We start from the raw sequence: 66,377 nt of genomic DNA, 5'->3' as shown, positions 1-66,377 counted from the left end.
CCCTCCTCTCTCCCCCTCCCCCTCCTCCTCTCTCCTCCTCCTTCCCCTCCTCCTGGCCTCCTCCCACACTACTCCTCCCCCTTTCTGTAAATAGGTTTTAGTTTTTGTTAAATGTAGTTTTTTTAGTAAATTTGAATAGAATAAAATATGAAATTGAAAAAATAAGTAAATGTAGGTCTTTTGAATAGAATAGGAAATTTTTAGAAAATTTGAATAAGTAAATTTGAATAGAATAGGAAATTATAAGTATTTTTGAATAGAATAATTAAATGTAGCATATGGATTTTCACTAAGTCCTAAGATGACGATAATAATGTTTTTGTTTATATTTTGTTTTTGCAGAAACCAAGGAGCCCCTGCATCATCCCTGCTGTCGTCCCCGTCAGCGACCCCCTCCGACCTCGATCGAGGTGAGACCAGCTACCCCATGTTGTTAATATTAATTTAGGTGTTTTAGGTGTTTAATCTTAGAATAATGTAGTATGAACCCTAGTTATGATCGAATCATGTTCAAAATGTAGGTTTTTAATTAGGTGTAGTTAATAGAATTTAGGTGTAGGTAATTTGAATACTAATTTATTTTACGATTTGGTTTTGCTTATTGAATGCTCAAATTGGAAAACTATTCCATCAAGTTTGAATGCTCATATGATGTAGATATAAACATGTATATCTTGTGTTGCTCAAATAGGATATGTGCTTGCCCAAGTAGTCGATCATGTTTGCAGGTTACACCTTCGAGTGGCCTATGTTTTGCCGAAGTGTTGATTAATTTCCATTCTGGCAAATTTCAGGCGCTCGATATGTCCTTTTTTAGCAAAGGTCATGCCGGATTTTTTTGTGAATTCTGGCATGACTTGCGCTAGAATATGTAGGAAATATCGAGTGGCCTGGATTTTCTAGAAAAATAATTAAACGATATTTCGGGTTGACTTTAAGTCTGTTGAGGCTCCACCATATATGAAAGGACAAAGAATCCCGATTGTTGTCGTGGGGGTCGTTTCTCCTTCTTCTCCGTGTGCTAGACCTTTGTTATGCACTGGGGGAAGGAGGAGTAGCGACCATCACCGACAGTCGCAAATGTCAGAGAGGAATCGGTGAGGGAGAGTCTCCACCATATATGAAAGGACGAAGAATTCCGATTGTTGTCGTGGCGGTAGCTTCTCCTTCATTCTCATGTGCTAGACAATTTGGTGTAATGCACTCGGGAACGAAAGGAGGATCTACCATCACGGATGGTCGAATATATACACCACGTGAGCTGAGAGTTTTCAAGAAAAGACTCGACAGACCGATAGTCAACGCATGATGAATAATAATGATCTAATTTAGTTTTTGTAGTACATATATTTAATTGTACAAGTTTAATCTTTGAATTATGAACATAGGAAATGTCGTCGAATGAAAGTCCCCGGGAGTGCTCCTGGTGCGGCGACAACCGAGGTTTCTGCGACAGGCCTCACTTGGTAGAAGGTCGGCACTTCAGCATTAAGCTCGAGGAGGCCTTCGATTGTGATATGGTAAGCTACGACGCAAAGTGTTTTTTCGTAATTAAGCTCGACTTCTACTACTTCAACATGTAATTTACGTCTTTTACAATTAGACTAGCTTATCCCATGTCATGCAAGACGCTATGTCTTGGAGAGGATGGGTTTTGAAGATCATGAGAGGAATGAAACAAAGAAAATTAACCTAAGGACCCATCATGGTATGGATTTTGAGGTAAATCTATACAATTCTGAGAGCGTATCCAACTTTGGTTCCCCAGGTTGGGAAGCACTTTGCAAGATGTATGATTTTCAAGAGGGTATGTTTGTCACCATGGATCTTGGTGATCCTGACATCGAGGTAGACAATTTGGACATTTGGGTCCTTGTTGATACGCTTCCAATTCTACCGCTATGTGAGTTTCTCAAACATAGTTATTAAGTAATTTATATTGTTTATTTCAAAATAGTTGACAGCTTATTTCCATTGATAGCTTATTTTCATTCTTCAAAGAATGTGCGGAAGATGGTAGACAGAACCTACTACATTGATGTTGGGTAACGTAGCAGAAATTCAAAATTTTCCTACGTGTCACCAAGATCTATCTATGGAGAAACCAGCAACGAGGGGAAGGAGAGTGCATCTACATACCCTTGTAGATCGCTAAGCGGAAGCGTTCAAGAGAACGGGGTTGAAGGAGTCGTACTCGTCGTGATCCAAATCACCGATGACCAAGTGCCGAACGGACGGCACCTCCGCGTTCAACACACGTACAGCCCGGTGACGTCTCCCATGCCTTGATCCAGCAAGGAGAGAGGGAGAGGTTGAGGAAGACTCCATCCAGCAGCAGCACAACGGCGTGGTGGTGGTGGAGGAGCATGGCTAGAAGAGGTGGAAGAAGAGACGCAGGGCTGCACCAACGAGAGATCGAATCGCGTGTTATGGGCAGCCCTAAGCCTCACTAGTTATAGGGGAGAGGGAGGAGGGTGCTCCCCCTCTAGGGTTCCCACCCCTAGGGGGGCGGCAGCCCTAGATGGCAAAGGGGGTGGCGGCCAAGAGGGGAGAGGAGAGGGAGGCGCACCAATATGGGCCCTAAGGCCCATATCCCCTTAGGGTTTGTCCCCTTTCCACCTCTTAGGCGCCATGGGCCCTTGTGGGAGGCGCACCAGCCCACTAAGGGGCTGGTCCCTCACCACTCTTGGCCCATGCAAGCCTCCGGGGTTGGTGGCCCCACTTGGTGGACCCCCGGGACCCTCCCGGTGGTCCCGGTACGTTACCGATAAACCCCGAAACTCTTCCGGTGACCAAAACAGGACTTCCCATATATAAATCTTTACCTCCGGACCATTCCGGAACTCCTCGTGACGTCCGGGATCTCATCCGGGACTCCGAACAACATTCGGTAACCACATACAAACTTCCTTTATAACCCTAGCGTCATCGAACCTTAAGTGTGTACACCCTACGGGTTCGGGAGACATGCAGACATGACCGAGATGTTCTCCGGTCAATAACCAACAGCGGGATCTGGATACCCATGTTGGCTCCCACATGTTCCACGATGATCTCATCGGATGAACCACGATGTCAAGGACTTAATCAATCCCGTATGAAATTCCCTTTGTCTAGCGGTATTGTACTTGCCCGAGATTCGATCGTCGGTATACCGATACCTTGTTCAATCTCGTTACCGGCAAGTCTCTTTACTCGTTCTGTAACACATCATCCCGTGATCAACCCCTTGGTCACATTGTGCACATTATGATGATGTCCTACCGAGTGGGCCCAGAGATACCTCTCCGTTTACACGGAGTGACAAATCCCAGTCTCGATTCGTGCCAACCCAACAGACACTTTTGGAGATACCTGTAATGCACCTTTATAGCCACTCAGTTACGTTGTGACGTTTGGTACACCCAAAGCATTCCTACGGTATCCGGGAGTTGCACAATCTCATGGTCTAAGGAAATGATACTTGACATTAGAAAAGCTTTAGCATACGAACTACACGATCTTTGTGCTAGGCTTAGGATTGGGTCTTGTCCATCACATCATTCTCCTAATGATGTGATCCCGTTATCAACGACATCCAATGTCCATAGCCAGGAAACCATGACTATCTGTTGATCACAACGAGCTAGTCAACTAGAGGCTCACTAGGGACATATTGTGGTCTATGTATTCACACGTGTATTACGATTTCCGGATAATACAGTTATAGCATGAATAAAAGACTATTATCATGAACATAGAAATATAATAATAACACTTTTATTGTTGCCTCTAGGGCATATTTCCAACAGTCTCCCACTTGCACTAGAGTCAATAATCTAGTTCACATCGCCATGTGATTAACACTCACAGGTCACATCGCCATGTAACCAACATCCAAAGAGTTTACTAGAGTCAATAATCTAGTTCACATCACTATGTGATTAACACTCAATGAGTTCTGGGTTTGATCATGTTGCTTATGAGAGAGGTTTTAGTCAACCAGTCTGAACCTTTCAGATCCGTGTGTGCTTTACAAATCTTTATGTCATCTCCTAGATGCAGCTACCACGCTCTATTTGGAGCTATTCCAAATGGTTGTTCCACTATACATATCCGGTTTGCTGCTCAGAGTCACTCGGATAGGTGTTAAAGCTTGCATCGATGTAACCCTTTACGCTGAACTCTTTATCACCTCCATAATCGAGAAACATGTCCTTATTTACTCCAAGGACAATTTTGACCGCTGTACAATGATCCATTCCTGGATCATTCTTGTACCCCTTGACTGACTCATGGCAAGGCATACTTCCGGTGCGGTACACAGCATAGCATACTATAGAGCCTATGTCTGAAACATAGGGGACTACCTTCGTCCTTTCTTTCTTTTCTGCCGTGGTCGAGCTTTAAGTCTTAACTTTGTACCTTACTACTCAGGCAAGAACTCCTTCTTTGACTGATCCATCTTGAACACCTTCAAGATCATGTTAAGGTATGTGCTCATTTGAAAGTACCATAAAGCGTTTTTGATCTATCCTCATAGATCTTGATGCTCAATGTTCAAGTAGCTTAATCTAGGTTTTCTATTGAAAAACACCTTTCAAATAACCCTATATGCTTTCTAGAAAATCATTTCTGATCATCAACATGTCAACAACATATACTTATCAGAAATTCTATAGTGCTCCCACTCACTTCTTTGGAAATACAAGTTTCTCATAAACTTTGTATAGACCCAAAATCTTTGATCATCTTATCAAAGCGTACATTCCAACTCCGAGATGCTTACTCCAGTCCTTAGAAGGATTGCTGGAGCCAGCATACCTTTTAGCATCCTTAGGATCGACAAAACCTTTCTGATTGTATCGCATACAACCTTTCCTTACGACTGGTACGGAAACTCGTTTTGACATCCATCTGCCAGATTTCATAAATGCAGCTTGTGCTAACGTGATTCCGACGGACTTTAAGCATCGCTACGGATGAGAAAACCTCATCGTAGTCAACTCCTTGAACTTGTGAAAAACTCTTCGCCACAAGTCGAGCTTCACAGACGGTGACATTACCGTCCACGTCCGTCTTCTTCTTAAAGATCCATTTATCTCAATGGTTTGCCGATCATCGGGCAAGTCCACCAAAGTCCATGCTTTGTTCTGATACATGGATCCTATCTCGGATTTCATGGCTCCTAACCATTTGTCGGAATTTGGGCCCACCATCGCTTCTCCATAGCTCGTAGGTTCATTGTTGTCTAGCAACATGACCTTCAAGACAGGATCACCGTACCACTCTGAAGTAGTACGCATCCTTGTCACCCTACGAGGTACGGTAGTGACTTGATCCAAAGTTTCATGATCACTATCATAAGCTTCTACTTCAATTGGTGTAGGTGCCATAGGAACAACTTCCTGTGCTCTGCTACACACTAGTTGAAGTGACGGTTCAATAACCACATCAAGTCTCCACCATCCTCCCACTCAACTTTTCGAGAGAAACCTTTCCTTGAGAAAGGACCCGATTCAAGAAACAATCCCTATTGCTTTCGGATCTGAATTAGGAGGTATACCCAACTGTTTTGGGTGTCCTATGAAGATGCATTTTATCCGCTTTGGGTTCGAGCTTATCAACCTGAAATTTTTTCACATAAGCGTCGCAGCCCCAAACCTTTAAGAAACGACAACTTAGGTTTCTCCAAACCATAATTCATACGGTGTCATCTCAACGGAATTACGTGGTGCCCTATTTAAAGTGAATGTGGTTGTCTCTAATGCCTAACCCATGAACAATAGTGGTAATTCGATAAGAGAAATCATGGTATGCATCATATCCAATAGGGTGCAACTATGATGTTCGGACACACCATCACACTATGGTGTTCCAGGCGGTATTAATTGTAAAACAATTTCCACAATGTCTTAATTGCGTGCCAAAACTCGTAACTCAGATATTCATCTCTATGATCATATCATAGACATTTTATCCTCTTGTCACAATGATCTTCTACTTCACTCTGAAATTACATGAACCATTCAATAATTCAGACTTGTGTTTCATCAAGAAAATATTCTCAACATCTACTCGAATCATCTGTGAAGTAAGAACATAACGATATTCACTGCATGCCTCAGCACTCATTGGACTGCACATATCAAAATGTGTTACTTCCAACGAGTTGCTATCTTGTTCTGTCTTACTAAAACGAGGCTTTCAGTCATCTTGCCCATGTGGTATGATTTGCATGTCTCAAGTGATTCAAAATCAAGTGAGTTCAAACGGTCCATTTGCATGGAGTTTCTTCATGCATATACACCAATAGACATGGTTCGCATGTCTCAAACTTTTCAAAAATGAGTGAGTCCAAAGATCCATCAACATGGAGCTTCTTCATGCATTTTATACCGATATGACTTATGTGGCAGTGCCACAAGTAGGTGGTACTATCATTACTATCTTTTGGCATGAACATGTGTATCACTACGATCGAGATTTCAATGAACCATTCATTTTAGGTGCAAGACCATTGAAGGTATTATTCAAATAAATAGAGTAACCATTATTCTCTTTAAATGAATAACCGTATTGCGATAGTCATAATCCAATCATGTCTATGCTCAACGCAAACACCAAATAACAATTATTCAGGTTTTAACACCAATCTCGATGGTAGAGGGAGCGTGCGATGCTTGATCATATCAACATTGGAAACATTTCCAACACATATCGTCAGCTCACCTTTAGCTAGTCTCCGTTTATTCCGTAGCTTTTATTTCGAGTTACTAACACTTAGCAACCGAACCGGTATCTAATACCCTGGTGCTACTAGGAGTACTAGTAAAGTACACATCAACACAATGTATATCCAATATACTTCTATCGACCTTGCCAGCCTTCTCATCTACCAAGTATCTAGGGTAATTCTGCTCCAGTGGCTGTTCCCTTTATTACAGAAGCACTTAGTCTCGGGTTTGGGTTCAACCTTGGGTTTCTTCACTAGAGCAGCAGCTGAATTGCCGTTTCATGAAGTATCCCTTTGTTCCCTTGCCCTTCTTGAAACTAGTGGTTTCACCAACCATCAACAATTGATGCTCCTTCTTGATTTCTACTTTCGCGGTGTCAAACATCACGAATATTTTAAGGATCATCATATCTATCCCTGATATGTTATAGTTCATCACGAAGCTCTAGCAGCTTGGTGGCAATGACTTTGGGGAAACATCACTATCTCATCTGGAAGATCAACTCCCACTCGATTCATGTGATTGTTGCACTCAGACAATCTGAGCACAAGCTCAACGATTGAGCTTTTCTCCCTTAGTTTGCAGGCTAAGAAAATCATCGGAGGTCTTATACCTCTTGACGTGGGCACGAGACTGAAATCCTAATTTCAGCCCTCGAAACATCTCATATGTTCCGCGATGTTTTGAAAAACGTCTTTGGTGCCTCTACTCTAAACCATTTAACTGAACTATCACGTAGTTATCAAAACGTGTATGTCCGATGTTCGCAACATCCACAGACGACGTTTTGGGGTTCAGCACACTGAGCGGTGCATTAAGGACATAAGCTTTCTACTGTCCGCATAATCGCTACTATCAACTTTCAACTATATTTTCTCTAGGATCATATCTAAAAAGTGGAACTAAAGCGCGAGCTTACGACATAATTTGCAAAGATCTTTTGACTATGTTCAGGATAATTAAGTTCATCTTATGAACTCCCACTCAGATAGACATCCCTCTAGTCATCTAAGTGATTACATGATCCGAGTCAACTAGGCTGTGTCCGATCATCACGTGAGACGGACTAGTCATCATCGGTGAACATCTTCATGTTGATCGTATCTACTATACGACTCATGCTCGACCTTTCGGTCTCTGTGTTCCGAGGCCATGTCTGTACATGCTAGGCTCGTCAAGTTAACCCTAAGTGTTTCGCGTGTGTAAATCTGTCTTACACCCGTTGTATGTGAACGTAAGAATCCATCACACCCGATCATCACGTGGTGCTTAGAAGCGACGAACTTTAGCAACGGTGCACAGTTAGGGGAGAACACTTCTTGAAATTGTTGTAAGGGATCATCTTATTTACTACCGTCGTTCTAAGTAAACAAGATGCATAAACATAATAAACATCACATGCAATTATATAGTAGTGACATGATATGGCCAATATCATATAGCTCCATTGATCTCCATCTTCGGGGCTCCATGATCATCATCGTCACCGGCATGACACCATGATCTCCATCATCATGATCTCCATCATCGTGTCTTCATGAAGTTGTCTCGCCAACTATTACTTCTACTACTATGGCTACCGGTTAGCAATAAAGTAAAGTAATTACATGGCGTTGTTCAATGACACGCAGGTCATACAATAAATAAAGACAACTCCTATGGCTCCTGCCGGTTGTCATACTCATCGACATGCAAGTCGTGATTCCTATTACAAGAACATGATCAATCTCATACATCACATATCATTCATCACATTCTTCTCGGCCATATCACATCACATAGCATACCCTGCAAAAACAAGTTAGACGTCCTCTAATTGTTGTTTGCATGTTTTACGTGGCTGCTATGGGTTTCTAGCAAGAACGTTTCTTACCTACGCAAAACCACAACGTGATATGCCAATTGCTATTTACCCTTCATAAGGACCCTTTTCATCGAATCCGTTCCGACTAAAGTGGGAGAGACTGGCACCCGCTAGCCACCTTGTGCACCAAGTGCATGTCAGTCAGTGGAACATGTCTCACGTAAGAGTACGTGTAAGGTCGGTCCGGGCCGCTTCATCCCACAATACCGTCGAAACAAGATTGGACTAGTAACGGTAAGCATATTGAACAACATCAACGCCCACAACTACTTTGTGTTCTACTCGTGCAAAGAATCTACGCAATAGACCTAGCTCATGATGCCACTGTTGGGTAACGTAGCAGAAATTCAAAATTTTCCTATGTGTCACCAAGATCTATCTATGGAGAAACCAGCAACGAGGGGAAGGAGAGTGCATCTACATACCCTTGTAGATCGCTAAGCGGAAGCGTTCAAGAGAACGGGGTTGAAGGAGTCATACTCGTCGTGATCCAAATCACCGATGACCAAGTGCCGAACGGACGGCACCTCCGCGTTCAACACACGTACAGCCCGGTGACGTCTCCCATGCCTTGATCCAGCAAGGAGAGAGGGAGAGGTTGAGGAAGACTCCATCCAGCAGCAGCACAACGGCATGGTGGTGGTGGAGGAGCGTGGCTAGAAGAGGTGGAAGAAGAGACGCAGGACTGCACCAACGAGAGATCGAATCGCGTGTTATGGGCAGCCCTAAGCCTCACTATTTATAGGGGAGAGGGAGGAGGGTGCGCCCCCCTCTAGGGTTCCCACCCCTAGGGGGGCGGCAGCCCTAGATGGCAAAGGGGGTGGCGGCCAAGAGGGGAGAGGAGAGGGAGGCGCACCAATATGGGCCCTAAGGCCCATATCCCCTTAGGGTTTGCCCCCTTTCCACCTCTTAGGCGCCATGGGCCCTTGTGGGAGGCGCACCAGCCCACTAAGGGGCTGGTCCCTCACCACTCTTGGCCCATGCAAGCCTCCGGGGTTGGTGGCCCCACTTGGTGGACCCCCGGGACCCTCCCGGTGGTCCCGGTACGTTACCGATAAACCCCAAAACTCTTCCGGTGACCAAAACAGGACTTCCCATATATAAATCTTTACCTCCGGACCATTCCGGAACTCCTCGTGATGTCCGGGATCTCATCCGGGACTTCGAACAACATTCGGTAACCACATACAAACTTCCTTTATAACCCTAGCGTCATCGAACCTTAAGTGTGTAGACGCTACGGGTTCAGGAGACATGCAGACATGACCGAGACGTTCTCCGGTCAATAACCAACAGCGGGATCTGGATACCCATGTTGGCTCCCACATGTTCCACAATGATCTCATCGGATGAACCATGATGTCAAGGACTTAATCAATCCCGTATGCAATTCCCTTTGTCTAGCGGTATTGTACTTGCCCGAGATTCGATCATCGGTATACCGATACCTTGTTCAATCTCGTTACCGGCAAGTCTCTTTAATCGTTCCGTAACACATCATCCCGTTATCAACCCCTTGGTCACATTGTGCACATTATGATGATGTCCTACCGAGTGGGCCCAGAGATACCTCTCCGTTTACACGGAGTGACAAATCCCAGTCTCGATTCGTGCCAACCCAACGGACACTTTCGGAGATACCTGTAATGCACCTTTATAGCCACCCAGTTACGTTGTGACGTTTGGTACACCCAAAGCATTCCTACGGTATCCGGGAGTTGCACAATCTCATGGTCTAAGGAAATGATACTTGACATTAGAAAAGCTTTAGCATACGAACTACACGATCTTTGTGCTAGGCTTAGGATTGGGTCTTGTCCATCACATCATTCTCCTAATGATGTGATCCCGTTATCAATGACATCCAATGTCCATAGCCAGGAAACCATGACTATCTGTTGATCACAGCGAGCTAGTCAACTAGAGGCTCACTAGGGACATATTGTGGTCTATGTATTCACACGTGTATTACGATTTCTAGATAATACAGTTATAGCATGAATAAAAGACTATTATCATGAACATAGAAATATAATAATAACACTTTTATTATTGCCTCTAGGGCATATTTCCAACAATTGATGGCTCTGAGTTAACTTATCAGGAGAAAAATCATCTGGTCACATTTTGTACTGACCTTGAGAATTACAATGCCTATTATCAAACTCCTCCATATTATGGTCAATACGTGCCACTAGTGCACGTGTTGAACCATGGTAACTTCCATGGAGATACCCTGGTAAGATTTTTTTACTATTACGACATCCGTGCATCTTTTGCATACTTCTAAAACTGAACTACATTGCTAACTACGAAATTATTGCTATGTTTTTCAATAGAAATCCGATGGATTGCGTGCCTCATTTGATGTATCAGAATGGTCGCCTTGATGTTTTGAACATACAGCTAGGTCATCCTACGAGTCTCACCTGTCCATATCGGATGTCTAAAACCGGTGAACACATGGTAACCAAAGAATGAAAAAAATGTATGGACAATCATAAGGAGGTTCTTGGAAGATAATCTCCATTCTCCATAATGGAGAGTCAGGGGCTATCTTGTTTTATGCTATTTTACCTAGGAGAAGGTAGTAGGTCCTAGCTAATACTCATGATCATGTTCTAAGAACAACTAAGTAGGATTGGTTAGATGACTATGATGATGATGTGGTATCGAGTAGAAGTTGTATGATCGATGATGATGAGTATGACCTTATTATGATACCAATGATGAGTTATTTATTATTATGATCGATGATGCATGATGCTAAGTTGTTATATGAGCATGATGAGTTATTTATTTATATATATATGAACATGGATTAGATTTAAGTGGAGGCAACATGTGGTGCACATCGAAAGTACTACTAATCCAAACTAGATCAAGTTTGGATTAGTAGTACTTTCGACATGCACCACATGTTGCCTCCACTTGAATCTACTCCACGTTCATTTCAGCCACTATTATATATAATAACTAATCATGGTCATAAAATCATATCATGAAAGTATTGTATATAAAACCACAACGAAAATAAGCTGTATTTTTAAAAATACAGGAAAAGTTCGCAGCAGCGCTTTTCAGAAGAAGCGCTACTGCTACTTAGTACTATCAGTAGCGCTTACTGTAGGAAAGTGCTACTGCTAACTAGGTATAGAGTAGTGCTTACTATAGAAGCGCTACTACTAACTAGGTATAGCAGTAGCGCATCCTTCCAGTGCTACTGCTACTAGTTAGCTATAGTGCCTTAGTGGTAGTGCTTGCACAAGCGCTACTACTGGCTTAAAAACAAGCGCTACTACTAGGGTTTTCCCTAGTCATGCTAGCTCGTTGATCAAAAGATGGTTAAGGTTTCCTAACCATAGACATGTGTTGCCACTTGATAACGGGATCACATCATTAGGAGAATGATGTGATGAATAAGACCCGACCTTTAGCATATCATATGATCGTTCAGTTTATTGCTACTGATTTCTTAATGTCAAATACATGTTTCCTCGACCATGGGATCATGCAACTCCCGGACTCCGGAGGAATGCCTCATGTGCCATCAAACATCACAATGTAACTGGGTGATCATAAAGGTGCTCTATAGGTATCTCCGAAGGTGTCTATTGAGTTGGCATGAATTGAGATTGGGATTTGTCACTCCATATGACGGAGAGGTATCTCCGGGCCCTCTCGGCAATACAACATCACAAGAATCTTGCAAGAAAAGTGACTAAGGAGTTAGTTACAAGATGATGTATTACTGAATGAGTAAAGAGACTTGCCAGTAATGAGAATGAACTAAGTATGGAGATACCAACGATCGAATCTCGGGCAAGTAACGTACCGACAGACAAAGGGAACTACGTATGTTGTCATAAAGGTTCGACCGATAAAGATCTTCATAGAATATGTAGGAACCAATATGGGCATCCAGGTCCTGCTATTAGTTATTGACCGGAGAAGCATCTCAGTCATGTCTACATCATTCTCAAACTCATAGGGTCCGCATGCTTAACGTTCAGTGACGATATAGTATTATATGAGTTATGTATGCTGGTGAAAGAATGTTCTTCGGAACCCGGATGAGATCAATGACATGACGAGGAGCTCCGGAATGGTTCGGAGGTAAAGATTGATATATAGGATGATAGTATTCGGTCTCCGGGAGGGTTCCGGAATACACCGGATAATTATCGGATCACCGGAAGGCCACAGGAAGTTGTTGGGCCAAGGGGTAAATCCCACGAGGCTTTAGGTCGGTGCACAAAGAAGTTGTATGGAAGGCAGGGGCTAGACACCAGGGTTCGTGGCGTCTACCCGGGTAGACGCCGGAGTCTGTGGCGTCTATGTAAACGTTGGGAACTATGGAGTTTAGCCCTGGAGTCCGAGAAGGACTCTTGCCTTACGTGCCAAACCGACTTTGAAGAGGCTCTTTCTCCAAGAAACGACCCCAGGGCTCAACATATAAATAGAGGGTCTGGGCTAGCCCCCGTAACAAATCAAAATTCACCAAGCCGTGTGCCGGCAACCCCGTCCCCTCTAGTGTATCCTCCGTCTAGTTTCTGTTGTGCTTGGCGAAGCCCTATGGAGATTGTTCTTCACCACCACCGTCACCATGCCGTCGTGTTTCTGGAACTCATCTACTACTTCTCCCCTCTTGCTGGATCAAGAGGGTGAGGGCGTCATCAAGCTGAATGTGTGCTGAACGCGGAGGTGCCGTACGTTCGGTACTTGACCGGGACGGATCATGAAGGTCTACGACTACATCAACCGCATTGATAACTGCTTCCACTTAGCGATCTTCAAGGGTATGAAGATGTTGTCCCCCTCTCGTAGCTATGCATCTCCATAGCTAGATCTTCATGTGCGTAGAAATTTTTTGTTTTCCATGCAACGTTCCCCTTCAAAAACCTCTACCTAAAGAGTTAAGGTATGAGTTTTTAGATGAAACAAATAAAGACCCTATTATTATCAGTGCTAATCTTCCAGATGAAGGAAAAGAGAGATTGATGAATGCTTTGAGGAAACATAGAAAAGCATTTGGGTATTCAATGGATGATTTAAAGGGCATCAGTCCATATTTATGTACTCATCGTATATTCATGGAGGAAGGAGCTGAACCAGTTTGTGAGTACCAAGGGAAGATGAACCCTGAAATGAAGGAAGTGGTAAGAAAAGGAATTGTTCGTCTACTTGATGCAGGTATTATATATCCAGCTTTTGAAAGCAAGTGGGTAGGTCTGGTTCATTGTGTACCTAAAAACGGGGATTTACACTAGTTCCTAATAGACATAATGAACTAATCCCCACTAGAACAATAGTTGGGTATAGAATGTGCATTGATTTCAGGAAGCTGAATAAGGAGACCCATAAAGACCATTACCCTCTACCATTCATTGATCAAATGCTTGAAAGGCTGGCAAAGCATGCCTATTTTTGTTATTTGGATGGAAATTCAGGATTTTCACAAATTGCAGTGCACCTAGAAGATCAAGAGAAGACAACATTCACCTGCCCTTTTGGTATGTACTCTTACTGTCGTATGCCTTTTGGTCTATGCAATGCACCAGCTGCATTTCAAAGATGCGTGAATGCTATTTTTGCTGATTTTGTTGAAGAAATCATGGAAGTCTTCAGGGATGATTTTCAGTCTATGGAACTTCTTTTGATGATTGTCTTCGCAATCTTGATAAAGTGTTGCAGAGATGTGAGGACAGTAACGTTGTTTTAAATTGGGAGAAATGCCATTTTATGGTCAACGAAGGTATTGTTTTGGGGCATAAGATATCTGGTAAAGGCATAGAGGTTGATAAAGATAGATTCCATAGATAAACTCCCTTATCCTCATGATATTAAAGGGATAAGGAGTTTTCTCGGTCACGCGGGTTTCTCTAGATGCTTTATTAAGAATTTTTTTCAGTATTTTGAAACCCTTGACTAACCTTTTGCAGAAAGATGTTCCCTTCACTTTCACGGATGAGTGTAATAGTGCCTTTGAAAAACTGAAGCATGCTCTACTTAATGCTCCCATCATTACACCTCCAAACTAGGACATGCCTTTTGAAGTCATATGCGAAACGGATGATAATGTGATAAGTGTGGTTTTGGGCCAACAGGTAGGTGAGAAGTTTAATGTAATTTACTTTGCAAGCCATACCCTCACTGATGCTCAAAGAAATTATGCTAGGAATGATAGAGAACTCTATGCAGTGATCTTTGCTTGTGAAAATTTTAGACCTTATATCACCGATACAATGGTTATATTTTATACAAATCTCCAAGCAATTAAAGAGGTGTTGGATGTTAAAGAAACTAAGCCTCGCTGGATGAGGTGGTCTCTCCTTTTGCAGGAATTTGACAGTGAAATTATAGACCACGAAAAGATTGGAGAAGTGTTACCTGGTAAAGGAGGAGCATCAATACAATCGAGCAAGTCTATGTATCCCCTACGGAATGGTTGTGGCTTTGTACAGAGCTACAACTCATACTTTTGGAGATACAGGACCACCATTCATCAGTCTGAAGGAGCCTTTTGCAAAACTAAGGGTAAGGGAGGAGAATGATTTATTTTATTATAATTCTTTTCACCCTAGTAAATTGCAGAAGATAGCACCTCTTCCTCGACCCCTAAGGACAAAGAAGCCTGGGACGAAGATCTTCGCAAAACACAAGGAGTGGAAAGTACCAGGGAACACAAGAAAGTTAGCATGTTAATCTTGGGGGGATTTTGAAGCCCTTTCTCGTTTTCCTTATCTTTATTATTTTCAGTTGAACTTTGTTTGAAAGAGTTCATTTAGTTCGCGTAATAAAAGTACTATCATACCTTTTGGTGAGGAGGGAAGAGTCTTATCCATTGAGTCATGCATGGTTAGATGAATAGTCCAAAATTATCTAAATGAATTTTCTAGTATGGTTATACATCTGAGTGTGCTACAAATCTTTGCTTTTAGAAGATGGTTATAAGTCTTCCACATCTCTACTATCAATCGGGAATGAGAAGTTAACAACTTGATGTGATGCATTGAAACTGATTTCAGTTTATTTTGGTGATTACTTGGTGAGGTTTCTTAAAACCGGTGAACCAAGTATGAAATGTGGATAAGTTCTTGTACATAAAACAAAACATTATGATTCAAGAAAACTTATGCAATCCCCAATAATTTAACATGGATGATTAAGCATACCCTTCATATCACATCTCAAAAAGAGATAAAACCTCGAGTGATATGGGGCAGGCTTGCCAATTCAGGAAATGAAAAGAGGGGAATGAAGAACAAGAAAATGCAAGATGTATTGTACTAAGGCTTGTCTGACTAAAAGAGGGGAATAAAGTATCACTTAAAGTAGGAAGGAGTCTCATTAATGATAGATAATAAGGTGTGGAAGCCTTCGTACTCATTTGATGGAAACTATGATGTGATGGTGCACGGTGTAATTAATCATATGATGTAAATTCTGAAGTTTTTACTTTGGACCCATTCATTTGATTCATCCGTAGCTCATAAACAAGATGACATCTTCATTACAAGTTGCGGTGTTTGCTCGGGGACGAGCAAAACTTTAAGCTTGGGGGAGTTGATGAGTCCAAATTACGAGACCTTTTTCTAGTTATTTTTGTGACTACTAGGTAGGCTTTGTGGAATTTTACCGCGTTCGCGCACTTCTTTTTGGTGATAATCCCTCGGGTAAAGATTTTTGGAGAAAATCCCTAAAAGTGGCAGTGGAATCACGTATTAAAGGTGATAAATAATTTCCATAAAAGAATCAAGCAAGAAGGCTGCAGAAACCACCGTTGCCACGCTTCTAGAGCGAACAATGGCATTCCATGCAACCGCATGCGGTCATTTGACGCACCACCACCTCTGGGAGATCAACTATTTTCACCCCGTTAAAGCGGATCGCGGATCAGACGTACGGATACTCCAGAAACTCGCCTAGAAGGTAGAACCCTAGCCTCCAGGAACCCATCCAGAGGGAGGATCATCCAGGATAAGGAGGGGATTCCTCTCCTTGTGAGGGGAACAAAGTCATCATCACCGTCTTCATCGTCATCATCGTCCACATCCTTATCATCTACAACATCAAGAACCCTAGTGGATCCTTCCGCATATCAGTTGATCTATTTATCCATGTATTCATTTACCATTACCATGATGATTGTTGTTCCCATGTGTGAGTAGACCCGCTCTTCCCGAGGTATGGATGAACCCTTGTGTGTAATAGGATGTTTGATATTAGGATTTAATATCCTCTTTGCATGTTTATGTTGATAATCTTCTTGACGTTGGGTGAAGTTGACCATCCAATGTATGCCAATTTTGGGCGGAAGGTTGTTACTGTTGGCTAACTATGTAGTTGTGGAGTTGGGTGACGTGACAGGCCCCTTCTCCCTTTAGCGGATAGTTGCAATAGGGGGTAAAACAGAGACCAGCTTGGCTGCGTCCATAGGGACCTTTTTCCCCTTAATCACCGATTGATAATCGGAGTTGGGAAGAACGGTGGTGGCGTATGGGATACGGAGATACCACGAGTATGCAGGTATCTGTACCGGCTCCGCCCACAAAGAGAAACATGTAAAGTGGCTTAGGAATTCAAAATAGCTTTGTGTTTAGGCACTGGCATAGATGCATGCTAGTGGGGATTCCGGACCCCTGGGAACTCTTTTAATCATTTGTCTCAAGTCTAGTCATTTTACTTGTTATTTAGTTAAGCCCATTTATTCACCTTTTACACTTGCAACCTTATTATTATTATCACTACTGTTCTGGATCACTTACAATTTCTAGGCACATTATTTACACCTTGCAAAGATCAAAGATTGATTCATGTGCTTCCTGTGGGATCGATACACTTACTTCAAAAAGGCTACAACTAAATCATGTGCACTTGCAGGCTATCAGAACCCCAAAGAAAAATTGAAGTGGAACTCATGCAGGATGTCGCGGGAGTCAAAAGATTTGATTCCTATCCCTAACGGGACACCAATGTCACATGTCAAGGCAATCAATTACTCGATCGACTGATTGGCAAGTGGGTAAAGCCATGCCCTTTGCCAGCATTTGCGCAGAGGACTTGGGGGCTAGCTCCCCATTTTTTATCAAGACACGTCTCTTTTTGACTAACTAGAAAAATTATTCATGATTTCACGAAAATATTCATGAATTTAGAAAGATGTTCAAAACAAATAAAAGGAAAGAAAAAAGGAAGAATGAAAAAGAAAAAATGCAGAAAAGAAAGATGAAAAACCGAAGAAAAAAAGGTGAGGAAAAAATCCGAAAATAGGCCGGCCCAATCGAAGGTAGAATGGGTTACACGCCCGTTACAGGGGAGCGCCTCTATGGCGACCTACGCGCTGCGGAAGAAGCGAGCGCGCACCTCCCGCTCCCCCCTTCGTGCACTGCTGGGCCGGCCCATGTGCGGGCCGGGACGCCGCCTTGTTTTTCTTTTCCTTTTTTCCAGTATTTCAGGATATCAAAAAGTTCTTAAATTTCAGAAAAAGTTGCTAATTTCAATAAAACAATCACGATTTTGAAACGTATTCATGATTACAGAAAAATGCTCAGGAATTCAAAAATTGTTCACGAATTTGTAAAACATGTCCACAAACTCAAAAAATGTTCATGATTTTGAAAAATAATCATGATTCGAAAAAATGTTCATTAATTAGGAAAATGGTTTGTGGATTTGAAAAAATGTTCATAGTTCAAAAAATGCTCGCTAATTTGAAAAATGTTCACGAATTTGAAAAAAATGTTCACTAATTCAAAAAATGTTCATGAATTTGGAAAAAAAATGTTCACAATTCAAGAAAATGTTCTCTAATTCGAAAAACATTCACAAATTTGAAAAGAAATGTTCATGATTCAAAAATAATGTTCGCTAATTCTAAAAATGTTCACGAATTTGAAAAAACAAATGTTCATGATTCAAAAAATAATGTTCACTAATTGAAAAAATGTTCACAAAATTGGGAAAAATGTACAAGATTTTGAAATTTTAGTCTATAATTTTAAAATGTTCATTATTCAGAAAAACTGTTCATGCATTCAAAAACATGTTCATGACTTAAGAGAATGTTCACAAATTTCTAAAAAATGTTCAAAAATTTAAGAAAATGTTCACAATTTCGACAAAATGTTCATGAGTTATAAAAAGTGTTCACGGTTACGAAAAAATGTTCATGATTTTGGACAATGCACACGAATTAGTAAAAATGAAATCACGGTTTTGAAAACATATTCATCATTCCAAAAAAAGTTAACGACTTCAAAAATAAATCACAAATTAATAGATTTTCGAAAATTGGAATAAAAGAGTAAAAGTGAAAACATATAGGTAAAGAAAAAAAGAAAAGAAAACAGAAAAAGAAAAAGAAAAAAAACGAAAATCCCGATTCAGGGAAGTCTAGAACCTTCCCAAACCCGGTTGGGGTGAAACCCCGAAATGGGCCGGCCCATGTTAACAGCAGCGAGCCGCGGGGGGGTGGGGGGGTATGCGCTACGTCGCTCCCCGGCGCGGTACGCGCCGAACCCCGCCGTTTCAGGCATGGGCGCAAACGGGCGCACACCCCTGCGCCGTGCTGGGCGGCCCATTTAATGTGTTTCCTTTTCTGCCTTAGAGCCTGTTTGGGACTGCTCTGCTCCTTAAAATTCAGCTCTGCTCCGAAAAACACAAGCCAAACGGGGTGACTCCATGATATGTCGCTCCGCAAAAAAAGTAGAATCTAAGGTACAACGCTCAGATTTTTATGAAGCTCTTGAGGGAGTGCTTCAAAAAACTCTAGAAGCTGGAGTTGGGGGAAAATTACCCACCACTGCCACCAGTAAGTGGATACCCCTTCGTTTCTCCCCCCTCAACCAATCGAATAGATCCTTTCCATCAAATTTCCCATTCTTGAAGCTGGAGTTGCATGAAAGCCAAACATTCTCTTCAGTAGTGCTACAACTTCTTCATGAAACTGCACCAAAGTGGATTTGGTGGAGTGAAACTGATTTTGGTGAAACGAAGCAGTCCCAAAACAAGCCCTTAATCCGCAGAAAAGGGCGCCGCTAGGATTCAAACCAGCTACCTCCCTCGCCAAGGAACACTAGTCTAACCACCCGGCCACCACGAGGGATGGGATTACCTTTTACTTTTTTCTTTTATTATTCTTTCTTCCTCCTTTTTTCTTTTTCCATTTTAACTTTTTCATTTTTTCCTTTTTTTCTTCATCTTGGTCCGATGAATTGATTCGCAAATACATGAATGTTTTCTTCAAATCAATGAACTTTTTCCAAAATCTATGAACTTTTTAAAATTTTGATGAACTATCTTTCAGACTTGATGAAAGTTTTTTTCAATTTTGATGAACTTTTTTCCAAATCGATGAACTTTTTCCAAAATTGATGAACCTTTTTTCAAAATCTGATGAAATTTTTTCTCAAGATTTTTGAAATATTTTTTCAAAATGGATGAACTTTTCCTCAAAATTGTGTACTTTCTCAAATTGCTAAAAAACATCAGAATTTTATGTTTTTTTTTCAATTTCGTGAACTTTCTTGAGTTTATGAACTCTTTCGTTTTCGTGAACATTTTTTCGAATCTTTTGAATTCATGACCGTTTTTTTCAAATCTGATGAACCTTTTTCAAATTCAATGAACTTTTTCCAAATTTAATGAACTTTTTTTCAAGTCGATGAACATGTTTTTCAAACTCTATGAACTTTTTATAAATACGATGAACTTTTTTTCAAATTTGTGAACTTTTCTACAAAATTGATCGACTTTTTTTTCAGATTCATGAAACTTTTCCAGATTTTGGTGTGAACTTTAAAAAAAATCGAATCCCATGAACTTTTTCAAAATTTTGAACTATTTTTTCATACAGGCGAACCTTTTTCTATAGCAACTCTATGATTTTTCCCAATTTCACATTTTTCTTTTCTCAAATGATTTATACATACAGAATACATGTTAATGTTTTGTACTAAAACGATTTTTAAATAGCGTTGTTTTCCGTTAGTAATCAGCAAATTATTCACGGTCCATTGGTTGTTACATCAAGTCTTCAGCTGTCGGCTTCCTGGCGCACACGGCCGCACCTCGTTGGGCGGCCCATGAAGGCGGATCACAGCATATCTATAAACGCCAAAAACCGCAAAAAGTGCACTTTCCTGGATTTGGAGCCAGGTCGTTGCATTCCTCCCTGAGTTTAGCTAGGGAGACCTCCTGTTCTGAGCCATGCGACATTGGTGATAACTAGCAGCGACAAGTATATAAAAATAGCATGGGTGCCCTATTTATTTGCACAATAACGTCTATTATATCACTCAATTTTTGTTTTTTTACAAAATCTTGAATTTGAAAACGTTCATAATTTTTGAAGAAAAATTCACAAACTCCAAAAAAGTTCATCGATTTTGAAAAAAGATCGTGAAAAAGTAAGAAGTTCATCGATTTTGAAAAAAAAGGCCATCAAATTTGAAGAAAAGTTCATCAACTTGGGGAAAACATCATAGATTTGAAAAGAAGTTCATCATATTTAAAAAAACTCACAAAATTTTAAAAAAAAATCACAAAATTGAAAATTTTCATCAAACTTGAATGATAGTTCATCAAATTTTAAAAAAGTCATCTAATTTGAAAAAGGTTCATCGAATCTGAAACAAAACTACATCTATTTTGTGACATGCAGAAAATAAAAAGTTCATTGACAAGCAATTTCATCGAATTTGAGAAAAACTTCATCTATTTTTGGAAAAAATCATGAATTTTTCAAAAGTTTGTCGAACCAGGAGGAAGAAAAAGGAAAAAAGGAAAAAAAGAAAAAGAAAAGTACCGAGAAGAAATGAATGGAAAATAGTTAAAATATCATGCTAGATTTGTTGGCGGACTGGTTAGTGCGTAGTACTGCGAACCAGACGTCGCCGGTTCTAGCCCCCACGGGCGCTCTTTTTTGCGTATTTGAAATACAGAGAAAGAAACAGGCAGATGGGGCCGGCCCAGTGCTGATGGTGGTTATGCGTCACTCTGTGCATTTTAAAACCGAACCGAAAAACCATACCGAAAATAAACTGAACTAAACTGATTTTTTTATTTTTATGGTTTCTGGTTTCGGTATGGTATGAACTTTTCATATCGATTTGAACTTTGATTTTTATGGTATATACCGAAAACGGAATGTTTAACCGAATAAACCGAAGTAAAAGATAAATTTATATTTCTTGAGATGAACAACCGTACAAGTTGTCATTTTTCTTGTACATGAGTCAAATTCACTACTAAGCACCTACATTTTTTTTGTAACATTGTCATTTTTCTCTTTTTAAAATGCTAAGCACGTCCATAACCATCAACAGATGAATCAATGCATGCATATATACTTATATATATATATATAATCATATACTATTTATGTAAAATATAATATGTTTTGAGTCATAAATTTACAAATTATTATTACGTTATTTTCAAATTCGCGTCAACTTTGATTTTTATGGTATATATCGAAACCATACCGAAATAATTTGATATATATCGAAACCTAACCGTATTTTAATTTCATACTGTATTTACCAAAGTATTAATATCATACATACCGAAAAACCGTATAAATCGAACCATGTAAACTGAATAAACCGAACGCACAGGGCTAGTTATGCGCCCGTTCACGGAATAGCGGTTGAAAAAAATACGTTCTAAACAGGGATCCCCCACCTGGGTCGGCCCACACGATATCGACTGGAAAAATACAGGGATCCCATACAGGGATCCCCCACCCTGGGTCAGCCCACACGACATCGGCTGGAAAACTACGTTTGGGTAATCGCTTCGCCTGGGCCGGCACACGCAATGAGAAAGAGTGTGATAGTGTATCTTGTGATGCAGAAAAATATTGTCATAAACTATTGAAGATTATGAATTTTTTTTTCTCCCGTTAGGCTCTTTTGCTAATAGAAAATGTAAAATGGCACATGCATCCTCATGTGGTGAACAAAGTATGTCACATAGGCATAATACGGAGTCCTCATGTGGTCAACAAAGTATGTCACATAGGCATGATACGGAGCCAAAGTGTAGGCACTAACTGTAATTCAGGTACGGAGCCAAAGTGTACGCACTAACTGTAATTCGGGTATTCCAAGATGCAATGATCAAAGTGAAATTTAGGGACGAGTCCAGCTGTATTTCGGGTATTCCTAAATCCAATGATCGAAGTGTCGAGTGATCCCCGATGACTTTATCTCATAAAAGAGTACCCATGTTGTAAAGTTAAGTTTAAGTTGCACCTGCTTTTAGGTCTTCATTTCATATTCCCTCCCTTGCTCTGTCCTGTATGAGCCTGCAACCGATTGCATTCATCTTATATCTGCTCTATATCTCACCAACCTTGCATGGTAGCGTCTGGATTCACGTCGCAGCAGCAGCAGCGTAGCCCGCTAATAGCAATAGAACACCCTACACGTCGCCGGCAAGGCAATGATGTAATAGTAAACCACACAAAGCATGCAGGAGGAGGAACAAGGGGCACGACGAAGCCGTTGTTATTTATTTATTTATTGTGTTGTACACAACGTTGTTTACATAGCATCAAGAAGAGCCTGCTGCATCATCTCCACTCCACTCCTTCAGCCTCCATTGTTTTGAGTCGTCGTAGATGGCGACTGGTGACTTAGGTGGGAGCTCAGTTCTCGTGATCCCAGACTTCAGATGCACTCTTGTACGGCCCATGGGTCTTGTTCACGAACAGCTCCTCTCCGGTCAGCACACGCTTCTGCGACAAACACCAGGGACCATTCACGAGGTTAGATCACACGGAAAACGTACGGCTAATCATCTTCCAACTTATACTGTACTTGCATTTTTTCTAGGTGTATTTATTAGTAAGTAAGTACGAGTACTAGCTTCCACATGAACAGATTCAGGCGGTGTACTGCTAAAGTGCCACTCAAACGCAGCAGCTGCCTGACATTCCATGTCGTGTCCAAATTTTGTTTTGGCAGCAGTTTCGAGTGAAGACTGTATAAGTAGTGTCACAGTCGCTCACCTCATCTTTGATGCTGCACAGGACCTTCAAGTCCTCCTCAGGGATCTCCCACCCGAACACCTGGATGTTCTCCTTGATCCTCTCGTCTTTGCTTGACTTGGGAATCACACTCGTCCCCCTCTGCAGAGCCCACCTGATGAGCACCTGCCCCGGGGTCTTGTTCAGCTTGTTGGCCACCTGCAGTTCAATGGTTTGAGCTGAGCCACTACACAGCACACGTAATTTGAATACTAGCCTGGATTCAACAGGGGAAAATGTATATGTTCTGATCTCTGAATATACGCACCTTCTCGACAACCGGGTCATGCGCAAGGTTCTTCTCTGAAGAACCCAATGGGGAGTAAGCCTGCATAAAGGAAACGAGAATACCATTAAGCACTTCTGTTTTGAAAACAGAAAGGCTGCTGAGATGTTACACCATCAAGGCCATCTTATCACGTCTCGTTTTCAGGAGAGATGTCCTACCGTGACATGGATGCCGCGCTTCTTGCAGGCCTCGAACATCTTGTCGTTCTTCCAACCAGGGTGCATCTCCATCTGTCAGATCAAGTAAATAACAAATACAAGGTCAAAAAACTGGTTTCGGTAAATGTCGCCTTACTGATCAAGTCTGAGGGTTCTCACTCAACCTGGCAAACGGCCGGTGGAATCTTTGCAGACCGTAGCAGCCGGTCGAGCTTGGTCACGGTGTAGTTGCAGACGCCGATGTCCTTAACCAGTCCGTCCTTGACAAGGTTCTCCATCTCCTTCCACACCCCCTCCATGTCGAATTCCAGCACCTCCCCTGCTTCCGGAGGCTTGTGTGCCCCATCTTTCAGCCGGAACGGCCAATGAATCTACATTCGTTGTAGTTTTGTTTCAAAAATTTCGCATTTCAGTATGCAGTGCATGTCACAGGAAATACTAGTACATGCTTAAGCATGACAAGGTCTGCACCGCATCTAGGTTGCTGATTCCAGATCGCCAATGGCATAGTTACTGTACCCATAAGCTGAACCAGTAACTAAAGTAGAAGATAATAGTAAAACTATAAGCAGTTTCAAGCACTGCACTGTCCCTTATTAACAGACAAAGCAACAATCATGGCACTGGTTTTCTTCTTCTTACATGGTAAAGGTCGATGTAGTCCAACTGTAAATCCTTGAGCGTGCTCTCTAATGCTGGCCGCACCCTCTCAGGGACCAAGTTCGTGCACCTAAAGGAAGTAGCCAAAAATATCAATCAAAATTCAGATGGTCGAAAACACGCCGTAAGTTAAGTTACTGACATCGAAGGACAATCTACGACTCTGCACATAGTACCATAATTTTGACGTGACAAACAAATCTTTCCTGTCGATTCCAGCTTCCATGGCAGCTCTAAGCCCTTTGCCGACCTGAAATCAAGCAGTTGGTGTTCGTTCACGCTTACTAGGCTAGCGATTAGGCTAGTACAGAAACGGGATACCGGTATAATGATGTACGTATATACCTCCTTTTCTACTCCGTATTCAGCAGCTGTGTCCACATGCCTGTATCCAGCCTGCAGCCACCATACGTACATTCAGGTTATTCAGCATAATCCTAGTGTCATTTCCGAGCGAACTAGCTAGAGTTCTGCAAAACTGTATCTGAGAACCCAAGCAAGGGCATGGCGATATATATATACCTCGGTGATGGCCGTCTGAACGGAGTGAGCAGTATCCGAGCCAGCCCTCCAGGTGCCCAACCCGACGGCCGGCATGGCATGCCCGCTCTTGAGAACGAAGTGGTCTTGCTTCTCCTGCCCCATCGTCGCCTTGGCGCTCGCCATGAATGATCACGCCTTCTGAATCTCAAACCTCTCCTCTCTTCTCAAGTCTGTTCTCCTTTCCAATGTTCGTGAGCAACTTCTTTATTCCACGGAGGAAGCAGATATGGCTTCGCGCCTGATTATATAGGCATGGAGAGTTCTAGGAAGAGATGCCACGTACATCTGCATACATGGACAGATGGCGGGAGGTCACCGCCTAAAGAACTTAAGTGTCGCCATGCTACGATGCATGGAGCACGGGTTGCACTGAGAGAACTCGCCAGAACCCACAGGTGGCCAGCAACACATCAAAAATTTGTCACTTGGCCGATGGCACCAGAACGAACCTGCTTACCTAGTACCTACCATCTCTCTGGACGATGGCGAGCAAATTTGGCTTTATAACAGGCAGAAAGATTTGAATTTACAGCAGATTAAGTTGAGATTCACGGCCCTTAATTGCGGCTGCCAATCAATCAATCCACTAGACACTGATCGTGTTCTCTTCTCCTTGGATATGTATACAAACTACAAACTACAATAGTAATATAGTATGTTTACTCTTGAAAATCGATCAAAGGAGAAGTATAATAATTTATGCTTCTCCCAAACAAAATAGTCTGTTCCCGGGCGATCCAAGAGTGAGAGGCTCGGCATTGTATAGTAAATATTGGTTTTATACAAGATTCACTGTGTTCTTTCGAAAATGCGTGTGATATCAATTATGATTTGATGTTTGTGGCATTAATCTACTCAATTATATCTCACATAAATAAAGCTATTAAAGTCTACTACTCTGCTCAATTAATTCGTTCGCTAATTGGCGTAACTACGAGATGGCAACGGCATAACGCTGTGACGCCCTCCAAGCCCAAGGCGTCGGCCCTCATACCAAGAGTTTCCTGTGGCATATGCGTCACATAAGCATGGCGTCCAAATGGCGAGTTTGGCATGGCCATGCTTGATTTCAGGCACCACATGCTCTGAACCGAGACGGGGTGTTGCTCTCTAGTGCCTGTGCAGTCCAAAGTTCCTTCGTTTGATTAACCTTGCCAATTGCAGTCCAGCTGAGCTCAGCCACAACTTTCCCACAGCAGATTTAAGTCACGACTCACAGCCCTTAATTGCCGGTGCCAATTAATCCACTAGACACTGATCGCGTTCTCCTTACATATGTACAAAGTACAGACTACGAGAGTATATTTACTCTATAAAAATGACTAATTGCAGCAATTTATGTTTTTCCCATATGAAATAGCCCATTCCTGGACGATCAAAGAGTGAGAGGCTCAGCATCGTAGCAACCAGACTCCTTTCGCTGTCTTGAACCTATATACATATATGGTTGTGGACTTTGAAGCCGACGGAAAGCGACCAAATCACTTGGTCGGATCACTCGATCGGTCCGCGTTGCTGCTGCTGCTGTCATCCGGGTTCTGTACATCGGTTCTACCGTCCTCTAACTGGGATGTTTCGGGTGGTGTGGTGACCTCATCGGAAGGAAGCTGTTCCTGAATCTTCTGTACTCCAGTGTACCGAGCAAGATCAACCCATTGCTGCAGCAAACATAGTAGCAAGTCAGGAGGGAGAAAGGCAGAAGTACCGGTATGTTAGCACATATAAACATTTCGCTTGCTTGATTGCTTCCTAAGATAACATAGAGCACCATCCGATAATAAGTATGAAAAACAATGAACGGATGATGATCTCCTCGCAACAATATGAGCTAACAACACCCTTCTCAGCTTTCTTGTTATGAAATATTTATGTTTGCTTACTCTTTAGTGTTCTGTTTGTTTAGGGTAAACAGTTTGAGACTACAGTATGCTACCAGCACCACAAATCTTAGAAGACGAAGTGTCCAACCTGTGTTCCCAAGTATGAGTTGACTGTCCTTGCTACAAAGGACAAGAGACCAGCAAGAAGTGGCTGATTATACTGAGTTGCCAGGCTCTCTCCTAGTCGATGCTCCAATAAGCCAGCAATGATCTGCAACACGAATGCAGTAAAAAATTAGATGAAGGAGGCATATAACTAAATAAGTAGATAAGCTGGAAATGGATTGATTTTTCATTGGAGCACGTTCGAAATGCAGAAAATCTATTACCAGATTTTGTAGCACTGGCTGCAAATAAGCAAAAATGTTTCAAGTACCCATACCGAGACTTAAACACAAAGAAGGTTATTTATAAGCAGTACATTTCAACAATAACCAACTTATGCCTGGAACTATAGTTACTTATGCAACTCAAAAGATCAATATAACTAATTAGGGTTGATGATAATTAGTTACTTTTATCTAAAAATGATATTTCGGAACAAACCTCGGGTAGAAAGATGCAAATTTGAGGTTGAGGTTTCATACTTTCACAACAAAACATAACCTAAACCTTTCAACTGAAAGCAACTAAGTTATCCCAACAAGTTACCTGATACCGCAAATTTGCTGATGTTCCAAGAAAGCAACTATAAACAGCTGCCGACTTCAAAACAGGAGCTCTCTTTCGCCCTGCTCCCACACTCGCTGAAGGTTTCAGCAATCCTCGAGCAGCATACAGGAGATCTGAGGAAACTCCAGCCCCAATACCAGAAATAAACCCCACACCAGCAAGTTTCAAACCACCAACTATTACTGCGGCGACCCTCTGGTTCATATTCCAATTCCGACCAAAGGTATTCTTTTGGAACGCGTTATCTGGCAATGATCCCAAGAGGCCTTTGACAAAGCCCAAGCTCTGACCAGAATCATCATCGGTAAAAGAAAGCACTGAAATAGTTGGAGCAGGTAGCCACACAGTAAAAAAATCGACAACGGACCCTCTAATAGTATCGGTGAGGACATAGTCAATTTCCTCAAAAAATCGCCCTTTCCGTCTTTCATACTGTGCTAGTAGAGTGGTTGAAATTGATATAGCCTCTTCAATTGCTAATCTTTGAAGGAATTTTGGGTCTGCGAGCAATCTTTCCCGGAAACCCTGCAACAGTTGATTGGCTTGAATGGATTTTTATATAATGGAGTCTTATTACAATAGTTATTCTGTTTTGAAATCAAGAACAGCATGTGCTTCAAAGTCTCAAAGAGGATTTCCAGAAACACCAATCAGATAAATTAACAAGATATATAGGTGGAAAGGACCAATGAGCAAAACAGAATTAACGAAATATTTTCTTACTTGGAATCGGTGAATTAGCTCAGTCATAACAGGGTTTTTGTCGAGGTCAAAGAAGTTCTGCAATATCTCAGGAGAAACAACTCCAAGATCTATTCCTTTCTGAAGATCCTGCAATAGTTCAGTGAAAGAGTTCTATTAGCCAAACTATATAAAATCCAATTCTGCGACGATAAGGAAATGTTTTGGCTACAGAAGTTTTTTTTTTTTTACTAACAGAGATCTGACCGTGGCTGCTTTCATTAAATACCTGGGGTAAAGCTTCAGGCCTCCTGCCAGCAGCATTCATAACTCTAGCAATTTCGGCACGGTCAAAGCAATTTCTAGTGCAAGTTTTAGCCGCTGAATACCATAAGAAATCAGCAACTGGGATTTGACCTTCCCTCCTTATACTCTGTCTTTCAGGATCAAGTAGTACCACAACTTGGCCTTTCTTCGGCAACTTTTTAGATACTCTGGCAGGAACACCAGTTCCTCGTGACCCATATATAAGATGGCTTGCACCCGCCACAACAATTAGCAGCCCTGGAGGATCTCTACCATTAAGTTCTTTCATAACTATCTGAGACATGGTATAATCATCAACTACTCTTGCCTGTGCTGATAAATATGAATTCGGACCAAAAGGAGAGTCACGAGTTGATGTAATATTCTCTATGAATGACCGGCCAGACCTAAAACCAGAAATGAAGCCAGAGCCTGCTGGAGGAGCATATTCCTTTCTTTCTGCTTTCGAAAGGCCTCCAATCCCCTCTGCCTGGACAGTTCTTTTCACCTACTCAATAAGGGAACGTTAAATTCTACTCATATTCATAGGTTAAAAAGTATGCACAACATAACAGTACGCAAGTTGTATCATGGTTTCAGAATTAGACTCATTCAATAATTTATGCCGAGTTGTCTATGTACTCAATGGCGCACATGCCTGCTAAAGCAGTTGTGCGGTAAGCTACAGAAAAAATTGTTTCACAGGATGTGGCAAAACAACTGCAATCAAGTATGGATATAAGATTAACTAGTAGGCATCAAGGAAAAAACCTTGCAGGTATAGGAAATTAGAAGAATTTGAATCGCTGGTGCACAATGGTATTGGTAATAAAATGTTAGAAGTTCCTGCCAAGTGTTGAATACAGTGAATAGATTATAGAAGCTATCAATCACCTGCAGTGGGGTTCCACTAGCAACAAGCTTAATTCCATTATCACGACAGAAATTTAGAAGAGGTTCATACTCCTGCCAGCGCTCTGATGGCCAGTGCGACGTGTACAACTTTAGGATGCTGCCATCAATCCTACATAAAGCTAAAATGTCACAAAAAATGAAGCGAGGTCTCACTCAAGAATGCATTTCATTTCTGGATAATAGATTTTTCTCATTAAGACGAGATCAATGTTACTACTTCAACTATGCTCCATCAGCATTGAAATCCTATAACGTTAATTGTGATAGAAATACTGCAGTAACTGCACTGTTAATTAGAAACAGAGATGTAACTCATATAGCTTCCATCATTCTTATAATAACGATAGAGTATTAAGGAGAAAAGGACACGGCCTATTCATCTATTAAGTGGACACCAAGTGTATTTCATCTCAGGCCCGAAATTGAAGTGTACTTCATCTGTTGAAAATAACCATTGTGAACAAATACAGATTAAATGGAACATGGTAGTCAGGTAGAAGGGTTAACGATGATATTCCGGTAGTTATTTATTGCATTGCATGTCTCACAACAAATCAGAAAGGTACAGACATGTCCACAGCTCCACATCACTAATCAGCACTCCAAGCAAAGATAGAGAAATCCCAAGCTCTTTGTGTTACCCAAACTGATCTCAAGCACCAGAGTTTGAATAAGAAGGTCTATCTATCAGTCTATGACTCTGGTGTTTTACCCAAAGCTTTATGTGTTTTACCCAAACTGATCTCAAGCAATGTTGTTCAGGCCTGACACTTACAATCTTAATCACACTACTTGCTACTCGCAGATTATGCCAATAGGTTCCAATGATGGAAAATTAGAGAGATCAGAGTTCAATTCTGCGAGCACGCTAATCTCCTGTGACAATGAACCATAACATGAGCCCGCAATGTCAAGCAGACAGAACAAAAATTCCAGCGATTTCTCGACATGCGATTGCAAACAGGTGAACCATGTTCTCATCGGAAGTCATTCTCCGGATAACTTAATTATAAGGGGGGTGTAGCGCACCTTCCGCTCATGAAGTCGTCGAGCTGCTGCTGGAGGTCGCAGGGGAAGGCCTCGAGCGCGAGGGCCAGGCGCTTGTCGGCCTCGGCGCAGCGGGCGGCGAGCTTGGTGACGATCTCGAGCTCGAGGATGCGGTCGTCGGGGTCGGGCACGAGCTCGGCCTCGCCGAGGTAGACGACCCTGGCAGCCGCCAGCTTGTCCCACACCCGGCCCTTGGCCTCCCTCCCCACCGCCTGCGGCTCCCCGATGACGGTCGCGTCGTACACCCTCGACACGGCCGACTCGTCGCCCTCGGGCTCCTTCTCCTTCGTCGGGGGCGGCGGGGCGGGGGTCCGCGACTCGGGGGGGGGGGGCGGTGGGGACGCCTGGTCATCGGCGGCAGCGGCAGGGGCCGCGCGAAGCACGGCGGAGGCGACAGCGAGGGAGGGGACGAGGAGGAGGAAATCGCGGCGGGAGGAGGCCGAGGCGGAGACGCTGCGGCGAGGAGACGAGGAGGAGGGGGAGGGGGCGGCGCCGGAGGTGAGGGGCTTGGTGCTGAGGCGGGAGCGGGGAGACGGGAGGAGCGGTTTGAAGGAGGCGGCGGCGTTTCTGAGCGGCGCGTGGGACATTTTCGGAGCTCCGCTTCGCCGGCAGCACCGCGGCCGCGGGGGCGGGGGACAAACGATCTCTTGTGCGTAGGGTAGTGAAGAAAATCTCTTCTTCCCTTGACCTTGATAGCCATCTTCTTGTGGTTGTGGTGATGGATAAACTCACTTAGAATTTGAATTTGTGTTGTGGCCATTTGGAGCTTCAATAATTTTTCAAATAAAACCGTATGTCGTCAGTGCTTTTCGTCTAAAATGTTTTAACTTGCGGACTTTTTTACAGGCAAAATTGTGAGATTTCGATCAAAACTAGCAAAAGAGACTTTTATTTTGGTGATAAACTCAGTTGAATTTGTGACGGTGGTAGGATTCCCATGGTTGAACACTCCTCAGCCGCATCATGTAAGCTTGGCACCCGGCCATCCACGGAAATAGAAGGGAGGAGATATCACGCAACTCCCAAACATGGCAACGGGTACGCAGAGAAGAAGAAAAGTGCATGTGTGCAACTGTGGTCTCCAAATGCACATTTGGATAAGTAAGATAGACAGCCACACGCTCGTCAGCCAGCCCAGTCAGCAGTCGGCAGCGTGTGAAAGCTGGGTTCGTTGTGTTTGCCACTGGCACGATGAAACCAAATATTACTCCTGTTTCACCTCTCTTTTTTCAGTCCATTGTCTATAACAAGACCAGGTAGCCGCAATAAATTATCGCGCTGTACAGATCTCAGGAGGAGGTTGCATCACAATGGCAAAACTGGAGAGAACAAAGGAAAGGTTGTGCCGGTGTTGAAGTCAGGGGCAAAATCCACTGCTATACTAGTACTACTGTACACCAAAGCTGCATGCCTGCATCAGTTGCTCCTGTTCGCGTATACTTTAGTTTCCTCTGCCACCTTTCCCCACATATTAGCAAAATGGTCCGAATATGAGACCTGCCAATTCATATCAAAGAGGTTATTTTTGTTCAACGACGCTGTTGCAGTTCCTGACACACATTTCATAGTCAAAATAGTGCAATATATTCATACCTGGTTTATAACAAATCCTTTCAGCATCTCAATAAGATCCCGACGCCTATCCTTGTCAAATCTTTTAATTTCAGTCATGTTATTTTCCTGCATTCAATAGAGAAGGTAAATGAAGGAAGGGCAAAATTATAATTCTTTCGGATGCAGTATGGTTCCAAAATTCAGCAACAGACACTCCCAACATTCCCAGAGGCCTACAAAAATTGATGTGCCAACTCTAAAAAAGAAATCGACATCCACCCATTTTCGAACTCAAAAAATGATGCTACAGTTTGCACCATCGTTCGCATACCCTGAAAATACATGTTGAAACTCCAAAAAAACACGCATATGTAATTGTTAGAGTACGTAATGGGCCTAATGGGCCCGTTAGTCTTAGGGTTAATTAGATATAAGGGTTGCTTGCTTAGGGGTTAAGTAAGCCTTGCTTGGGAGTCAAGTAAACCTCTCTATATAAAGAGAGGAGATGTATCAATCTAATCAAGCAAGAATTAAGAAGGAAATCCCTTCCCTCTTGCCCGGCCGTGGGCAGAAAGGCCCCCGGCCGGCCCTCTCGCGCCCTCCTTCTAGCAGCGCCATAACAATTTGGTATCAGCTAGCTTCGGTTCGATCATGTCTTCACCGCCGCCAAGCCCGTCCCTTCCGCTGCCGGTCACCTCAGGCGACCACCACGACTGTCACCCCGCTCCTGCCCGCGTCGGGATCCTCCGTCGCGCCCGCCCCCGCCGTCCTCACCCCGGAGGAGGTGTTCGGGGTGCTGCAGGACCTAACCAAGGCGGTCCAGGAGATCCACTTGTTCTTGGCCGGGTCCTACGGGCCGCCCCCGGCTACGCCGCCCATCGCCGCCCCCGCGCCGCCGTGGCTGCCGTGGCAGCCACCGCACCAGGCGGCCTTCGCCGCGCTCGCCGGGCCGCTGCAGCTGCCATCCAACGCCACCACCGCCCAGCCCTGGCTGCAATGGCAGCCGCCGCTCCTGGCGGCCTCCGCCGCGCCCGGCGCTCCGCCGCAGTAGCCGCTGCCGCTGCCCGCCGCGACACCGCAGCAGCCGCCGCAGCTGCAGCAGCCACCGCCGATCAGCTCCGCCGCCCAGTATGGGATGCCCTACGACGGGACTGCGACGACCTTGTTCCCATCAGCGCCGCCGCCATCCCAAGGCATCCACATCCAGCAGATAAAGTCCCCGCCGCCGCCGTCACCGCTTCCGTCTTGGATCGCTACCCGCCACGTGTCGGCGGCGGTGAGGCTGCAAGCTGCTGCGCGCGGCCTCCTAGCGCGTCGGCGTGTGCGGGAGATGCATGGTCTGCAGCTGCCGCTCCTCCAAGTTGCCCTTCGCTGCGCAAAGGACCTCGATCTCGTCCGCTGCGTCGGGGATCTTGGGCATGGGCATGCGGTTTCCCCCACGGGCGGCGGGCATGCTGTTTTCCTCGTGGGCAGCGACCTCAAAGTCTGCGACATCAGCAGTTGGGGGGGGCGCACCCCTCCTCGACATTCTCCATCGCAAGCCCTCCACTCTTCCCTGTGCAGTGCAGACCAACATCCATACACATGCACTCCTTCTGTCCAGGTGGTGTCCATGGGATCCAGGTGGCTGTACACGTGCACGTCCAAAATAAAGCATCACAGTCTATTTCAGATTGAGAGTAATAACACAAGCCGAGATGTAAAAGGCTTGTTTTTAGGTGTTAGGTTTGTGTTGCGTCGAGTCATGGTTATAAGTTGGTTAGGCTGCAGCTCGAGGACAAGCTGCATGTCCAGGTGGGGTGTAGTGTTAGAGTACGTAATGGGCCTAATGGGCCCGTTAGTCTTAGGGTTAATTAGATATAAGGGCCGTTTGCTTAGGGGTCAAGTAAGCCTTGCTTGGGAGTCAAGTAAACCTCTCTATATAAAGAGAGGAGATGTATCAATCTAATCAAGCAAGAATTAAGAAGGAAATCCCTTCCCTCTTGCCCGGCCGTGGGCAGAAAGGCCCCCGGCCGGCCCTCTCGCGCCCTCCTTCTAGCAGCGCCATAACAGTAATGATCCACTCCCAGGATCTTAGCACAAAGACAAAGACCACCCTTTGGGATCTCTTAAAAGCAAAGCAATATGTTATCATAGAAAACCTAGTATGCATACATAATCTACCTGATCAGCCATTTAATTTTGGGAAACTCTTACAAAATTGAAGACTTTTTTTTTGCAGCAGCAGCAGCAATAGCTCAACTAACACATTATATGCGGATTATCATGTATAGTTTCACTAGCTAGAACTCGTCCCTCCTTTGAATTTATATCCCAGCTGTAGCTATGCTTTCCTGCGGAGTGTGTCAACCAGAAAAGGTAACAGAATATACTTATGAACAAAGTTTAACTACATGTTAGCCACCAACCCACATCATGGTGACGGTAATCCTAAATTTATTCTGATTTTCAAAGACATAATATTGAAGGATAATGACTTGACTTGAACAAACTGTTTTTCTAGTTGATATTTTGTATTCACAAACATAGCAGCAATGCCTCTTATAATGTTTACAAGCTTCAAAAATATGCTACTCATGCCTAATATTATTCGATTGTGTGTGCAGCTGTCACAAGAATATCATCTTTAGGACAATTATGCTAGCACGTACTATCTTGGTCAACAGACTTGGTTGAGGACGTGCAGTTAAAGAAATTAGAAACTATAACTGTGCGCCAGTTTTCATTAATAAACCATCCAATGAGAACATTTTTCAAACTTTTATTTTCTTCTATATGATTTTCCATTTTTCCATATAACTTCATGCTCCATAAGTTTTCCAAAAGAACAATATCACTTCACAATTTTGGCAATTTACCTTAATACTTTCATATTCTCTAAGAGCTTGGTTTTTCACTCCTTCTCTTGTGCTTATTGTTTCTTTCAATCCCTCTATCTTCTGATACCTCGTCCATTCCTGCCCAATACCTCTTGATGATACAGATTCAAGTCTTCCTGCCCTAGTGTGCAAGAAAAACAGATCTGCTGACAGACTTTGCACATGTTGTAAAGCGTTTGAACGATCAGTAAATGCATGATTAACAGATATCATCATCTCCAAGTATTCATGGATAGTATCCTGCATACCCATAAATAATTCACTGTTATGATAAAATACATACGAAATTCTAAGATACGATACTCTCTCCCTGTGCCCAAATAGATGGCGTATAAATTGAGTCAAAAAAGTCAATGTCTTCTAAGTTTGACCAAACATATATACAAAATATGAAGATAAATAATACCAAATCAATATCAATATATCCACCATTAGATGTGTTTTCATATATATTTATTGAATGTTGTAGTTGTTGATAGTTTCTTCCATATATTTGGTCGAACTTAGAAATAATTAACTTCTTAACTGAATTTATACGCCACCCATTTAGGGACGGAGGGAGTATTCATGTCTATTTGAGTTTGTGGCATATGCACATACCAGCTGTTGTACAACTTCAGAATTTAATTTTGCCTGAGACCTGCTGAACTTGACAACAGAATTTGCAAAATGTTGGATAACACCAGCTCGCCTTCTCTTGGAATTACATGTTGCCTGCTCCCTTTCAAATTTTGCCAGTTTAATCAATGTCATTCCCAAATGAGCTGTAGTTGTTCGAAGATCATCCTGAGCTTTAACAAGTGATTCCGCCTATATAAAATGCAAAATTAGAAGATAACAATAGTAGTTTCCTGAACCAGAACATACCATTCCAAAAGTTTCATGAAAACTGTGAGTGCACAAGAACAGAATAGGCGTTTCAAGACTCATTCTGCAGATAACAAAAAAGGAAGTCCAGAAAGTGGAATGGAGCACATTCGTATCTATTTACCAAGAAAACTTCACATTGCACTATTTTGGAGGCAACTATTCAATATGTCATGCTATCTACTATATGTCATAAATTCCTCAAACATATAAGGTGAATACCATATGTTGCTACTTCTCTGATAAAACATCATGCATGTATGTTCACATACCATTTTATACATAAGCAAAAATATGTGGTCTGACCAGTGGCCCCAAGAGGCCTTAACCAGGTCGGTGGCAAAGGCCGGGTCTAGTAACACTGCTTCTGATAGGCCAATTTGTCAACTTCACGGAAAAGTAAACTCAGTTTTCATTCTTTCGCAAACCAGAGAATTAGATAAGTACCATCTAGATCAGAGTAACCTAGTCATTCATTAGAAAAATGAAGGTAAGATGGTCCATATAGAAATTTTATTTGGCCGCTGAAAGTATGTTCATGTTTGTTCTTTGTTGGCTGCAGCCGGTTCCTATATCAATCAAAATAAGTAAAGGCGCGAGCTGAAATGACTCAGAACAAGAGGAACCAGAAGATTTGCAGCCCTCTGCACACAAATGCCTTATTAAATATTTGAAGATGAACTGAACCGACCGAGCTCAGAACTTCCCAACAGATCACATGATCGCCCATGAATCAGTGTCAGAATTTTCTGCTATGACTACATATGTTGGCAAAACCTAAAACTATCGAATGCCGATAATAGTTAAGATAGCCAGGGTTTGATCTAAAAAAAGTTAAAATAGCCTGGGTTTGATCTAAAAAGGCTGAAATAGCCAGGGATCATAACCAACACAAAAAATTGTTGTGAAATTTGAACCACTGTTTAGCTAATTAGCTTGAGGAATTGAAAGAAACCATCTTACGAACATGAGTTAAATAATTCTAAACAGTACATAAATTTATATAAAGTGCTAATTGTGCTGCCACGCATAAGAAATAAACACAGGGCGACGTATTCCCGTCTGCGGTGGTGGTCAGAGTTGAGGTCAGGCCCCACTCCCTCTTCCTGCTCCTTCCCCTTCTCCCTCCCCCTCCCCCTTCATCTCTTGATATTCATTCATCCTCCCATCAATGGCGCTCAGATGGTCATGCACTAAGACCGTTTGGCAATTAGATTTTCCCTAGGTGATGAAAGTATGAAGCAAGTAACAGCTTCCTATAAGATTGATGTTACTTAAGTTATATGAGGCTGGCTGATCTACTTTTGAACTTTGCTATACAACCTAACTTGTTATAGTGAAGATTGTCTATGCACGATAATAATGATACTATGTCTGGGAAGCAAGGGAGATGATGGTGGCACACCCACCTGCTGAGACGTCGTGGTGAGCTGCTGCTGCAAGTCCTCGAGCCTGGACTTGTGCGACAGGAATTCTGTATCAGTCTCCTCCTCCACAGGCGGTGGCTTCGTCGCCACCAACCCATTGACGACGGTCTGCTTCAAATCCTTAAACATCCCAAACAAGTCTCTCCCAGCTTTCGCCGGGACGGTCGGGATGGCGGCATTCACCGTGGTGGTCCAGTGCCGTGGCGCCTCGCCTTGGAAGGCGGCGATGGCGCCCGGCTCGGTGAGGAACGTGCGGAGGTCAGGGCTGCGGCCGACGACGGGGTGCGCGGCGAGCCGGCGGAGGTAGCGCTGGAGCGCGGTGCAGCGCTGGCTGACGAAGTCGTGGCGCTGCATGACCTGGCCCTCGACGAGGCTCTTGTCGGGGCGGGCGGGCACGAAGAGGCCGCGGTGGGCCGCGGCGAGGCGGTCGGCGAGGGCGACGACGTCGCGGAAGCGGCGGCGCACGCGGACCTCGGCGGCACCGTCGGCGAGGCGCGTGGTGACGAGGTAGGAGAAGTAGCTCCCGGAGCCGGGGATGACGCCGGCGGCCCCGGAGACGGGCTCCGCGTGCTTCTTCGGGTCGGAGACGGTGATCCGGGAGAACTCGGGGCCCGCCTCGCCGTTCGCGGCGGCGGCCGGCGCGCGGGAGGCGGGGAGAGGCTGGGGCGCGTGGTCGTCGTCCTCCTCGTCTTCGTCGTCGTCGAGGAAGTCGTCGATGACGAAGGGCTCGTGGCGGGTGGCGGCGGCGCCGTTGGAGGAGGAGGAGGGCGGGCGGAGGAGCGGGTCGGTGGCGGCGGCGGGCGAGGAGTGGGAGGAGTCGAGGGCGAGGGTCTCGAGGTCGTCGGCGGCCGCGGAGGCGGTGGCGGACGGCGACGAGGGCTCGGCGGCCATCATGATGGCTGCGTGGGGAGGTGGGGTAGGGTTTGGGTTTGGGGGATTTAGGGGGCGAGGGCTGGACGCGATGATGGGGAGATCTGAGAGCGACGAGAGGAATCGATCGGGGCAGTGGAGGAGCGGAAGGAGTCCGGAGCCCCGAGCTGGGTGGTGGTGTCGCGTGGGTGTTCCGCCGCGGGTATGCGTATTGCGTAAGCGTAACCCAGGGGGCAGCTCGGATTATTATCGAAATTTTTTTTGCGAATAGTAGCTTAGATTATCTGGAAGAGGCCGTCAATGCCACCTGGGCCCCTTGAACATTAACAACAAAAGCGAACCAGAGAGGGACGCTCCGCTCCGGTGCTGCGTGCGTGCATCACGTGCGAGCCCCGATAACTTTCTCCGTCCCGTTCCGAGGCAACAAGATAGACCGATCCTCCAGTAGCCTTTACCAAGATTGAACTCCAGTCTAAAGACAGAGATAAGATAACGTGGTTCGATCAAATCGAACTCCCTACCAACAAAGGTACGAGAGATATAGGGACATAGCTCGATCAAACACAAAGGGGTCGAGACTTTTCTGCTTCAGGTAGACAAGATAGAGATTGGATTGTTTTGCCAAACATATGCAAGTTGCAGGCGGCACAAATGGTATAGAATTCGTCAAATGAGCACAATTTTCAGTATCATTGCATCTGTATTCTGTAGTTGGCGTGCTCATCCTGGCTACAGTCTGTATAAACAGAAACAGATATAGTACAAACACACCAACTAATTTAGCCGCTGCGGTCGTTGACCAGGCGAGGGCTGGTATGCAACCAGCACAAAAGCAAACCAGAAACATTATCAAACATGATATCTGCTCCTTCTGTAACTTAATGTAAGTCGGGTTTTTTTTTTGACAAATTGTCTTATAGTATTAAGTTGCAGATGGAGTATCAGATAAGCATATCTGCAGCCTCAGGATTGCAGCTATTCGGACTTCACTTTCACATTCCATGCTCTCCAGTATGATCAGCTCTAATGCCAAGCAAGCTTGAGTTGAGAGGTCTCAACATGGATCACATTCTACAGTCAAGAAAAGGAGCAAAGTACCTTCATTGGGCACCTGAGTATGCCAATGCTGCTGTCAAAACGATTTGTCAAGAACGACCAACCCTAACAAGCTGCACTTTATTTTCACAGTAAAACCATTCTCGGCATTTGTATTAGAAATAAACCCTTCCTGAGCCTAGAGAGGAATGGGCAAAAAAAAAAACTGCTCAAAGATTTGCAACATAGAAACTCACTACTCAGCATGCAAAACAGGCAATGTGCCTCATTCTTAGTTTGTACACTCTAAAACAAACATCCTTAGCTTATAGGAAAGCTCCGAGATACATGTTCAACAAGCAAGACACAACACCTTCACAATTATCTAGTCCAATCCAAGAGAAATAACACTACCATACATCGATCTTAAAATAACACGAAGCCATGTTCATGCTGATACTGTGATACAGCACATCATTATGGTATTCCTAGCGTCAGCTATTAACATAGTTCAACTTACAAAAATACAAAGTTTGTCACAAAGATCTATTGACTGAAACACTAGATCAGGTCAGCAATGAAATACCATTATACCAGTAACAATTGATTTCTGACAGAAATAACTATTATTTAACAACAAATGCCAGAAAATACTCAAAGATTCATCTATCAAGTATAACAAACAACAGAAGCACCAAAGGATTGAAACTCACTGCTCAGCATGCAAAACCAGGCACTGTACTGCCTTCTTAGTTTATACACTAAAAAAACATTCTTAGCTATAGGAAAACTCCGAGGTACATGTTCAACAAGCAAGACACAACACCTTTAGAACTAGGAATTCAGCATTCTTAATCAAAACGCAGATAAAGTTTAAAGCTGACTTGGCACGGATTTTATACTCCTCAAAAGCTTTGCCATATCTTGACAAAAAATTGGACTGTTCTTGAATTTCTATGTGCAATCATAGAATAAAAGTGACAGGTGATTCCTCATCAAGGGCCCTGAGACAGAAGGGCAGACCCAAGAAAGCAAAGTGCAGGATTCTAGTCTAATCCAAGAGAAATAGCACTACCACCCATCAATCTCAAAATAACATGAAGCCAAGTGCATGCTGATGCAGCACAACATTATCGTATTCCTAATGTCAGCTATTAACATAGCTCAACTTACAAAAATATGAAGTTTGTCACAAATATCTATTGACTCAAGTTACAAAAATATGAAGTTCGTCACAAATATCTGTTGACTGAAACACTACCTCAGGGCAGCATTGGAATACCATTATACCAGTAAACATTGATTTCTCAGAGAATAACTATTAAATAACAACAAATGCCAGAAAATACTCGACATTCATCTATCAAGTATCACAAACAACAAAAGGACCAAAGGAGTGTACTAGTACTATGCTTTCATTACCCTGAGAACATACCATCTACATCACTGATATAGTTAAACATCATACATTTATATAAAAGTACTCAAGTCTTGAACACTAAACTTCCATCGCAACGTGGAACTCACGAGAGAAAATGGTGCATATAGGCAAAAGTCGGCGCATCGATCAGGATCAACAATAAACCAATAGATCTGTAACTACAGAACGATGAACTGGAGAAGATACAGGGCACAGTTAAAGCAATATCAGATCCAGGGTAACTCCAGTTTAAGACGAACTTGTCGCGCCCAGGAAGCCTACCAGATCTCGTCGCCCGCCGCCTCAAACCCTAGATCCGGGTGCCCCGAGGAAGGACAGCAGCCCCTGGGCCGCGCTGTTGCCGCTGGCCGCGTCGGCGTCGTCCAGGAAGAGGTCCTCTGGCATGCGGAAGGCGCCGTGGGCGGCGACGATGGCGCCGCCGACGAGCATCCCGGAGATGATGAGCGACGCGACGGGGGTGAAGAAGAAGGCCACGATGGAGGCGACGACGAGCCCCAGCAGCGTCTCGCGGTCGGAGAAGGTGCGGCCGAAGAGCGCGACGGGCTGGTCGGAGGCGCGGAAGATGTAGAGGAAGCACCAGGCGGCGAGGACCCCCAGGAGGATGAGGAGCGAGAAGGGGTGGGCCAGGAGCGAGGCGGCCAGCGCGAAGGCGACGACGGCGGTGTAGTTGACGCGGAAGTAGGTGAGGTTGCGGCGCAGGCGCGAGGTGGCGTCGGAGAGGGAGTCCGGCCGCGAGAAGGCCGAGCGGTCGACCATCTCGGCCCACGGGCGCCGGTCGGACAGCGAGCGCCGCGCCGACTCGGAGATCCGGCTCATGAAGAGCCGGAACGCCGGCGTGGCGGTCGGCGCGTCCAGGCCGCCACCGCCGCCGGAGGCGGGCGCCGAGCCCGCGGCCGTGGGGTTGGTGACCGGGAGGAGGGGCGGCTGCGTCGGCGCGGAAGCCATGGGGGGCAGATCTCGGCGTGCTCTCCAACAATCGGGAAGGGTTTGCTGCTGAAGCGGTGGTTGCCTCTCTTGCCTGCGCCCTTCCGCTCGAGTTATTCTAGCTTGGTTTGTTCCGTAGGATGGACGACAGTGCGTCTAGGCTGTTGCGCAGGTCCACATGTCAGTGACGGACTCGTTTGGTTCGATGGACTACTTTTGTGTGCTTCGTCGGCTGAAAGAATGGGCTGTGACCAGTCTGGACTGTGGACCTGGTCCATGTGGTTGTCCACCTCTTGAGACGGGTCATTCGTTGCGGTTGCAGTTTTGTTTTTTCAAAAAAAAAAAATGTTCGTTGCAGTTTCAACCCAAGACCTTGTAACCCTAGATACCCTACATGGCTTGTATATAAGTCAAAGGGTTTAGCCCCGTAGAGGGAACATCAAGGCAATCTCATTCACCTACCCCTAAAGTTAGAACACATCTTACGATCTCGAGGTAGATCAACTATGTATTTGATACATCCCCATCAATATAAACAAGAGCGGGGCGGACTCAATAGGAGGCGTCGTGGGGGCGCCGGAGATGGCACCATCGGGGGAACGCGGGGACGAAGCAGGGACGACATGAAGGCTCAAGAACGACCCGCTCTGCTCTCGCCTGCGGTTCTTGCTCCCCTCGGGGCGTGGGGTTGCGACCGGGACCCGCCCCCGCGACGCCTCGCGCCGCTCCGGACCTGTCGGACCAGGAGGTGACTGATCCCCCTCCTGGGTCCGATGGACCCCGACTCCGACCCCGCAGGTCCTGGTCATCGCCAGGCACGCGTCTCCGCTAGCTCCACCTCCGAGCTCCCTGTGCCTTGCCCTAGGTGGGGAGTCGGTTGTGGTGACCACTCTGGTCCCCCCCCCCTCTTCACTCCCGCCTCAGACCGCGGCCTACTCCAGGAGGGGCAGATCGACCTCGTCCCCCGTGATGTCCTCCCGTCGTAGTGCTCAGATCGAGGCATCCAGGCCGGTGGGTAGCCCGGCTCTGCCTATCCCCGAGCAGGCAGAGCTTCGGGCCGCAGCCCAGAACCTTGAGCCACATACTCCGTCCATCCCTGCTACTCCCGCTACTTGTTCGTTCTCTGCTCTTGAGTCCGCTCCGCTTGGCCACCTCGCGAAGGTGGCTACGAATTCGACCATCGTGTTTCGGGGAGAGGTCACCCCCCCCCCCCGATAGTTCAGATTGAGGCAATTCGTGCGCGGGAGATCCTCGACGGGCGTCTTGCCGAGACCCGCGCACGCCTGTTGTCCGCCTCGGGTACTCCTTCTGAAGCTGCCCTGCGCATCTAGCCGTACCCGTTCACATGCCGCAGCCCTCCGCGCTCAAAGCGCGTCACGTGTCTTGGGGTCAAGCAGCCCCCCGATGGATGCGTGATGTAGTCCCTCTTCTGGAACATCCGCGGTTTCGGCCAAGACGGCCGCCGCCGCCAGTTAATAGAGTACATCCGGACCGAGCAACAGGAGGACATCCGGGCCCATGTAGACGGCTTCTACAGACCTATTCTCTGCCTCCCCTTGGGGAGGTCTTACCCTGGCGCAAGACATTTGGCCGGCCCACAGCTGTGTCTCTCCGGCTGACAACGCGGCCCTTATGGCCCCGTTCTTTGAGGCTGCAGTGTGGGCGGCTATTAAGGGTATGAACCCTTCTTCGGCCCCCGGTCCAGATGGCCTCCCAGTAAAGTTCTTCCAGACTTTCTAGGAGGTGATAAAACCGGAGGTGGTGGCCCTGTTTGAGGAATTCTTTGTAGGGTCCATTGACCTCACCAGGCTAAACTTGGGATCATCACCCTCATCCCCAAAGTAACTGGGGCCTCGGATATTCGCCAGTTTCGGCCGATTATGGTGATTAATGTCATCTTCTACATCCTCGCGAAGGGGTACGCCATTAGGGTGGCCCCCGTTGCCGATAGGATCACTGACCCCGATTAGTCGGCATTTATTCAGGGTCGTTATATCCTTGACGGAGTTCTGGTTTTCCACGAAGCTTTCCATGAGGTTCACTCCAAACACCTCAAGGCAGTCTTCCAGAAACTGGATTTCCACAAGGTGTGTGACACGGTCAGCTGGCCCTTCCTTCGGGAATGCCTGCTGCGTAAGGGCTTCAACGACAGGTGGGTCTCCCGAGTGATGCAGATGGTATCCTCAGGCCGGACCACGGTGAACATTAATGGGGAGGTTGACCCATTCTTCCCCACATTTTGTGGGGTGCGCCAGGGCGACCCTTTCTCACCGTTCCTCTTCAACATGGTTGTCGATGCTCTGGCAGCCATCTTAGCTAAAGTTGTTCGAGAACGGGGTAATTTCAAAAAAATCCTACGATCACGCAAGATATATCTAGGTGATGCATAACAACGAGAGGGGAGAGTGTGTCCACGTACCCTCGTAGACCGAAAGTGGAAGCGTTAAGTAACGCGGTTGATGTAGTCGAACGTCTTCGCGATCCAACCGATTAAGTACCAAATGCACGGGACCTTCACGACCTTCACATGTTCAGCAAGGTGACGTATGTCGGTGTCAAAACCGGCGGATCTCGGGTAGGGGGTCCCGAACTGTGCGTCTAGGCGGATGGTAACAGGAGACAAGGGACACGATGTTTTTACCCAGGTTCGGACCCTCTCGATGGAGGTAAAACCCTACTCCTACTTGATTAATATTGATGATATGGGTAGTACAAGAGTTGATCTACCACGAGATCAGAGAGGCTAAACCCTAGAAGCTAGCCTATGGTATGATTGTTGTTCGTCCTACGGACTAAAACTCTCCGGTTTATATAGACACAGGAGAGGGCTAGGGTTACACAGAGTCGGTTACAATGGGAGGAGATCTTCATATCGAATCGCCAAGCTTGCCTTCCACGCCAAGGAAAGTCCTACCCGGACACGGGACGAAGTCTTCAATCTTGTATCTTCATAGTCCGGGAGTCCGGCCAAAGGTCATAGTCCGGCCATCCGGACACCTCCTAATCCAGGACTCCCTCAGTAGCCCCTAAACCAGGCTTCAATGACGACGAGTCCGGCACGCAAATTGTCTTCGGCATTGCAAGGCGGGTTCCTCCTCCGAATATTTCATAGAAGATGTTGAACACAAGGATAGTGTCCGGCTCTGCAAAATAAGTTCCACATACCACCGTAGAGAGAATAATATCTGCACAAATCTAATCTGCTGACGTATTCCGCAGCGTGGCATCATGCCACGGCCAAGCCTTTATTCAAATCATTTTACTGTTCCACCTCAGCGCGTTTAGCGAGGCGGTTTCCTTGGCACGTCTTGTCAAAGCAGAGATCGTGTCCCCTTATTCCGGGATTCTCATCAATACGGGCGTGGGTAACCCAACCGCGCCATTAACCGCGGCGCTTGGGAGATAAGCGAGTTTTATTAGGCTGGTGGGGGCTCATAGCTTCGGCCGCCCATATAAGGGGATAAGGATCCACTCTTTCCATTTACGCCTTCTTCCTCCTTTGCTTATCCATTCCTGCGCACTCGAGCTCCAGCGCCCAAGTCCGCACTTCCCACCTCAACCTTCTCCAATCATGTCCGGAGCGGGAGGTAGATGGATGGCCTCTGCCGTCATGGAGGGGCACATCAAAAAGTTGAGGAAGGCCGGATACTTGTCTGACGACATCGCACACCGGCTTCCAGATGAGGGGCAACTCATCCCCACCCCTGGGCCCCATGAGAGGGTCGTATTTCTCCCCCATTTCCTTCGCGGACTGGGCTTTCCTCTTCACCCATTCGTCCGGGGGCTCATGTTCTACTACGGCCTGGACTTCCACGATTTGGCCCCGAACTTCATCCTCAACATATCAGCGTTCATCGTCGTATGTGAGGTCTTTCTCCGCATCCAGCCCCACTTCGGCTTATGGCTGAAGACCTTCAATGTCAAGCCGAAGGTTGTAGGCGGCCGTCAAGCGGAGTGCGGAGGTGCCATGATGGGCAAAATAGCCAACGTTACATGGCTCGAGGGCGCCTTCGTAGAGACCATCAAAGGGTGGCAGTCAGGGTGGTTCTATATCACCAAGCCGCGTGACCCCAAATGGGCAGCGGCCCCCGAATTCCAATCTGGCATCCCCACACGGCTCACATCTTGGAAAGAGACGGGCCTGTCGTGGGGTAGTCCAGAAGAGGTGACTGGACTCCAAACCTGCATCCGAGACCTGGTGAACAAGAAAGTTAAGCTTGTCAACGTAGTCCAGGTCATGCTCTTCCCCCGGATCCTCCCGTGTCAACGACGGGCCTTCAATTTGTGGGAGTTCGACCCGGCCCAGCACCAGACTTTGTCCCGGCTCTTCGACACAAAGCACGAGGACGCCTGGAAGGTGCTATTCAAGAGCTCCGAGGTCTCCCCTCCCGTCACTGAGGATCACGGATTCTGCGCCAAGCGCCAAGCCACCGAAGTAAGCTTGCTTTTAGTCCTTCATGGGACACTTGATTTTCATAGTTTGACTCTATGTAGGATCTAAACTCCTGCTCCTTTGACAGGACTGGAAGAGGACATCCGAACAGTTTAACAGTCCGGCCCCTTTGCCCGAAGGCCCAGCAGACGCATGCTTGACGAAGCTGCTGGTTCCGGCACCTCACGTGGTGCCGGAGAAGAAGGCCAAGAAGAAGGCCACAGGGACTCGAAAGAGTTCCCGACGCCTGGTGGTGTCTAATTCATCGCCTGACAACCCCGAAGCGCCCTCCGCCTCTGAAGACGAGGAGGAGGAAGAAGAAGAAGCCTCTCCCCCTCCAGCGGGGGGAGGAAAGAAAAGGAAGGCCGCCCCAACTGGGGAGGCCGGAGGGTCCAAGAAGGGGAGGACCCTTCTGCCATACTACGCCTCCGATGCCAAAGACGGCGGGGAGGAATGGCCATCCAGGGTCAAGCCCCTGGCAAAATCGTAAGTATCCGGATACCAGAATAACTTATGGCGCTCCTCTATTGTACGGTGCCTTCTGACGCCGAATTCAATCATGCAGTCCGCCCAAGGCTCAGCTCAGCGAATCGTCGAGCGACTCCCTGGATTCGTTGGATGTGAATAGCGCTTCACTTCCGACGGCCTCCTCCCCTCTCGCCACGGACGACGCCGAGGTGGAGTCCCAAAAGGGACTAAACCAGGAGGAGGTGGTCCTGGAGGCGCCGCAAGGCGACCTCCCGAACTCCAGGCCCAAAGGGGGTAAAGCCCCAGAGGGATCTAAGTCTGGCCCTGGGCCGGACACTGCTCCGAAACCTTCAGTGGTTCCAGAGTCCGGCAGGCGGCGCCTTCGCAAGAAGGGCAAGCCTACGACGCCGGCGGCCTCCGTCCAACCGGAGGCGCTGGACAATTTGCTGGAGGTGCTCAACGGCGCCTCCATCGACGAGGAGCACCGCACTGTTATGAGTGCGGTGATTCAGAAGGTTCAGTCCGCCAAGAGCGGGCTGACCGAAGCCTGTACCAGCCTTCTAACAGGCTTTGAGGTATGTATGTTAAAACATGTAAAAATGTTACCGCATAGACAGTAGCCCCTGATGCTCAGTTTGGTGTTCGGAAAGAAAAACCGGACTGAGGATCTAAAAAAAGATATACGCAGGAGTCTAACATAAATATGTCAATATGGGAATGCAGGTTGCGCTGCTGACCTCTGCCGCACTGCGGAGGTCAATGTATTGAAGCAAAGCCTCGAGCGGTCCGAGATCGAGCTCGGCCGTGCCAAGAAGCAGCTCGAGTACAAGGAAGGTATGTAATACCTTATAAATGTATATATATAAATACCTGGTTGCAAATAATGACAGGACCAACGTGAATATTCCAGGGGCCACAACCCAGGTGGTAACCCTGAAGGAAGCGCTATCCAAGGCCGAAGATAATGCGGCCATGCGGCGCTTAGAGCGAGAGAAGCAAGAGGCGCAGGTGGCAGAGGCGCGGCAAGAGCTCGATGCTCTTGTGAAAAAAACATGAGAGGTTAGAGCTTGACTCGAAGACTCAAGAGTCCGAGCTTGCCTCGACACTTGAAAGCGCCCAATCTACCAAGGCCGAAGCCCAGAAAGCCCTTCAGGAGATTGAGGCGATGAAAAAGATTGCGGCGGGTAAGGCATTCTTTATGCAAAGCAAGCATGTGAAAGTAAATTACCTGTTACTTACCCGCATCCGGAGTTCTCCAGGAGCATTCGCAGATCTGCCCTGCAGTGTATCCGATGCCGCTGCATTCTACCGGGCCAAGGAAGGAATCTCGATGAAGAAGGTGTTCTGGTCCCAGTCTGCTGAGGCCGGACACCTGGTGCCCTTGAGCGACCAGCTGAAGCAGCTGGTCGAGCTTCATAAGGCAGCCGAACAGGCCATGAAGGGCCTAATAGGCCGGCTGTGGCCTGGTGAGGTCATGCCTTTGAGCTACTTTGGGCTGGTGCGAAGGCTGGTGGATGCCTGTCCACGACTTGAAGTCATCAAGCGTTCTGTGTGTATCGAGGGCGCCCGTAGGGCTTTTGCCCGTGCTAAAGTGCACTGGGGCAAGCTAGATGCTGAGAAGCTGGTGAAGGATGGTCCACCGGAGGGGAAGGAGCATCACAGGCCCGAGATGTATTATGAGGGCGTCCTGAAGGGTGCCCGTCTTGTAGCGAATGAATGTACTGGGGATGTAATTTTTGAGTAAACTCGCTCGTGTTTATCCTGTGCGCTGAAAACTTGTTCATATGCGCTAAGCAACGCTTTTGAATTTAAAATATTACCTTATGTGCGGCCGTTTATGAAATCTGAGAGATGCAAGTCGTCGGCTTCTACCCCCATGCCACGAGTGCTGGGGTGTTCGGGATAAACCTGAGCGCTCTTGTTCCCATTCTTGGGTCCATCTAGGGAGGCGCTCAGCACAACGAACCAGGCCATCAGACTTATAATGCTTTATCACTCTCACTTAGCCATAGAATTCTATAATTTTAAATTTCGGCAAAGCCCCTAGTATTCGGAAGACCGAGTTCGGGGCGCTATCCATGCTTAGGCCGGATAAATCCGGCTCCTCGCTCTAAGCGGCATAAGTCTTTAGGGACTCGAAAAACCTCTCGAACAGTGACCGGTCTCTCGCACTATCATGACGGTCAGTTTTAGCTTTCTCTACTGAGGTGTTAACCCAGCTCAACTGGGGCACAATCGCAGTAGTTCTCCCAGCGCTACCTTAGCCGACATTGCGGAACGTAAGGTACCAAAACATGGGAGCCGGGCAAACCCAACTATTGACCCAAGACATGATTCAGAGCCGATGCATATAGTGCTATAAGTTCGGGGTGCCGCACTCGTGAGAGTGTTCGGTCTTTTCACACCGTATTATGGGGTACTTAAGCCCCTGGTGTATTGGCCGTACCAAAGTGTACGGTTGCATAATGTCATGACTGAACATATTTTTATAAAAATAAATGAATACAATAATAGATAAGAGCTATGTATTGTTTATTAAAAAGGGCTGCTGTGAAAGCAGAACGATACAAATAGTGCGATAAGCAAGAGATGGGATTATTTGACATGTCCCTCTCCAGGGGCAAGCTGCGAGACTTTAAGTAAAACAGGTATTTAGCTCGTTATAGAGACCACCTGGACATTTGACGCGGCTTGTTATCTCCCTGGCTGTTGCATCGTGTGTTAGGTGAGTGTATTGCCGGACAGGCCTTCCGAATAGTTGGGTCCTGAAAGTATAAGAAAAAGAAATGGCAGAATATGGAGCCCCTAGTGTGGTTGAGCCACATTCTGGGTGTGCCGTGGTTGTGCCCCTCCCCTTATGCCCATGGTATTTCCAGAGCGTAGTTATGTACACGTGGTACCACTATCGCAATCTCGCGAGGGCTGGGGTTGGGGACGCACTGCTATGCTTGCTTGGACACTACAACAAAAACATACATACACCAACGCATCGTTAGCAACGGACAGACAACATGTATTGTTGGGCCGTGGCCTCAACCTCTGTCACCTCCCCACGAATAGCTAACCTCCCCCTATTTGCTAAAAAAAGCTAACCTCCTCCCCTTCCTCCACTAAAAAAGGAGCTAACCTCCTCTCCGTACCCACCTGCTCCTCACCTTCCTCTCAGTCTCCATAATTATCTCCGCTCCACCCTCAGCACACCACCGTCTTGGTTGGTTTTCCAATTAAACGTGGATCAAGTTTCCCATCCTGTTTATCCTGGAGCAAGGTACTGAGATGCAGGGTCGTGAAAGGAACAAGAAACGCCAGCGGAAGCCCCTCACCCAAATCTTTCTTGCAGGAAATTTTGGATTTGATTTCCATGGTACCTGGTGGTGCCACCGGTGGCCATGATCTAGGGCGACGGCGAGGACATCTTGAAAAGTGACCTATCAAAGTTTGAGATCCGGGCCAGATTCGTGTCTGGTACGCCGTCCACAACGTCGCCGTGAAGATGGTGTGACAGTTCAAGCGCGGCCTTCGAGGTCTCCCTCCTCCTCCGCCACCAAAACATCATCACCATACCTATTGTAATACTCCTCTTTTCTCAGTCCAACATTTTCTCAGCCACCATCTTCATCGATCAGATCCACCAGAGTGGCCTGGCGAACGCGTCCATGTTTCTCTGTTGGATCCTCTGGTTCTTAGTTTATTTATTATTTCAGTATCTGCACTAGGATTTTCGTCTATGCTGTTGTGGAGCACGGAAGGCCCAAAAATCCGCTTCTCCATTCTAGGAGTTTCAGTTTTAGGGCATGCCTCTTTAATTTGTTTCGATCAGTTCGCCATGTGCAGGTTGTTGCTTCTAAGCTGACTGGTTTACATATATGCGACCATGGATATCTTTGTTAATTCATGAAGAATATCAACATCCTCTTTTTCTAACAAATTGTTTCTTGTGATGCATTAGATTTTTTTTATTTCTTGTTGCTATGCAGGTGAGTAATCAATCAGTATTTTCAAGTGAAGTTGATCATCACAGAACCGTTCAATTAGGTACCAATATTATCTTAGATTTATCCTAGCTAGGACCATGTCATCAAAGAGCTTTCCATCGCATATCAATAGGTCAACACTATTAACATCACCTTATTAGTGTTATGGATGCTCACTAATTTCGCTGACACACTTTGTACTAAAGGAATGAGCCCCACATACACATGTTATCTTGTCCTCTAGGTTCTGTATGTTTCCTGTGTCGTCCCAGTTCTCACCTATTTGGTGTTCGCATCATCAGTAGGCAATTACACCAATACCATCCATCTGGTTACACTTCCAGCCCTCCACCATGACAGGTTTTTTGTGTTAGAATTTGGTTTAGGTGTCAACGTCCAGGTCAGGGACGATAGCTCCTTGATGGGCAGTAGCGGTGTTAGGTGCGGCTCCCTGATCTGCGACAGTGGCTCGGCTGCTCTGTGCTGAATATCATGCAAGATGCAATAGTTAGAAGTTGTACTGATATATGGTGTACTTGCAGCTACTGATTTAGTGTTGTTAACTGTTTCACAAAGGAGGTAAAGTTCTGCATGTACGGGTACTAGGCAAATCAAAATGATTAACTTCCTGGATCTTTTTTCTGCAATTCCCATCTCATTTAGCAATGTACTTGAAACTGATTGCAGAGTATTCTACTTTGCACCAATTTTTTGGTTCAAACAACACTAATTGTTACTGAAAAAAGCAGTTTGCAAATTAGGATAGTAATCATTTACATGAAATATTGAACCATGTCCCTTGACAATGTTTGTTTATTTCTTGAATATATTTTCAGCATACTAACATCACTTTCTCATTATTTCAGACTAACTCAGAGTTCATATTCAGTATACAATAAATTAGAAAATGAGATGAACAATTTGGGCTTGCGACCGGTGTAGGAATAATGATGTATTGACGACTCGCAACCAGTCTACATTATGTTTTGTAAGTCTAGAACTTAATTTTGTTTGTCCAATTCACTAATTATTGGCTTATGAAAGTTAAAAAAATCTGATCGAGCAAACTTAATGTTAGCATACATATATTGTACAGGTTTCTGGTCTTCTAAATTACAAATTCTTTTGTTAAATCTGCAGGTTACAGAAACTGGATATATAATCTGCGTACAGAGCTACTATGGTGCCCCTCGTTTATATTTTTACTCCTCTATTAAACTGATTTTTTTATTGTAATTTACTCACCTCATTTTGTTGTTGTTGTGGATTGCAAGATAAGTTGACGATTCGCGGCCAAGATGTTGATTGCAAGGTCAAGAAAGAGGCTACTACTAGATAATTAGAATGTCATTTCCAGGGCCAATGTTTCAAACCTTGTTGTAGATTGCAAGTTCTAAAATTGGGTTACTACTAGATAGTTTTACATTTTTTAATCTTTGGATCACGATCTTTGTATGGCAACACAATCGATTTAATATATGAGTCTTTCTGTTTATTATATTGTGGCTCCTATTCACTATCGGTGTTGGCCTAATAATTCTGGATGGAATATAGAAAATGCCATTAATTGTTCATACTACCTAACAAAGTTCAATTTGAAATTCTTCCTTGAAAAAAAGTTCCATTTGAAAATCTTTTTGTGCATGGTAGCCAACAATGCATGTGGTGTGTTGTTAAGCTCTAGATCTATGTGTTGCTATCTTACAACACATCTACATGTCGTTTACCAACGCATGCATATACGTTGTTGTAGACCCTTGCAACGCCACCAACGACAACGCATTCTAATCTGTTGGTGTAGACCTTAGCAACGAATATAAGGACATACAACAACACATCGATGCGTTGCTAAAGGGGGGTTCTTGTTGTAGTGGGAACGTGCCAGCCGGTTTTGTTGTAGGTTACTTCGGGCGCGCTTGACGTTGTCCGGACGTTTAACAGCCGGATTGGAGAATTGCCTTGAGAGGCTACTTTGTACTTCCGCCGCCAGGGCCGCCGTGTGCTCCTCTGTTCGGAGAGAGCGTTCGGTGTTTCCATTGACCGTAATGACTCCGCGAGGACCTGGCATCTTGAGCTTGAGATATGCGTAGTGCGACACCGCATTAAATTTTGCGAATGCGGTTCGTCCGAGTAGGGCGTGATAGCCACTGCGGAACGGGACTATGTCGAAGATTAACTCTTCGCTTCGGAAATTATCCGGGGATCCGAAGACCACTTCGAGTGTAACTAAGCCCGTACAGCTAGCTTCTACACCTGGTATGACACCTTTAAAGGTTGTCTTTGTGGGTTTAATCCTTGAGGGATCTATACCCATTTTTCACACTGTATCCTGATAAAGCAGGTTCAGACTGCTGCCGCGGTCCATGAGGACTCTAGTGAGGTGAAATCCGTCAATGATTGGGTCTAGGACCAATGCGGCGAATCCGCCATGACGAATGCTAGTGGGGTGGTCCCTTCGATCAAAAGTGATCGGGCAGGAGGACCATGGGTTGAACTTTGGGGCGACTGGCTCCAACGCATAGACGTCCTTGAGAGCACGCTTCTGCTCCCTTTTGGGGATATGGGTTGCGTATATCATGTTCACCATCCGCACTTGTGGGGGGGAAGCCCTTTTGTCCTCTGTTGTTCGGCGGCCGGGGCTCCTCCTCGTCATCGCTATGCAGCCCTTGTCTCTGTTTTCGGCACTTAACTTGCCTGCCTGCTTGAACACCCAACAATCTCTGTTGGTGTGATTGGCTAGTTGTTCGGGGATGCCGTGTATCTGGCACGAGCGATCGAGTATCCGGTCTAAACTGGATGGGCCCGGAGGGTTTCTTTTGAATGGCTTCTTCCGCTGACCGGGTTTAGAGCCTCTGAATCCGGCATTAACTGCAATATCCTTAGTATTGTCGCCGTTAATGCGGCGCTTGTGCTTGTTACGACGCGACCTGCCATTGTTGTCCTTGGTATCTGAGTTGCCAGGGCTCTTGGTTATGTTATTGCTACGAGCTAGCCAGCTATCTTCTCCCGCGCAAAAGCGGGTCATGAGTGTCGTGAGGGCTGCCATAGATTTTGGCTTTTCCTGTCCTAGGTGCCGGGCAAGCCATTCGTCTCGGATGTTGTGCCTGAAGACTGCAAGAGCCTCTGCATCCGGACAGTCGACTATTTGATTTTTCTTGGTTAGGAACCATGTCCAGAATTGTCTGGCTGATTCCTCTGGCTGCTGGATTATGTGGCTTAGGTCGTCGGCTTCTGGTGGTCGCACATAAGTGCCCTGGAAGTTGCCAAGTAATGCGGATTCTAGGTCCTCCCAGCAACTAATTGACTCTGCTGGCAGGCTGTTAAGCCAATGCCTAGCTGGTCCTTTAAGCTTGAGCGGGAGGTATTTGATGGCGTGTAGATCATCACCACGGGCCATGTGGATATGAAGGAGATAATCCTCGATCCATACCGCAGGATCTGTTGTGCCATCGTATGATTCGATGTTTACGGGTTTAAAACCATCGGGGATTTGATGATCCATTACTTCGTTTGTGAAGCATAGTGGGTGTGCAGCGCCCCTGTACTGGGCTATATCGCGACGAAGCTCAGATGAGCTTTGTCTGTTGTGTTCGGCCTGGCCGTCTTTATCATATCCGGCGTGATGGTTATCGTCACGTGACGTGGGGCGCCCACGCGATCCGTAGATCGATCTTGTTTGCCTTGCCTTATCCTCCAATATGTCTCACAGATCTGTTGCGTTTCCCCGTGCTCTGGTATTTTTTGAGCGGCGCCGGGGTGCGGCTTGAGCTGAGGGCCGAAAGGCCTCTCTATCGCGGCCACGGGGTGGCCGATCGGATGCATCATACGCTGGTGATGTAGGTTTAGTTGCTTCCTCCTCTAGTTGGGGTAGCAGCCTGCGCTTTGGGTAGCTCTTGGAGGGGTGTTCGAGTTTATACTCTTCGGCCGCCAGGACTTCAGTCCATCTGTCGGCTAGCAAATCTTGGTCAGCTCTGAGCTGCTGCTGTTTTTTCTTGAGGCTGCTTGCCGTGGCCATAAGCCTGCACTTGAAACGCTCTTGTTCGACGGGATCCTCTGGCACGACAAATTCGTCGTCGTCGAGGCTTGCCTCGTCTTCGGAGGGAGGCATATAATTGTCGTCCTCGACCTCCCTATCTGCCGCTCTCTCATGGGGGCTGGCTTCTCCATCCTCCTGCGCTGAATCCTGCTGGAGGGGGTTGTCTTCGGCACTATCCGGGGTGTTGTTGTCTCCAGTGCCGGACTCACCGTTTTTGCATTGGCGTGATTTAGAGCGGCGCCGCTGACGTTGGCGCTTAGGTTGCTTCTTGGAGGGGTCGTCCTCCGTTTTTTCATCGCCATTCCCTGCTTTAGGGGTGTCCACCATGTATATGTCATATGACGAGGTGGCTTTCCAGTGCCCTATAGGTGCTGGTTCTTGGTCGTCTCCTTCATCGGCGTCCATACCGTCGATGTCTTCGGAGTCGAAGTCGAGCATGTCGGTTAGATCGTCAACGGTGGCTACGAAGTGGGTGGTGGGTGGTTTCGAATTTCTTCGTCGTCCGCATCCCAACCTTGCTGACCATAGACCAGCCAGGGCTCTCCTGACAAGGAGAGAGACTTTAGTGAATTCAGGATGTCGCCAAAGGGCGAGTGCTGAAAGACGTCCGCGGCGGTGAACTCCATGATCGGAGCCCAATTGGGTTCGATCAGAAGGGGTGTGGAAGATCCGGAGTCTGGAACAGAGTCCGGCACCTTGGAGTCACTGGCCTTACAAAGGACTAGGTTGGTATTCGGCTCTACCGCCGTAGAGATTGCGGCTCCTGGGGCGGCGTCCAACCGTCCGTCCCCGACTGGCGTAGTCGGCTCCGAGCTAATGGTCAGAGCGGACGCCTGAGCGGCGCTCCGGGCGCTGTCCGGCGGCAGAGCTAGATCATGCCCGTCGTGACAGTGCGGCGCGCTCGGCCGTGGCTCGAATCCATCGAAGATCAAGTCCCCGCGGACGTCGGCCGTGTAGTTTGAGCTTCCAAATCTGACCTAATGGCCAGGGGCGTAGCTTTCGATCTGCTCCAGATGGCCAAGCGAATTGGCCCGCAGTGCGAAGCCGCCGAATACGAAGATCTGTCCGGGGAGAAAAGTCTCACCCTGGACCGCGTCGTGGTTGATGATCGAAGGAGCCATCGGGCCTAAAGGTTACGACACAGATGAACTCTCAATGAAAGCACCAATGTCGGTGTCAAAACCGGTGGATCTCGGGTAGGGGGTCCCGAACTGTGCGTCAAGGCGGATGGTAACAGGAGAGAAGGGACACGATGTTTTTACCCAGGTTCGGGCCCTCTCGATGGAGGTAAAACCCTACTCTTGCTTGATTAATATTGATGATATGGGTAGTACAAGAGTTGATCTACCACGAGATCATAGAGGCTAAACCCTAGAAGCTAGCCTATGGTATGATTGTTGTTCGTCCTATGGACTAAAACTCTCCGGTTTATATAGACACCGAAGAGGGCTAGGGTTACACAGAGTCGGTTACAATGGGAGGAGATCTTCATATCGAATCGCCAAGCTTGCCTTCCACGCCAAGGAAAGTCCTATCCGGACACGGGACGAAGTCTTCAATCTTGTATCTTCATAGTCCGGGAGTCCGGCCAAAGGTCATAGTCCGGCCATCCGGAGACCCCCTAATCCAGGACTCCCTCAACGTCCCTTGAACTCTAGATCTAGATGAGGCCGAGGGAGAGTTCCGTTAGCACGACGGCATGGCGAGGGTGATGATAAAGTTATCGGCACAGGGCTTCGCCTAAGCACTACGATGATATGAGTGAGGTGGAAAACTGTGGAGGGGGGCACCGCACACGGCTAAGGATCAACTTGTGTGTCTATGGGGTGCCCCCTGGCCACGTATATAAGGGAGGGGAGGGAAGAGGTGGCCGGCCCAAGGGGGGGGGGGCAGGTGTGGGGAATCCTACTAGGACTCCCCAGTCCAAGTAGGATTCTCCTCCTCTTTCCTATTCCTAGTAGGAGAAGGAGGGAAGGAGGAAGAGGGGAGGAGGAAGGAGGGGGCGCCGCCCCCTCCTAGTCCAATTCGGACCAGCCCATGGGGGGGCGCGCGGCCACCCCTTGAGGCCCTTCTCTCCTTTCCCGTATGGCCCATTAAGGCCCATTACTTCCCCTGGCGAATTCCCGTAACTCTCCGGTACTCCGAAGAATACCCGTATCACTTGGAACCTTTCCGATGTTCGAATATAGCCTTCCAATGTATCGATATTTATATCTCGACCATTTCGAGACTCCTCGTCACGTCCGTGATCTCATCCGGGACTTCGAACAAACTTCGATCATCAAATCACATAACTCATAATACAAATCATCATCGAACGTTAAGCATGCGGACCCTACGGGTTCGAGAACTATGTAGACATGACCGAGACGCATCTGCGGTCAATAACCAATAGCAGAACCTGGATGCTCATATTGGCTCCTACATATTCTACGAAGATCTTTATCGGTCAAACTGCATAACAACATATGTTGTTCCCTTTGTCATCGGTATGTTACTTGCTCGAGATTCGATCGTCAGTATCATCATACCTAGTTCAATCTCGTTACCGGCAAGTCTCTTTACTTGTTCCGTAATACTTCATCCCGCAACTAACTCATTAGTCACAATGCTTGCAAGGCTTATAGTGATGAGTATTACCGAGAGGGCCCAGAGATACCTCTCCGAAACACGGAGTGACAGATCCTAATCTCGATCTATGCCAACCCAACAAACACCTTCGGAGACACCTATAGAGCACCTTTATAATCATCCATTTACGTTGTGACGTTTGGTAGCACACAAAGTGTTCCTCCGGTATTCGGGAGTTACATAATCTCATAGTCTGAGGACCATGTATAAGTCATGAAGAGAGCAGTAGCAATGAAACTATAACGATCATAATGCTAAGCTAACGGATGGGTCATGTCCATCACATAATTCTCCTAATGATGTGACCCCGTTCATCAAATGACAACACATGTCTATGGTTAGGAAACATAACCATTTTGATTAACGAGCTAGTCAAGTAGAGGCATACTAGGGACACTATGTTTTGTCTATGTATTCACACATGTATTCTGGTTAATACAATTCTAGCATGAATAATAAACATTTTATCATGAAATAAAGAAATAAATAATAACTTTATTATTGCCTCTAGGGCATATTTCCTTCAGTCTCCCACTTGCACTAGAGTCAATAATCTAGTTCACATCGTCATGTGATTTAACATCAATAGTTCACATCTATATGTGATTAACACCCATAGTTCACATCGCCATGCGACCAACAACCAAAGGGTTTACTAGAGTCAATAATCTAGTTCACATTGCTATGTGATTAACACCCAAATATTACTAAGGTGTGATCATGTTTTGCTTATGAGAGAAGTTTAGTCAACGGGTCTGTCACATTTAGAGTCGTATGTATTTTGCAAATATTCTATGTCTACAATGATCTGTATGGAGCTACTCTAGCTAATGGCTCCAACTTTCAATATGTATCCAAATTGAGACGTAGAGTCATTTGGATTGGTGTAAAATCTTGCATCGACGTAACTTTTTTACGACAAACTCTTTATCACCCCCATTATCGAGAAACATTCCTTAGTCCTTACTAAGGATAATTTTGACCACTGTCCAGTGATATACTCTTAGATCACTATTGTACCCCCTTGCCAAACTCATGACAAGGTACACAATAGGTCTGGTACACAACACAACATACTTTATAGAACCTATGACAGTGGCATAGGGAATGACTTTCATTCTCTTTCTATCTTCTGCCGTGCTCGGGCTTTGAGTCTTACTCAACTTTACACCTTGTAATACAGACAAGAACTTCTTCTTTGACTGACCCATTTTGAACTCTTTCAAAAACTTGTCAAGTCATTTACTCATTGAAAAATCTTATCAAGCGCCTTGATCTATCTATAGATCTTGATGCCCAATATGTAAGCAGCTTCACCGAGGTCTTTGATTGAAAAACTCTTATTCAAGTATCCCTTTGTGCTATCCAGAAATTCTACATCATTTCCAATCAACAATATGCCATCCACATATAATATTAGAAATGCTACAGAGCTCCCACTCACTTTCTTATAAATACAGGCTTCACTGCAAGTCTGTACAAAACTATATGCTTTGATCAACTCATCAAAGCGTATATTCCAACTCTGAGATGCTTGCACCAGTCCATAGATGGATCGCTGGAGCTTGCACACCTTGCTAGTACCTTTAGGATTGACAAAACCTTCTGGTTGCATCATATACAACTCTTCTTTAAGAAATATCTATTTAAGGAATGTAGTTTTGACATCCATTTGCCAGATTTCATAAAATATGGCAATTGCTAACATGATTCGGACGGATTTAAGCATCGCTACAGTTGAGAAAATCTCATTGTAGTCAACACCTTGATCTTGTCGAAAACCTTTTTGCGACAAGTCGAGCTTTGTAGATAGTAACACTACTATCAGTGTCCGTCTTCCTCTTGAAGACCCATTTATTCTTAATGGCTTGCCGATCATCGGACAAGTCCACCAAAGTCCAGACTTTGTCCTCATACATGGATCCCATCTCAGATTTCATAGCCTCAAGCCATTTCGCGGAATCTGGGCTCATCATCACTTCCTCATAGTTTGTAGGTTCATCATGGTCTAGTAACATGACTTCCAGAATAGGATTACTGTACTACTCTGGTGCAGATCATACTCTGGTTGATCTACGAGGTTCAGTAGTAACTTGATTTGAAGTTTCATGATCATCATCATTAGCTTCCTCACTAATTGGTGTAGGAGTCACTAGAACTGTTTTTTGTGATGAACTACTTTCCAATTTGGGAGAAGGTACAATTACCTCATCAAGCTCTACTTTCCTCCCACTCACTTCTTTCGAGGGAAACTCCTTCTCTAGAAAGGATCCATTTTTAGCAATGAATATTTTGCCTTCTGATCTGTGATAGAAGGTGATTGTTAGAGATAATCACAATTAGGCACCTGAGTCCGGCACGGACTCGTAGCCCAGCCTGAGTCAGTTATGTATAGGTAGATAGGTAGTGCTATATATACATGTACATGGTTTCCCATGTAATCATCAGATCAATGTAATAAAGATCAGCAGGACCGATACGGCCCTGTAGCCATCAACTCGGCGTAACCTGGTCCCGGCTAGTTGTGCTAGTTCACATCCATCAATCCTTGCGGCGTTGCATAGCTTGTAGCTAGCCACCACAAACGCATCCACCTGCTACCCTGCCTTCTTAGGTTACGCGTACGCATGCATCTTCTCCAAAGGAAACCGATCAGCCGACTAGCACAACTAGCGGCTGCTGCGTACGTACGGGCACCGGCGGAAAGTACTCATCCGGAGTGACGTCTGACGCGGGCCTGAGGCCAACAATTGGTATCAGAGCTTTGGTGTATTGGCGTGATTCTTGGAAAGTACTCGAAGGATCATGTCAAACACAGGCAAGGAGATCATGACGGAAGCAGCGGGAGCGCTGATGCCAATGGTGGGGGTGTCGCAATTCCCCCGTCTGGATCGAGAGGACTAGCACTATGGGCGATGAACATGGAGGTATCAATGGAGGGAGCTGAGTACTGGGAAGCCGTCGACCCCGGCGGCACCGAGTACGCGAAGGGGGCGGCGAAGTACCAGAAGGATCGTCAGGCGTTAACGGTGATCTACTCCGCCATGCCGAAGGATGTGCTGCAATGATACGTCCATTTTGCATCATGCTTTTATATCAATATTTATTGCATTATGGGCTGTTATTACACATTATATCTCAATACTTATGGCTATTCTCTCTTATTTTACAAGGTTTACCATGAAGAGGGGGAATGCCGGCAGCTGGAATTCTGGCTGGAAAAGGAGCAAACGTTGGAAACCTATTCTGCACAACTCCAAAAGTCCTGAAACTCCACGAAACCACCTTTTGGATTTATTAAGAATTTATGAGTGAAAGAAATAGGCCAGGGGGCCCACACCCTATCCAGGAGACAGGGGGGCGCGCCCCCCCTATAGGGCGCCCCCCTATCTCCTGGCCCCCCTAGTGGGCCTCCGGCGACCATCTTCTGCTATATGAAGGGTTTTGTCCTGGAAAAATTCGTGGGCAAGCTTATAGGACGAAACTCCGCCGCCACGAGGCGGAACCTTGACAGAATCAATCTTGGGCTCTGGCGGAGCTGTTCTGCCGGGGACACTTCCCTCTGGGAGGGGGAAATCATCACCAACGTCATCACCAACGATCCTCTCATCGGGAGGGGGTCAATCTCCATCAACATCTTCACCAGCACCATCTCCTCTCAAACCCTAGTTCATCTCTTGTATCCAATCTTGTGTCCAAAACCATAAATTGGTACCTGTGGGTTGCTAGTAGTGTTGATTACTCCTTGTAGTTGATACTTATTGGTTTACTTGGTGGAAGATTATATGTCCAGATCCTTAATGCATATTATTACACCTCTGATTATGAACATGATTATGCTTTGTGAGTAGTTACTTTAGTTCCTGAGGACATGGGTGAAGTCTTGCTATTAGTAGTCATGTGAATTTGGTATTCGTTCGATATTTTGATGAGATGTATGTTGTCTTTCCTCTAGTGGTGTTATGTGAACGTTGACTACATGACACTTCACCATTATTTGGGCCTAGAGGAAGGCATAGGGAAGTAATAAGTAGATGATGGGTTGCTAGAGTGACAGAAGCTTAAACCCTAGTTTATGAGTTGCTTCGTTAGGGGTTCATATGGGCCCATATGTTTAATGCCGTGGTTAGGTTTACCTTAATACTCCTTTTTGTAGTTGCGGACGCTTGCAATAGGGGTTAATCATTAGTGGGATGCTTGTCCAAGTTAGGGCAGTACCCAAGTGTCGGTCCACCCACATATCAAATTATCAAAGTACCGAACGAGAATCTTACAAACGTGATGAAACTAGCTTGACGATAATTCCCAATGTGTCCTCGGGAGCTTCTTCCTTATTATTAGAATTTGTCCAGGCTTATCCTTTGATACATAAAGGATTGGGCCACCTTACTGCACTTTATTTACTTTATTTACTTTTGCTCATTACTATTTATCCTATCACAAAACTATCTATCACCTACTATTTCAGTGCTTGCAGAGAAAACCTTACTGAAAACCGCTTATCATTTCCTTCTGCTCCTCGTTGGGTTCGACACTCTTACTTATCGAAAGGACTACGATAGATCCCCTACACTTGTGGGTCATCATGCAACACATCGTCGGAAAGAACTCGACGAAGGAGGCATGCGAGACCATCAAGATCATGCACCAGGGTCATGACCGTGTCAACGAAGCACACCTTCAGTCCCTGATGAGAAGCTACGAGTGCCTGAAGATGGATAAAAGTGAGACGGTTGATCAGTTTGCCTCTCGTCTCAAGACCCTCGTCAACGGCATACGCAGCTATGGTTCAACCCTAGAAGAAGTTGCGATCGTCTGATGATTTTTGCGCGCCGCACCGGCATGCTACATCCAGATCGTCACGTCGATTGAGCAATGTCTCAACCTGAAAACTCTCATGGTTGAGGATGTCGTCAGAAGGTTCAAGGCCCACGACGAGAGAATTTGTCTCAGTTTCAGCGACACGAAGGCGAGTGTGCACCTGATGCTGACAAAGGCGCAATGTATTGATCTATCAAAAGAAAAGCAGGGCGGATCTAGGAGCAGCGCCAAGAAGAAGGGGAAAGGGAAGCAACACTCGGCGAGAAAGAACTTTGCTGACTCGGACGATGAGGATGCGCCTGCACCACCGAGGAGGAAGTTTGACATCAGAAAAGTGAGGTGTCATAAGTGTGGCCTCCTCGGTCACTTCAAGGCTAACTGCGAGGAAGCACCGAAGCAGCGGGCGCTCATTGCCGAGGAAGGAGACGACAGGGATATGATGCTGATGTGAAATCTAGTGGACGAGGAGGATCCAGATGATCTTGGTCAGCTAGACATGGGTCTGGTCAGTGCATCCGCGCCATTAAACCGAGGCGATGTTGTGGCGCCAGAAGACCATGACACAAGGCGTGATGATGTGGTCATGCCAGTAAAACCGGGCGAATTCGTGGCATCAGAAGACCATGACACAACGCGTGATGGTGTGGTCACGCTGAAAGAAGACGAGGACGTGAGACCAGAAGTCCATGATGCAGGCAAAATTGTGGCACCGGAAGACCACGATGCACTAGTCGAGCAAAGCGCGTACACGACGGATGACACGGTGAGGCCTGCGGGCGTAGTGTCAAAGGACAGCGAGGCAATTCTGAGAGGGTCCGTTGCTAAAACACACGCGTCCAGCAGTGACCTCGTGCAGCATGCCGAGCATCCAGACGGAAGCGGCGCTCAGCCAATAACGCTCGTACGCAGCAGCAACTCCGTTGAAAGGAGTCAACTTCCACGTGGTGGCCAAGCACGGAGAGAAGCGGTGCGAATCCTAGAAAATTTGAAAGGTGCATTTGGTTCAGAAAAGAACGCATGAGGGAGCTCACAAGCACGTGAAGGCCCAGCAGTTTTGGTGCTTGAAGAGTATTCACTGAAATCTTTGGCTGATTTCTTTGGTGTTCCTGTGAGTGGTTCTAGAGGCTCTCCAGAGAGCAGTTCGCAAGGGCCAGAAACGCCAGAAATAGGAGGGTTGGCAACCTCAGAAGATGTGGTGTCACCTCCAATAGAACTGGAGATGACGGAGCAACCACATTCACCAGTACGCATGCAATGCATGTTGGAACTCTGTCCGAAGGAAGCACTTCAAATAAATTTGGTGAAGATGAAAAGTAAAGGGCAATGATGTTTCCACATGAGGAACCGGAAAATTTTGAAGACGCAAAGACAAAAGTGTATTGGCATCGTGCTATGGATGAAGAGTTGTGGTCGATTCGAGACAACGATACATGGGAGCTCGCGGATCTTCCCAACAGACATAATGCCATGGAGCTCAAGTGGGTGTAGAAAGTCAAGAAGGATGCCAAAGGGAACTTGGTGAAGCATAAAGCAAAGCTCATGGATAAATCAAACATGCAAGACCAAGGTATGTACTTCAAAGAAGTGTTCGCTCCACTTGCAAGGATGGACACGGTGAGGCTACTTATAGCTCTCCCGGCTCAAGAATCTTGGAGGATACATGATATGGATGTGAACTCCGCATTTTTGATTGGGGAGTTAGAAGAAGAGTTATATGTGAAGCAACCACCAGGGTACAACCAAGAAGGAGAGGAGCACAAGGTATTGAAGCTACACAAGGCGGTGTATAGGCTACGACAAGTTCCTCGGGCATGGAATATTAAGCTTGACCATACATTGATTTCTCTTGGATTTGAGAAAGCCCCACTAGAGCATACAATGTATAAGCGAGGTAAAGGCAAGGATCGTCTCTTAGTGGGAATCTATATATGTGGATGATCTGTTGATAATTGGAGCAAGCGAAGAGGTGATTGGAAACTTCAAGCTACAAATGGAGGAGCCATTCAAGATGACTGATCTAGGGCTCTTGAGTTACTACCTTGGGATAGAGGTACAATAAAAGCCGGAGGGGATCACACTATGCCAGGAGGCATATGCAAAGAAGATAGTTGAAAGTTGTAGCATGGAAGATTGCAATCCAAGTCATGTTCCGATGAAGCCTCGTGTTGTTCTAAGCAAGAAGAGTGAAGCACCCGCAATTGATGCAACAGAGTATAGAAGTATGGTCTGAAAGCTGAGGTATCTCACGAATACAAGACCGGACTTGGCCTATTCTGTTGGCATAGTGAGTCGCTTCATGGAAGCACCCACGACAGAACATTGGGCAGCTGTGGAAAATATACTCAGGTACATCAAAGGGACAAAAAATTTCGGTTCTGTCTATTTGAGAGAGAAGAAGAAGGAGATGGTGGAGCCACTTGGCTATAGTGATAGCGACATGGCAGGAGATGTGGACGACGTAAAAGTACCTCAGGCGTGGCATATTTCTTGGCAGGAAGCATAGTGAGTTGGCTATCACAAAAGCAGAAGGTAGTCGCATTATCATCTCGTGAAGTGGAGTATATTGTAGCTGCAACCACGGTGTGTCAAGGCATGTGCATTGGAAGGCTACTCGGTGACCTCACAGGTAAGGAACCGGAGTGAGTGGTGCTCAACATTGACGACAAGTCTACAATCTCTCTGTGGAAGAATACAATGCGTCATGATAGACACAAGCACATTGATACGAGGTATCGGTACCTAAGGGAGTGCATGGAAGAAAGTAAGATTGACGTCAACTTCGTTTTCACCGACGAACAGCTTGCAGATATCCTAACCAGATCTTTGGGACGACAGAAGTTCGTGAAGATGCGGCGAAGGATCGGCGTCCAAGCTGTAAAGTAAGAACATCGTGTTTAGGGGGGTGATTGTTGGAATAAACCATGATGTGGCCTTGTTCGGCTCGGAGATGGTACAATCACCTCATAGTACTACTAGGATTAGAACTTGGTAACCGGCTAGGTTAGATTGAGTTGGTCCTAGATACTATATATACGGAGGTATACCCTTGTAAGATTATCAGATCAAAGCAATAACAAATCTCAGGAGCAACATGCTCCTGTTGTCATACATCGACGCCTTGTGTTCACGTGTCCTACTAGTTGAGAATCAGCAGCCGGCAACGTGTACGTATAGGCGTACATAAGTTGTGGTCTGGTGAGAATCAATCGGGCTACTAGCCTGCCAACTTGCTCCTTAAATATGTACGCGTGTATCTCAACGGCCGAAAGTACAGGTTATCCGAATCGCGTCGTATAAAGTATGCCGGAAAGTACTCGATGTATGGGTCTGTGCCAAGGCCGCGGGTCACATTAAGGGCATAGTCTCGCATCTAGTTGGGGGGAATGGGATATCCCTCCTCCAATATGCGGATGACACCATTATCATGGTGGAAGGCTCGGAGACCGACATCATGAATTTGAAGTTCCTCCTGCTGTGCTTCCATCAGATGTCTAGTCTCAGGATCAACTTTGATAAGAGTGCAGTAATGGTATTGGGGTACCCCCCAAGATGAGCGGCAGAGCATCACGGATCAGCTCAATTGCCAGCTTGGGTGTTTCCCCACGACTTATCTGGGGATCCCCATTAGTGACTCGAGACTCGCGGTGGCTGAGCTTTGCCCCACGGTTGGGAAGCTTCAACACCGCATTGAGCCTTGGCAAGGCCGATGGCTCTCGAAGGTGGACCGGACAGTGCTTATTAACTTGTCCCTTGCCAGCCTACTCTTGTTCATCATGAGATTCTATCGCCTTCCAGAGACTCTGCATCACGAGATTGCCACTGTTCAGGGATGCTTCTTCAGGGCCGGCAAGGGCGACAAGCAGAAATACCACATGGTGCGTTGGTCGGAGATCTGTAAACCGCGCGACCAGGGTGGTCTCGGGATCATGTCCTCCAAACGCATGAACATTGCCCTCGTAACATGTTGGTTGTGGCGGATTGCCAATGGAGAGGGTGTCCTGTGGCTTCGCATCATTCAGCAGCAAATACCTCCGTGGCCAACCCCTCGCCTTCTGCCAGCGGTCTGGAGGTTCCCAATTCTGGCAATCCATCATTCAGCTGCTGCCGATCCTCCGCATTGGCACCTCGATCGCGGTTGGCTCGGGCACCTCCACAATGTCCTGGTTCGATAGATGGGCTGGGGACCTTCCCCTCACAACGTGCTTTCCCAACCTATTCTCCATGACAGTTGACCCGTGGATCTCAAAGGACAG

The 66,377-nt window shown here is 45.8% G+C and overlaps 4 protein-coding genes and 1 long non-coding RNA gene across 5 annotated transcripts; 1 reads left to right on the top strand and 4 right to left on the bottom strand.

Moving 5' to 3' along the window:
• Positions 1–23,078: 23,078 nt before the first annotated feature.
• On the bottom strand, positions 23,079–25,459 carry LOC119308177 (aldose reductase). The gene is made up of 9 exons (XM_037584298.1): positions 25,244–25,459; positions 25,067–25,117; positions 24,898–24,971; positions 24,704–24,791; positions 24,226–24,432; positions 24,062–24,133; positions 23,883–23,942; positions 23,597–23,773; positions 23,079–23,323 (listed from the first exon to the last, which is right to left on the bottom strand). The coding sequence occupies exons 1-9, from the start codon at positions 25,385–25,387 to the stop codon at positions 23,234–23,236; spliced, it is 963 nt and encodes a 320-aa protein (XP_037440195.1). The 5' UTR covers positions 25,388–25,459; the 3' UTR covers positions 23,079–23,233.
• A 980-nt stretch (positions 25,460–26,439) lies between these two features.
• On the bottom strand, positions 26,440–31,427 carry LOC119348668 (protein RETICULATA-RELATED 5, chloroplastic-like). The gene is made up of 7 exons (XM_037616638.1): positions 30,748–31,427; positions 29,698–29,827; positions 28,787–29,311; positions 28,540–28,647; positions 27,796–28,341; positions 27,233–27,355; positions 26,440–26,922 (listed from the first exon to the last, which is right to left on the bottom strand). The coding sequence occupies exons 1-7, from the start codon at positions 31,350–31,352 to the stop codon at positions 26,746–26,748; spliced, it is 2,214 nt and encodes a 737-aa protein (XP_037472535.1). The 5' UTR covers positions 31,353–31,427; the 3' UTR covers positions 26,440–26,745.
• A 509-nt stretch (positions 31,428–31,936) lies between these two features.
• Positions 31,937–38,559, bottom strand: LOC119348669 (sorting nexin 2B-like). The gene is made up of 5 exons (XM_037616639.1): positions 37,475–38,559; positions 35,799–36,008; positions 35,178–35,438; positions 32,359–32,445; positions 31,937–32,262 (listed from the first exon to the last, which is right to left on the bottom strand). The coding sequence occupies exons 1-5, from the start codon at positions 38,384–38,386 to the stop codon at positions 32,182–32,184; spliced, it is 1,551 nt and encodes a 516-aa protein (XP_037472536.1). The 5' UTR covers positions 38,387–38,559; the 3' UTR covers positions 31,937–32,181.
• Positions 38,560–40,794: 2,235 nt separating this feature from the next.
• LOC119348667 (PRA1 family protein B2-like) lies at positions 40,795–41,879 on the bottom strand. The gene has a single exon (XM_037616637.1). It carries the CDS (start codon positions 41,781–41,783, stop codon positions 41,121–41,123), a length of 663 nt encoding a protein of 220 aa, XP_037472534.1. The 5' UTR covers positions 41,784–41,879; the 3' UTR covers positions 40,795–41,120.
• A 7,962-nt stretch (positions 41,880–49,841) lies between these two features.
• Positions 49,842–52,062, top strand: LOC119308171. Its single transcript, XR_005149887.1, has 3 exons — positions 49,842–49,930; positions 50,003–51,624; positions 51,777–52,062. It is a non-coding gene; the product is annotated as an uncharacterized LOC119308171 (long non-coding RNA).
• Positions 52,063–66,377: the final 14,315 nt, after the last annotated feature.

The sequence above is a fragment of the Triticum dicoccoides genome, chromosome 1B (assembly GCF_002162155.2).
Source record: "Triticum dicoccoides isolate Atlit2015 ecotype Zavitan chromosome 1B, WEW_v2.0, whole genome shotgun sequence".
Classification (NCBI taxonomy): domain Eukaryota; kingdom Viridiplantae; phylum Streptophyta; class Magnoliopsida; order Poales; family Poaceae; genus Triticum; species Triticum dicoccoides.
Note: the sequence above shows the minus strand (reverse complement) of the source record. Positions and strands in the feature narration are given on the sequence as shown.

Excerpts from the sequence above, each read along its gene's own strand:
- LOC119308177 (XM_037584298.1), bottom strand. The coding sequence starts at position 25,387 with ATGGCGAGCGCCAAGGCGACGATGGGGCAGGAGAAGCAAGACCACTTC. Across the intron at positions 25,118-25,243 it reads TTCAGACGGCCATCACCGAG|GCTGGATACAGGCATGTGGA; the intron begins GTATATATATAT and ends TGGTGGCTGCAG. Across the intron at positions 23,324-23,596 it reads TGTGCAGCATCAAAGATGAG|AAGCGTGTGCTGACCGGAGA; the intron begins GTGAGCGACTGT and ends TGTTTGTCGCAG.
- LOC119348668 (XM_037616638.1), bottom strand. The coding sequence starts at position 31,352 with ATGTCCCACGCGCCGCTCAGAAACGCCGCCGCCTCCTTCAAACCGCTC. Across the intron at positions 29,828-30,747 it reads GACGACTTCATGAGCGGAAG|GATTGATGGCAGCATCCTAA; the intron begins GTGCGCTACACC and ends AGCTTTATGTAG. Across the intron at positions 28,648-28,786 it reads GGCCTGAAGCTTTACCCCAG|GATCTTCAGAAAGGAATAGA; the intron begins GTATTTAATGAA and ends GAACTATTGCAG.
- LOC119348669 (XM_037616639.1), bottom strand. The coding sequence starts at position 38,386 with ATGATGGCCGCCGAGCCCTCGTCGCCGTCCGCCACCGCCTCCGCGGCC. Across the intron at positions 36,009-37,474 it reads TCACCACGACGTCTCAGCAG|GCGGAATCACTTGTTAAAGC; the intron begins GTGGGTGTGCCA and ends CATTTTATATAG. Across the intron at positions 35,439-35,798 it reads CTGAAGTTGTACAACAGCTG|GATACTATCCATGAATACTT; the intron begins GTATGTGCATAT and ends ATGGGTATGCAG.
- LOC119348667 (XM_037616637.1), bottom strand. The coding sequence starts at position 41,783 with ATGGCTTCCGCGCCGACGCAGCCGCCCCTCCTCCCGGTCACCAACCCC.